At 35.0% G+C, this 71,537-nt stretch overlaps 6 protein-coding genes across 14 annotated transcripts; 2 read left to right on the top strand and 4 right to left on the bottom strand.

Annotated features, from left to right (window-relative positions):
* Positions 1-3,464: 3,464 nt before the first annotated feature.
* LOC147407512 (peptidyl-prolyl cis-trans isomerase 2) lies at positions 3,465-4,367 on the bottom strand. The gene has a single exon (XM_086436136.1). It carries the CDS (start codon positions 4,282-4,284, stop codon positions 3,766-3,768), a length of 519 nt encoding a protein of 172 aa, XP_086292262.1. The 5' UTR covers positions 4,285-4,367; the 3' UTR covers positions 3,465-3,765.
* Positions 4,368-17,978: 13,611 nt separating this feature from the next.
* On the top strand, positions 17,979-27,958 carry LOC147407511 (putative E3 ubiquitin-protein ligase LIN-1). Of its 3 annotated transcripts, XM_086436133.1 has the most exons (18): positions 18,018-18,089; positions 18,533-18,620; positions 18,966-20,046; positions 20,206-20,266; positions 20,413-20,802; positions 20,931-21,016; positions 21,110-22,375; positions 23,175-23,319; positions 23,434-23,691; positions 23,781-24,090; positions 25,353-25,477; positions 25,549-25,668; positions 26,029-26,160; positions 26,634-26,756; positions 26,834-26,944; positions 27,135-27,278; positions 27,377-27,628; positions 27,722-27,958. In XM_086436133.1, exons 3-18 carry the CDS (start codon positions 19,121-19,123, stop codon positions 27,737-27,739), a joined length of 4,467 nt encoding a protein of 1,488 aa, XP_086292259.1. In that variant the 5' UTR covers positions 18,018-18,089; positions 18,533-18,620; positions 18,966-19,120; the 3' UTR covers positions 27,740-27,958. The 3 variants fall into 3 exon arrangements, with proteins under 3 accessions (XP_086292260.1, XP_086292259.1, XP_086292258.1); XM_086436134.1 differs by lacking the exon at positions 18,533-18,620 and having other exon boundaries at positions 17,979-18,089; XM_086436132.1 differs by lacking the exon at positions 18,018-18,089 and having other exon boundaries at positions 18,363-18,620.
* Positions 27,959-34,110: 6,152 nt separating this feature from the next.
* On the top strand, positions 34,111-37,372 carry LOC147407510 (tubulin beta-1 chain-like). The gene is made up of 3 exons (XM_086436131.1): positions 34,111-34,595; positions 36,126-36,395; positions 36,483-37,372. The coding sequence occupies exons 1-3, from the start codon at positions 34,199-34,201 to the stop codon at positions 37,160-37,162; spliced, it is 1,347 nt and encodes a 448-aa protein (XP_086292257.1). The 5' UTR covers positions 34,111-34,198; the 3' UTR covers positions 37,163-37,372.
* A 1,710-nt stretch (positions 37,373-39,082) lies between these two features.
* Positions 39,083-42,681, bottom strand: LOC147407509 (proline-rich protein 2-like). Its single transcript, XM_086432606.1, has 3 exons — positions 42,652-42,681; positions 40,980-41,100; positions 39,083-40,119 (listed from the first exon to the last, which is right to left on the bottom strand). Exons 1-3 carry the CDS (start codon positions 42,679-42,681, stop codon positions 39,362-39,364), a joined length of 909 nt encoding a protein of 302 aa, XP_086288732.1. The 3' UTR covers positions 39,083-39,361.
* A 5,127-nt stretch (positions 42,682-47,808) lies between these two features.
* Positions 47,809-57,452, bottom strand: LOC147407508 (uncharacterized). Of its 7 annotated transcripts, none has more exons than XM_086436126.1 (15): positions 56,968-57,449; positions 56,719-56,760; positions 54,609-54,702; positions 53,346-53,623; positions 52,963-53,268; positions 52,736-52,858; positions 52,332-52,655; positions 52,146-52,250; positions 51,804-52,061; positions 51,521-51,723; positions 51,241-51,411; positions 51,041-51,145; positions 50,796-50,961; positions 50,580-50,694; positions 47,809-48,567 (listed from the first exon to the last, which is right to left on the bottom strand). In XM_086436126.1, the coding sequence occupies exons 1-14, from the start codon at positions 57,205-57,207 to the stop codon at positions 50,608-50,610; spliced, it is 2,502 nt and encodes an 833-aa protein (XP_086292252.1). In that variant the 5' UTR covers positions 57,208-57,449; the 3' UTR covers positions 47,809-48,567; positions 50,580-50,607. The 7 variants fall into 7 exon arrangements, with proteins under 7 accessions (XP_086292252.1, XP_086292251.1, XP_086292253.1 ...); XM_086436125.1 differs by lacking the exon at positions 47,809-48,567 and adding an exon at positions 48,589-48,938; XM_086436127.1 differs by lacking the exon at positions 47,809-48,567 and adding an exon at positions 49,550-50,346.
* A 1,356-nt stretch (positions 57,453-58,808) lies between these two features.
* Positions 58,809-67,122, bottom strand: LOC147407507 (E3 ubiquitin ligase BIG BROTHER-related-like). The gene is made up of 7 exons (XM_086436123.1): positions 66,744-67,122; positions 66,300-66,600; positions 66,136-66,176; positions 60,829-60,870; positions 60,626-60,747; positions 60,443-60,551; positions 58,809-59,202 (listed from the first exon to the last, which is right to left on the bottom strand). Exons 1-7 carry the CDS (start codon positions 66,921-66,923, stop codon positions 59,152-59,154), a joined length of 846 nt encoding a protein of 281 aa, XP_086292249.1. The 5' UTR covers positions 66,924-67,122; the 3' UTR covers positions 58,809-59,151.
* Positions 67,123-71,537: the final 4,415 nt, after the last annotated feature.

The raw sequence follows: 71,537 nt of genomic DNA, 5'->3' as shown, positions 1-71,537 counted from the left end.
GAATAAATATACCACTGTTGTAGAGGTATTTGCATAAAATAAAATAGGTGATCGAGAATCATCGACACAGAATGACATTGAACACATGAAATATCGATGACTTAATGGTCCAACGGTATTAGAAAGTTGTAACAAAATTGCGTTTGAGTAGAGTGCATCATCTCCTATATCAACTATCGGAAACAACATCAATTGATTTAAGATGATCAATTGCCACACAAACTTTACTTAAAGCGTGCAAAGATATAAAAAAAATTAAATAAACACGTTTAAAACTCAGTTAATGAAAATTTTTGCTCCAAGAAGTGTTAATCAAGTAAAACTGACCATGTAATCTACACTGATAAACACATGTAACCAAATTTCGTGCTGTTTTATTGGTACTCGACGAAGAATCGACAACTTGGACTCCATTTTCACAACAGGAAGGGAAATCTCTCGTCTTGATACCAAAAACACAACCAATTAAAATGAACTCAAGAACACATGTCCCAAATGCTTCAGAAACTGAAAATCAAGGCTTAGAAACAAAATGGGTATTGGTTCTTGAATATGTTGTGTTGTGTTGAAGGTGACTGAACAAGATATGTTCGGAGACAGTTCTTCATATTCTTTTTAAATTTACTCCAATATCCCAATTAACATAATTTTTATTCTAAAACTCGTCTACACCATTAAAAAAAAGGTGGAATCTATATACCCTAAATAATAACATTATATAACTTCTATTAACGAAACTTGTCATGCAAAATGTATCATAAATCAACAATGAATGAGACTCTCATTTAAAATCCATGTGAATGGAACAGCCTTAAACTTTCCATGGATACATTGCCTTTATTTATCCATGAAATGGAGATGAATATTATAAATCGGAAGTTAGTTTTTATATAAAAAAATTTAAAGTAGTCGCATCTTTATAAAATCAAATTTTAAACTTGATTTCAAGTTTTGTTTTTCAAAACATGTGTTTCAGTCGGCTCTATTGTCTGAATTGATATTTTAAAATTCGCTACTCAAGTCACTAGATGCGATTAAATTTCTTGTTGATTATTCATTTAAACCATTTTGTTGGGTCAAGTAAAAAACTTGGTCAAGTCAACTTGAAATTATTGAGTTGGATAAAACCTCGAGTTGTGTCATTATATTTATTTGTTTTTATAGAAAAAATAAATTATTAAAAATATTTAAAACATAGTAAATTTATATATATTTAATTGACTCAGCCTAGTGAACACTTGAATTATGGAAATGATTCAATTTGTTAGGCTTTATCTCAAATATTTGCGTTCTCTATTCAATAAATAAGATTAATGCTTACATGGACCAGACGAATGGGGCGAGTCAATTCAGTCATGGAGGCAACTGAATAATGTGTATGAATCGTTGATGACATTGACTCATCAAGATTTGAGTCATCTCTGTGTTTTTGGCATTGGATCTGGATTGACCATATCCTGATCCAATAAAATGTTAGAAAAAGAATGAATTATATTATTTATTTGTTTAAATGTAATAATGTACGAAGTTTATTTAGATTTTGTATACCAAATTGGCAATTGGCCTTAGCCAAATCCGATTTCTATTGGACTGGATGTGGATCCTAAGATCCGTTAAAATTCAATCTGATGTTTACAGCATCAGCCCCAATTCCAATCCGATCCTTATTGGATACTTGCACCATTGACAACCCTAACACCTAATAGAACAATTTTGTAATGTGTTAAAAAATAACGTTAGAACATCAAAAGCAGTGGGTAGTAGGTCTTACCTGATGCTTTGCTATATACTGGGATTAACAAACCAAAATAATTCACTCTTACTAAAATCATACCCTTTTATTAGTAATAAGGTTTCCCCCCAATTACATGCATTACTATTATTATTATTATTAGTATTGGAGTGAGGGTATGTGAGATTGAGATCAAACACATATGTAGACGCAGAAACATTCAGGTGGTGTTATGGCTCTGTCGCAGTACGTTCTGGTATAGTCAGGACCATGGACTCGCAAGCATTTTTCATCACACTCCCCTGGCCTGCAATACCCAACCCATGCTTCCGTGCAATCTTTCGCTTCCGTCCCCATCATCTCTTTCTTGTACATGCATCACCAACAATCTTTTGCTTCAGATGCTCTTTGTCGTGATCACCATTTGTTTGTTGATGAATATTGATGCTAATTACATGTCGTTGATTGAAAAGATTACTTTCTTCTAATTGTTGCCTAGGCGCGGGGGGAGAGAGAGAATATAATTCCCTCCCTCGATTCAGATGGATCTCGGTTGGGTCATTTATTGGTTGAACCTTGACTGAAACCTGATGGATTTTTAATTTGAAACTACTTAAATAATGAATTGGTCTCTAATATACCCGTAAATAATGAGCTCAATTCAGCTCTATCATGAATTCCATCATTAGCAATCAGGTCTTCAATTGAAGATGAGACTCATTTTGAGCCAAAGAACCACAATGAACCAATTACTCCAAAAGACCAATGAATATAAGAGGGTCACGAATAGGACTTAAAACAGGTCATATAAGGTTTGGATCCTAATAACTAAAATCATATCCGGACTATTTTATATTCATCAAATCCATATTTGGATTCGATTGAATTAATTGATTCGATCGAATAATATCAAATCATTCAAAGTTATTTAAAATAAAATTATTAAAATAGGGTAAAATAATGACTTGAACTCAAGAACTCTCCATTTTGAAGAGAAATATTGACCACCACACCAAACTATTGTTGATTGATGGAAAACATTTGAAAAATATAAAAATACAACTTATATAATAATATATCATTTGGATCCTGACATATATAGAAATAAATTCGTATTCGATTCGAATCAAAGGACATCAACCCATATCCGAATCATATTTTAAATTAGATATACTTGATGGGATCAAACCCTAAAATTTGGATTCAGTGCATTTGGATTTCGAATAAAATCCACCTCATTTTAAGCCTTAGTCATGAGGTTTAATTAGGGTACGACACTGCAGGGAGAGTGGAGGAAAATACACCCTCAACAAAAAGATAAGACCATGGAGGAAATTATCACAAAAGAAATGGGATTTTAGACTCTAGAGTTATTTATAATTTTACGCAGCTAGAAAATGACTAATAATTTTTAGACAGTTATACAGGCGTTTCCTGTGTTTTTAAACTGATGAAATTGCCACTGATAAAAAATTATCTGACAACAAGCCCTTGAATTTTCTCCCAAAAAAAGATTATATTTAATTTCTTCAGCCTTACCTATCAACAATAATTTCTCTTGCAATAAAATCCCGACTCTCGTCTCTTGATATATGATCATTATACAAAATCACCATTTTCCAAATTGAAAGGGAACATTAGATCTCTCCAGAACGAAATACAACGGAGCTAAAAGACGGATTTAATAACACAGAGATAGAAAGTATATTAGTAAGAAATAGCACCACAGCAGTTAGGGCCACGATCAAAGAAGAATTCCATATTAAAATCATCGTGAACAACGATGCACACCGATTCACATTCGAATCAAAGATCAATAGAACAAGACTTGGTTCTACTCCAAAAAAGTTTATCTGAATCACCAAAACCAAGATTTTGCAGACCAAATATCATCATAAGGGAAAAGGAAGTTATTAATAGATCAGACAAAGTAAAGAAAAAGCAGTAAATTTCACACAAACGCCTGCAAAACCAATACCACATCAGAAAAAGAAGACGAAACACTAATCCATTAAGAAGATCGCAGAACCGCTTCAACAAAGCTGGCCACAATCAGCGATTGTAACAGTTTTGGAGGTCCTTCCATTCGAACTTCCAACCTTCTCGATCTTCTTCACTACGTCCATTCCTTCAACGATTTGCCCAAACACAACGTGTTTCCCATCCAGCCAATCGGTCTTCGCTGTGCAGATGAAGAACTGTGATCCGTTCGTGCCGGGACCGGCGTTCGCCATCGATAGAATACCGGGTCCTGTATGCTTCTTGATGAAGTTCTCGTCAGCGAACTTGGCACCGTAGATCGACTCGCCGCCAGTGCCGTTTCCGGCCGTGAAATCACCTCCCTGACACATGAATCCGGGGATAACTCGGTGGAAATTTGATCCTTTGAAGTGTAGGGGTTTGCGACTCCGACCGACGCCCTTCTCGCCGGTGCACAGAGCTCGGAAATTCTCAGCCGTACGAGGCGTCACGTCGGCGTAAAGATCCATCACGATACGGCCAGCCGGAGCTCCGCCGATAGTCATGTCGAAGAAAACTTTAGGGTTTGGCATCTTTGATATTTCTCTCTTTCGCCTAATCTGCAAATTTTACAAAGAAGTCTGTGGAGTGGTGGCGAATAGGTTCTGGCGTGGAACTGATTATATAGTGGTGTTGCCTGTGTAATATCTTTCTTGGTGAAATCAAGGCCGTTAAAAAGTACAAAGGTGTTGGGATTCGGACAGTACAAACCCGATGACCTTTGCGAGCTACGACATTAGTACAGATTACACAGTAACTATGTCGATGGTTAAAAGTCCAAACAGTTAAGCTATGTAAGATGGTGAAGTGACACTGACATTGACATCGTTTCACGCGTTACTGACGTGGATGTGTACAAAACCATAGATGTTTCTCATGGAGATACAAGTCAGATGCATCAGAGATTCCGTGAACACCAATGTGTGAAATCGATGTCACCCTAAACAGTGACTCGACATTATTTATACTGAAACACTACAAATAAAATTTAATTGAGGACATTTGACTATTCATCTTCTTTTTTTCAATTCTCATTCTTTCATGTTCATCATTTTTTTTACTAACTTAATCTTCAAAGAATCATTAATAAGCACTACATTGATACTTCCTCATTTTCCTTTTTCCCATTCAACAAAAGACTAAGTTCAACCTTAGAAGCATCAAATCAAATAAAAATCTCTAAGATCAAAACTAAGCTCTTTATTAGAAGATCATACTCATCTCGAGGAGTAGAAATCTAAAATGGCCTCCACAATAACTAATAGGATTTGAGGAAAAACATGATACATTTTGCCTTGTAATCACTATCATTCCAATGGTCATATTGATGGAGAGCCTCAACCCATTGGTGAGATTAGTATTTTATATTACAAGATTGTGAAAATACAAATATAAATATTTTAAATTGACAGTTAATATTCATCACTCAACAACTTCAACTTTCGAATTTCATTTTCTCCATAGACGGGCAGATTTAGAGTGGGGGCTGTGAGGGCACTTGCCCCCACAAGAGTTTTCAAATTCCATGGAATAATATGCTATTGCGATAGATTTGAGCAGTGAATAAAAATATTTATCACTATTGCCCCCACAAATTTTTTTTCCTCTCTTAAGTGCCTCCACAATTATTTTTTTCTACTCTTGATTGTCCCCACATGAGCAAAATCCTGACTCCGCCCCTGTCCATAGACAACTTTTGTAGAAGTATCCATAAATGATTGAATCCATAGATGTATGATGTTTAATTTAATAGCTAAATATATTTATAATTTTTTGGTGGAGTGGGAGAGAGTGCATTTGAATTGTATGACGGAACCAAAGGCATTTCGATCATTTTTTATTAATCTATAGGTAAAGACCCAGGTCAAGAGATTATTGTCAATTTGAAAATGCAAGAATATCTCAAACAATCATCAATATTTGGAGGGATATGTTTAAGGGAGTGGATCTTCTGTTGTTCTTGTTTCCTATAGTGCCCTGAAGTGCCTTTTTGACAGTTGAGAGAGAGCCACGTCAATCACATGGTAATATCTACCCATTTAATTTAGGAACTCCAATGACTGTACAAGTTCAAAGTTTTGAATCTTGCTAGAAAAAAAATAATTTAATATCTTTTTCTTCACATTGATTTAAACCATTAATCTTAAAGTTTGGTGTGTTTTTTTCTTACCAATGTGATGCTATATCAACCATCTAAAAAGTATTGCAGGGATTTGATCCCTGAGTTTTAAACCACTAAAAAAAAGGAAGGTATGTCAAAGATAACTTTGCTTCAAAATTTTGGTAGAACTGATACCTGTGGCCCCTTCAACAACCCCTCGATGTTTTGTGAATATTTGAGATGTTTTCAACTGTGGCATGTCCTCCTTGACCTTGGCATTATCTTATGGATTAATGAAAAATGATCAGATTGTCAAAATAAAAAATATTTTAATTTTGAAAAAATAATAAATTTTGAAAATCATTCTCTATTAATTTATAAGAAAAGATTAGGCCAAGGAGGTTCGCCAATGATCTGAAAATGTAAAAAGAAGCTCAAATATTAAAGGGATCTGATAAAAATTTTGAAATGGGCTATGGAGGGGAAAAAAAAAATATTACTTAACAGAAAAATCAATCTGACTTTTCATAATATCTTAGATGATCAATTGCACAAAACCTAATAGTGGGTAATTTTGTAAATTAAAGATGCCCTCGATACATGTGTGGGTTCATTTGATTGGTCGATTCGAGATTTTTTTGTGTGCAGATTTTTTTTTTTCTGAATACCTCTTCAAAGTTTTTGCAAGCTATTTCAAATTTCAACCTTAAAAAAATATCTAGCAATATTCTCAAAGTGATAAAAATGACATGGAATCTTTGAGACCACTTGGTGAGGGACCCACTATGCACATAAATCATTTGCCTCGAGTCGCTTTATATATGGTGGTATAATTAGTAGATTTATATAGTGAATTAGATATTATCACATTATTCAATATTTTATAATATTATAATAAAGAAAATCACTTTCAAATTATTTTATATATATTTGGTGTTGACTCGCCGGCCACAAACTTTCTTGGGTGGGAACGTGATTCGTAAGGTGGCGATTGATTGCGCTTCAAAACGCAATTTTACCGGCGTTTGCGTTAGAAAGCGGCGGTTTACAATATTTTGTGTGTTTGATACAACTTTTAAAAACTGCGTTTGGTGCGTTTTACCGCAATTTATCGATTTTTACCGCTGTTTTGAAAGCGGATAAAAGACGCTTCGCACATCAGCGTTAAAACGCAGCTATGTGAAATGTCTTTAATACCCTTTCACAAATTTAGAAATTCCATCGTCTGTCCGCGATTAAAATCACTTTCGTTCATCGAATACGTTTCACCATACGATTTCACAGCAGCGGCAACTGATCTCCTCGACGACGACGACCATCACAGCTCCGATTAACCTATTGACGACGACGAAGACGACGTTCAAGCAAAACCCATCGATTCTCTCTGTCGACAGAACCTCCATCGCACTCCTCTCTCTCTCTCTGTCGGTAAAAATCTCACACAACTGCGCAAGTAATAAAACTTCAGATCTGAATCTAGTGACAGTGATGAAATCGATGAAGACGAGCTTCTACAGATCGCTTTAAAGAAGCAATCTCAGAGAGAAACAAATTACCAGAAACATTGAAGCATCTTCCTCCTCTAAAAAACCCTCCAAACCAGTTGTCAATCTCATTCAACCACCACCGCCACTAATTCCTCGCAAAAATCCTAACTCCAATCCTTCACAGATGAAAAAATAAACAATCTGTAGATGTTGATGAAGATGATTCAGAGGTCGAGTTACTCAGTATCTCCTCTGGTGATAAGGATTTTTCAAAGGATTGTGGAATCGCCACCAAAAATCGTTCAAGAGGAGGTGAAGATGATGGTGATCATGGGTGGGATGGATCCGAGCCCAATCGTTGGAAGCAAGTTGATGAGGCTGAGGTATTTATTTATGTAGTTTTGGTGCTGTTTATGATATCGATTTTTGTTAATTGTAGTTTAAGTAGAAAATTTCTGTGTTTTTTTTGGAATTAGTATGCTAAGTTCGAGAAAATTGGAGAATTTTGTTGTGAAATTCTTGCACGTTCGAGTCTCCAGTTTTCGGATGCAAAAAAGTTGTGATTTTTAATCATATCTGTTCAATTTGCACCATACATAGTTAGCATTTTTCAAGCTTGTGAAATATTTTGTGTGGGAATAGTGTAGGTTGAGTTCTCAATGAACATCTAAGAATCCAATGGAGAATGAAAAAAAATTGAAATTTAGAAATAATTTTAGTAAAATTTGAATTAAAGTTGACAAAATCTAATTCCAAAAGTGATAGAAGATTTCATGGAGTGCTTGGATCGCCAAAAGTCCAATTTGGTTTTTGGACTATTTGACTTAACTCCACCATCTGCAAATACTTCATTATGTTTCAATGTATCTATATTGTAGTTGGCATAACGGTGTACACAATGGATCCTTTGTATTTGGTACTTTACCAACTAAGCTACTTGACACCTTTGCCTTATTCAAGGTCTTTTAATGCACTCTCCCTCCGACAATGGAGCTTTCTTCCTTGGACTAGATGGCTATTTTTAAGAGGAGATGCTGTCGAAATTTCTATAGAATTATAAATTTTTCTATAATTTTTTATAGATTTATAAACATTTTAAAATTAAAATAATTATTTTTTAAATTTTTTATATAATTTTATTATATTTATATATATATTTAGTGTAATTATATATGTATAGGGGTATTCTGGCAATTTTTATGCATTCTTGTTGCATTATCAACCTTAAGGGCATTCTGGTCATTTTACCCTACTACAACAGATTTTAGAAGCTGTATCAAACAGTTCACAGTCAGATTCTAGTCAACAGCACAGCAGTTTTAAAAAGCTCTATCAAACAAGTTTTTCAGCTTTTCAGATTCTGACAGCAGATTCAGACAGCAGAAGCTGACAGCAGTTTTAAGAAGTTGAATCAATCGCCCCCTAAGCTTATTTGTCTTTGCTTAAAGTTTAAGCTATCCCCACCACTTAAATCTCTTTAGATATATTTTTTTTTGAAGAAAAAAAATCCTAAGCGCTAAAAGAAGTGGATGTTATATTTTCACAGTATTGTTTGTAGTGAGGAATTTTTATTAGTACATCAACTTTTGCTTCAACACATCAACAAATTAAATCATATATTTCCCATTTTTATTTTTATTTTTTAAAGTGTCAGGTATTCGACATTCCTTTTGGAATGGACTAGTCATTACGGTTACACTCTCTAACCTTATGGAAGTTTTCTAATGTGCAACAAGGCAGGAGGTCACCTAGTTTTGAACACGGTAATAGAAGGAGAAAACTATTGTCGCCAATTTTACCGTTGATTACTCATCACATTCGATTAAAGAGTCACTAAAAATATCTTCTAAGATTTCTTAGAAAATTTCAAAAGGAGATGCTGTAAAGAAAAAGAAAAGGAACCACAAAGATACAAAACAGGGTAGGGATGATTTCTAATATTTATATGAAACTTTAAATTTCTAGACATCATTTTTTTTATGGATAATGCTGAAGTAACATTAATTTGTACATCGATTGTACATTCTGATGCATTGTAATGTTACTCCAGCACCACTCTTTTTTATATAAAAAAGGTCTTATGAGAAATCATGGACTATGAAAAAAATTCTCAATAAATGCAAATTTTCAAATATATATATGAAATCACCTTTGTTGCTCTCGTTGAAGAGACCGTTTGGAGGAGAAGAAATGAATTTGGTCGCACTTCGACGAGAACCGCTGAAGGAGAAGAAGTGTATGGTTTTTCTTTCTCACTTTCTAAATCGAGCATTTTGATAAGGGGTTCAGTCAACTTATACAAGAAGTATAAAATAGGATGCCATAGTAAAATGTAAAGACGGTCTTCTACATCTTTTAACAAATCTACTGAAAGATTCGTGTGTCATATGTAAAAGATGACGATAGAGTAGAATTTATCTTATATTATAACACCCAAACAATATAATGATTATTATAATATTACTCCATAACTTAAAATTATTATTTTTAAGATTGTTTGATTTTGAAGAACCCTTAAAAAAAAAATTGGGTGAATATTAGAGATATCTCTATGTGTTTCGAACTAAGGAGATTTTACCTGACTTTGATTTTTCATTCATGGTTTGCCCCCACCTTCAACCTTATATAATAAAATAAAAAATAAAAAAAAAAACACTTGATTTTTCCATGAAAATCCATCATCTTAGACCTAAGGATTATATCTCCTTGGACCATCAAATCTCAAGAGCAAGGTTGGGATGTGGGAGAGTTTGAAAATTATTGGTTTTTTTTTCTTATATATAAAAAATTGAATTTTTCCTCGAGATTGAAGATGATAAGTTGAAGATAAGTTCGACGATGTTCAATAGGATATCTTAAGAGGTTGAAGATAATGGGTTTTAGGAAAAATCAAGATGTTTTGTCATGAGTGGTCTTGATCATTTTATTTTAACCTCTCATGCAAGACTGCAGTCAAGGAGTATGTCCCTGATTGAAAACATAGGGACGCATCTTTTAACTCTCACTAAAAGCGCAATGGGTATCCCAAAATTATTCTTTATGTTTCTGATTTCCTTCTAACAGTAATATAATAATCCAAAAGAAATCAGAATTAGTCCCAAGTGCGTGAATTAACATATAAGTATTGTTATATAAATAGGAAAGGGAAATTATAAAGACACCCCAATTATTAGTTAGGGTCACCCATGTACAGAGGGCACTCCCGTATTATTGGATTCACGATTAGGGCATCCCAAAAGATGAAAGCATCCCAGTATTTTTCTGAAAATGTCAACAGGTTTTTAAATGTCGACAATTATAAATGTCGACACTAACCAATATTTGTTTGTTCTGTGTCGACATTTTTTATATATGTTGATATCTAAATGTTGACATTGATGTTTTTCGTGGGATGTTCTAATAATGGTAAAACTTACATAAAATTCTCCACTTTTCAATTATTCAGGTTGTCCTTATTCGTGGGGTACCTTCATAATTTTCCAATAGAAAAACATAGGAATTGGTCCTTGCAGATCATTTTCTTATTTCAAAACAGAATCAAGTCTATTGGATGCTTTAATTGTAAAAACAACAAAATTCTAATCACACATATATATTGACAACTATTTTTACACAATCATTCGGATATTGTCCACTTTTTCAATGCTTTCTACAACACCGCCAAGTGTGGTTGGATGTTGTACAATGGATGACACTCAAGAGATGTAAATAGTTGTAACTTGTAGAGCTCCCTGGAACAAGGCCCTCTCTCTCTCTCTCTCTCTCCTCTCTCTCTCTCTCTCTCTCTCTACATATATATATATATATATATATATATATATATATATATATATGTTGTAGTTGAATCATTCAATTAAATTAAAAAAGATTTATTATCACGTAAATAAGCATGTTAAGTGTACTTTATTAACTATTCTTGATACACTATCCTTAGCTAGCATCCTCATCTCGGCATCATAGATTATTTTGTTTTGCATTCTAAACTTGTATCTAAAATATTAAATGGACTAAGAAATGTCTCTACATTTTGATCAATATTAGAGATACTTCCGTTTTTTTCAGCATTCCCCATTTGTGTTGAGAGACAAATGTAAGATGAACTATAAATGTATGTTGTAACCTCAATCCAAAACCCCTGGATTCTCCTATAAAATATTTCATTATTAACCTCTAGGAAAAACTATTTTTAGCTTATTCAACACCGTCTTCAGTTTATTGTAGAAAATGCTAGATTTTTCTGTCCAAGTAGATCTTGTTCAAGAGGTTTGAAGGAGATAAAATCTTAAAGCTGACGATAAGGTAAAATTCTTCCATCTTCAAGCTATTAATATTTAGGAGAGTTACTATTGCCACACCAATTCCTATATGAATTACCGGAAAAAAAATGCATGTAGTTGATGTGGCGTTAGTAAAATTTGGTGCCACAATAGCAACTCTGATATCTAGAGCTAACTATTTTTAACCAATCCAATCTCATCTTCAATAGATTGTTTTCAATGTCCAGTAGAACCTTCTATTTCTCTGAAAATCCTATTTTGTTTTTGAGGTTTGGAGGTTGAAAGTTTAAACTTGAAGAAAAGGGTAAGAGCTGTCCCATAAGGTTGAGAATTTTTTTTTTTTTTTTTTTTTGGGGGGGGGGGGGGGGGGGCGGGGGCGGGGGCGGGAGGGGAGGGGAAGAAAACAATAAGAGGTTGAATAATGGGGTACTTATGTTATTTACAGGAGTCTCTCAAAGAAGACCCAGGTCAAAGGGATATTCATCACTTCCAAAACACATGGGGTTGTCTCTTAACATTTGACCAAATCGTGGAGAGACGTCTCTAAATCACCATAATATTGCAATAAGCTAGAGAAACTGAGCAAGGTCACGGTATCCATATCAGATAGGGCTGCAACTTGGGTGGGCCAAACCTGAACCCGATGGGTTCAACCCAACCTTGGGTCAGGTATCGGGTTCAAGTTTGTACCCGGGTTTGGGTAAAAAAGTTTTTGGCCAAGCTAAACCGACTTGGGTTCAAGCATAGACATCGGGTTGGGCGTGGGTTGATCCCCAACCTGCCCAATTGCAGTCTTAATATCATGCAAGTGTTATAAATTACCAAAATATATTTGGATAGATTTATTAATACATTTGAAATAATTTATCTACAATAATACAAAATAGAAAAGAATTTTATCTTTTAAAACTCTCTTTACAAATAGCAAACTGTGCTATTACAAGAACCCACGGTTTTGATGAATTTTTATCCTAATAATAAGTGTCTCTTCCATTTTTCTAATGTTGATTCTCCTATTTTATCATAATACTAGAGTTTGCCCATGCATAAAGCAGGAACAATCCTTTGGGATTTAAGGGGTGAAAGAGAAAAAATAATAAATTAAAAATTTATTCAAATAGTGATTTCAATCAATTAAGTTATTAACTTTATAGACCTACTTTCATAAAAGTTAAAAGTTAAAAGCAAAATGCGAGTATCCGAATTTCTAAAAGCTTTTCGAGTGTTGAACCCGAATTATAAATTAATCATTTTCGTATCGCATTTTTCTTATTCTATATCTTTTTAGCTAAATTTTTAAATGAATAGTTGAATGTATATTCTGAAACATACTCAAATTAATCTCTTGGTGATATTTTGTCATATGTCTAATTTTTAACTATGATAGATATGGTCATATGGGTAAACAAAAATCATATGTCACCCATTAGCACTTTTTAACATGGTTCGAATTCGTATTCCTTGGGTTCACTTTTTGGCATCTAGAGACATGATCCGTTGTTTCAAGGTTGTAGAGGATGAAATTCTTTGAATTTTGAAAAAAAAAAATTTATCTTTCCCCCAATTGAATTTCATTTTTAAGTTAAGAAGTTATGTGGAAGGTTGGCAGTTGTCTATTTTCGAAAGCTTGGATCTATTTCAAAAGAAATTATTTTTTGAATTTTTTTGAATATGAATTTTTCGACAAAACTTAGAGAACCGTTTCTGATATGGTAATCCATTTGAGCAAAACGGCCCTCAGTAACCCTCAAAATCATACTATGTCAGTAAGAAAACGTAGATTTTGAGAGTAGTCATGGTCGGTTTTCAATACCCACACAATAAAATGTCATATGGCCATAAAATTTGATATTCAACCATCTATCTAAATAGTGCACCTACAATTCTCTTCATTTTTTTTTTTTCTTTAATCAACCTAACTGTTCCAATATTAAACAATCTATATAAATTTGATCATGATGTGACCTCTCAAAGTCAACAAATTTCGTTACGGTTTTTACTATTATATAATTAAAATATTGCTATACATCAACACTAATATTAAATAACATTAACCTTGTATCCTTCCCTGTTAATATAATGCCGCGACTTGGTCAAATAATTGTTAACAAGGAGAAACTACTGGCTCTTGCAAACATTCAAAAGATAAATCCTGCAAAAATAAGTAAAATTTCGGTTGTCGTGACATCGTTAGGTCTAACCAAATCTACCTATTCTTAAAATGGCTAGATACCTTTGACCAAGACATTTGACCGATTGGCGAATTACATCAAAGACCAAAAGAATTATTATTATTTAACTCCCTATATTTTCTTTTGAATAATGATTTTTTGACCCCCCGTCTCACATACGCCTTTCATAGAACCGCAGACCATTGCCTCAGAATCATAAATCTTTTCTTTGTGTATCCCTATGCAAATGATCTACGATTTTATGATGATGGCATATATTAGAGGGGGCGTCAAATTATCATGACTCTTTTCTTTTTGGCCAATTACGCAAGGCTATACTTCACAAGCCTCATTTTAAAAGCAGAAATCTGTTGGAAGTACTATAAACATTTGTGCATTATCTAAAAAATTATATTTTGGTAAACTGGACTTGAACCGGTGATATCAAAGTTGCATTGCAATATGCTAGTATGTCAGTTACAAATATTTAAGCGTAGGGGGGAAATAAATATGTTTAAAAAGTTTTATCCAAATAAATTGTGTCAAAAAATTGGAAAATAAATGAAAATTGCTGGTTCCACAACATGTCACAAACATTCTATCAAAGCCATCCCATTGCAAAAAACGCCCATAAAAGTATTATAAACAGAGTAGGCGCACCAAAAATTTAATCTTAAACCAAATCTTACTCATAGTGTCCCAAGTTTACTTAAACATCTTATTTCTACCAAAAGAAAATTGTCCCCTTAAGCTTTAAACTAAATAACGGACAAGCCCAATACAACCATATAAAGGGCTTCCTATGAATAACTTGATCCCAACCCAAGTTATACATCACTCACCTGAAGCCTGCCTTTAGTGAGGTGGGTTAGCAGGATCTTTTACTAATGGCACACCAACTCATATGATACAGTCACACACATCTTGATGTGCTCTCAGTAAAAGTTGGTGCGGCAATAGAAGTTCTCAAGATGTAGAAAGGAAAGTAAAATGGAGAAGAAAATTTTGTGTATCTAATTTCACTAGAAGGTCATTTGAACTTGAAATTTTTGGATCATTCATCTAAATTGTTAATGAATTTTTTTTAATGTTGGGATGAACCATTTTTTTTATTTTTTTGACATTAATCTATCAAATTGGAAATACCTCAATACGCATGGATAGCCTAAAATGTTATCCATATGAGCTCCACAAAGGGGTATACCATAGCCCAAACCCAACCTGAATTAAGAAACTTTTGGTCCAAAAGTCCGACCCGATATCTGATTGAGCCTGTTAAGATATGAACAATACCCATTTGAACCTAATCAATGGGTTGAGGCTAACATTGTCTCCAAGAGACAGAGCAGTCTACTTACACCAACCGCCAAAGGAAACTGCAGGATAGTAAGACAAAAACAACTCTCATGAGAAAATATCAAGGTAGAAACTGCAGGACAATGAGACAAGAAACAACTATTTATGAGAAAAGATCAAGAGATGGTGTTTAGTTATAGTGTTACAAAACAACAGAGGATCCGCCTTGGTGGATACATTTTCAACCATTTATGAATGAATGTGAGTATTATGTGTGTACTCTGTTTTACAAAAGGCTGTCAATGGATCCAATTCGGATTTCTGTTGAGCCAGTAATAGTTGGTTTATGCTTTTATCCGATCAGAACCTTATTAGATTTGATTCACTAAACAAAAAAATAAAAAATTATATTTGACATAATGTACATACATTATCACGTATTATCAATGGGTTGATCCAGAATTTACGAGATGTCTTATGGAATGGTGGATCAGGTTGGATCAGATTTTGGGTCCAATCTGAACCATTGACGTCTACCGTTCCAAGGGCTTGAATTTGAATATTTTAAAACAAAACTTTGAGCTTAGTCTATTCAAAATTTACCAAAAAGTAAAAGCCCATTACTGACTCATTGACACCCCTGTAGAAGTATTTTGTGAGTTACCTCAATCAACTCAGCTCTACAATTTAGATGGAAGACTCCTTGCTGCGATCGCCTTTAAGCACCAATGTGGTACCTATCAAAATTCCTCCCATGATCAAGTTAAACTTCAAAAAAGAAGAAAAATCAAAACAATGCTCTATCATGTACTCCTTGATCAGAAACCCAGCTCCCTTTCTCTCTCGATTGAAATCCTATTTGTAAGATTTCTCTCAAATCTAAATTCCATATCTTGCTACCCCTAATTTGGGATCCAATTATGGAAGATCCCACGATTTTTAGGATTCTAACTAAGTTAGCATTGTGAAGGGTAAAAATGGTACGTATATGTTGCCTAGCCAAGTATGTGATACTTGGAGCAAGCCAGTAAATCTAATCATGCCCAATAACAGGGTAGACCAAAGTAATAGCATCTAGTTTGACTGATATGGCAAGACAACATAAGGGGAGACTTAACCTGCTTAGCAAGGCAGGTCTAATCCGAATATCTGCATAATTTTGGATTAGATATATCAAGTCCAGAGATCTCGAACTCAATCTTAGGGATTCAAATTCCGTTTAGGATCCTTATAATCAGGGGATTCATTGTAATCGAATCTCGATTAAAGGGAAAACTCTGATTTAAAGGAAGAATCTATAAATAGAGGAAGGAATCAATGGAGGAAAAAAATGGGATTACACTAGGAGAACGAAAGTTGAAATTATTTTTAATATTGTTTTCTCTGCAACTCTAACTTGGGCGTCGGAGGATTATTGACAGGTACCACACCGGTGCTTACAGGAGAGACTTAAGAGCTACTTTAGATCAATAGAGCAAAGTTAATAAAGGTAAAACTCAATTTTACCTTTACAGACATCATGCCAATTTGGGCTCCCTAAATCTTGAGATCTTTCCTTGAACTTCGGAGATCAAATCTGTCATTCCTATTTTACTTCCCCTACCCTGAATCAAGGCAGAGAGTTAATCCAGCCTTGTTATGCTACCAGGTAGGATTGGGTTTTATGGTAAATTTGGGTACCATCTCCTTTGAAGCCCTACACTCTAGTTAGGGTTTTAGCATATATTAAGCTCAAACTTCTTGTAGTTTTGTCCTCCACAACCCCCAAATGTGACTGTCATCCGTAGTCAATGCCTCTAATGGCTAGGTGTGCAAATCGTACTTGGTAGAGCCTGGTTTGGATCGGGTTTGTCAGGCTAATACAATTACGAACAGGCCTATCGAAAAATAAAAATGAAGCCTAATCCATGATCTGCCCACACAACGATCTTTGTTTAATTAATTAAATTTCATTGATTTGTATACACGTGGCCTTATGCCACTGGACGATGAGCTTAGCACTTAAAACGGATTTTTATTCATCTTTCTCTCTTATGATGCTTTCCCTCTTGTATTTTTTGTTAACAATCTTCTTAGCAAATTTGCTCATACCCTAAATAGCAGTTTGACACGTGGCACGAATGACATCAACAATAGAGAGAAAGTGTCCCTTTCTTGCCCGTACGTTCATTGCCCACATATTTATTTTTTAAGATTTAAAATCTTAAAAAATGATCATTGGGCATACATTAACTATCCCATCGACAATCAAATAATACAACCTTTTAGATTTTATGAAAATATTCATATTTAAAAAAAGAAAAAAAAAATTGAAAATCAATCCAAGGTATTGAAAATGGACAATTACCAAACACCCAAATTTAAAAATAAAATTCAATATTGAAATATAACTATTTTTTAAATTTTTTTTTTTTAAAGTCGATATAATTTTATCCTCAACAACACCATTGCATTGGATCATGTTTTTGAACGTGATAACATGATCAGATTAGAAAGCTTTCTTTTTTTATTCGTGATAAATGCACACGATTTTGGGTACGCGATTGATAATGAGGCTGACGTGGCAAGGACACATAACCATAGATTTTTTTTTATTTTTTCTTAAGATAACCGGCATTCATTAGTCTTCCATTTTTTCACAATAGGAAGGAGAGAGAAATTTTCTTTGTCATGGTTGATGTCATTTTCCCCACATGTCAATCGGCTGTTGAGCTGTTAGCAAATTTGCTCACAGTAGTGTGAGCAAAATATCACTCCTTTCCCTCCAAAAGCAGTTGAAAGAAAAAATAAATACAGAAATAATGGGCATTTTAGTCATTTCATTAAGGCGTCTTCCACGTTTCGGGTTGGATCGAAAAGTTTTATTTTCGCTCTTTAATAATTCATTATTTTACAAATAAATGTTTAGTCCACGGCTTACTTCGATCACCTCAGCGACAGCCAAAGCCGGCAACTTCTCGCAAAGCCGGCATTCTCTCTCTCTCTCTCTCTGTGGAAGACCGCGAAGTAAGTAAGATTTTGATCATCACCACTTTAATTAATTCTTTCACACAGGAAAAAAAATTCACTAAATTTGCATTGCAGATATAGAATTTCTTAGGCTTCAGTAATCTCTGAAATTGAGAGAACTTGTTCAACAAGTTTTCCACATTTACCGCAATGTCCGTACTTTGATTTCTTAAAATCTAATTGCCGTGTTTCAGAGATTACTTCTTCAACACTGTAACCTCCCCTTTTTAGTTTATATCTTCGTCAGATTTCGCAGAATCACAGTGATACATTAGTCCAACTCTGCAAAATTTTCTGAAAGAAGTGAACTTTTTCCATGTTTCGAGTCTTTCGATGCTTATATGCTATATTTTTTTTCCTACTCTTGATTGTTTAGAGTATTGGGTTCAGCTCTGGTTCTGAAATTAGCTCATGATGTGTTTTCCTTCTGATTGATTTAGATTTTGGAAATTTTATTATGTTGGAAAGCTTTTGGTCTGGTGATCGAATCATTTGATCATCTGGTTCTCTCTCTGGATGTTTTTGAAGGTTTGTATTCTGTTACGTTGAAATTGGACTGTTTAGATTCTTGATTTGATGTATGTTAGAGTAACATTTTGATTGAGTAACCAAAATGGAATAATTAGATTTTAGTATGAAATTTAGTGAAAATCTTGTGTTTGATAATCTGTGATGTCTAAACCGTTAATTTTACTGATTTGAAGCCTGAAAATTTGTAAAATCCGATCAAAATTCACAAAATTACTAAATTTACTGGTTTTACTACCTTAGACTTCTTGTAATTCTCTAGCCGTGTTTCTGATTAACACAATTTTGTGGAAAATATATTCAACTCGTTCATCTAACTGTTGGTGTTAATTTAATCTTCACTAGGAATCTCATTTCTGTGCACGAATTGTCATCGTGGAAGCTGAAAACCCTGATTTCTGCGAATAACCAGAATCCAAGTGGTTTAAAAAGCAGAATTGAAGGATGTTTTGATATATGATATTTACTTGAGAGTTCTTCATTTTCATATTTTCACAAATATGGCTGGACACTACAAGTTCTCGATGGATCAAAAACACATTGTTAGGTTCTTGATCACAACTGTAGGAAGTTTCATCCAAGACAGATTAATCAACAAAGAACAAAGGATCCTACACAAAGAACAATGTGCAGAGAGATTAGCAGCCGAAGATGGGAGTTGTGAGAAAGGCGCGGAAGTCCGATACTCCGATCAGGCGGTCTTGGCGAACTTGGATTGGGGGATAGATTCCCTCGAAGAAGCAATTAACACCTCTAATGTCGAAACCAAACTTGCACGGTTAGACCACGCAGAGAAAATGTTACAAGTGTGTGCAATGTTGAACTCGGGGCAGAAAACCGCTGGAGTCCCCAATTTCTACCTCTCCGCTTGGGCTAATCTCAACCTTGCTTTCCTCTGGAAACTACGTAATAATATCCACAACTCGGTTCTTCACATACTTGAGATGTTTGTTGTCGATCCATTCTTCTCCAGGATCGATTTTGCTCCCGAGATCTGGAAAGCTCTCTTTCTTCCACATATGAGCTCGATCGTTGGGTGGTACTCAGAGGCAAGACACAGGCTTGTTATGGAAGTGATTCCTGATTCTGCCGATTTGTCCTTTACAGCTGATTTCGATCAGTTTTTCAATGAGTCCTTGATTTTCTCTATGAGGCCTGATCAAGCAGAGAAATTGCAAAAGTTGGAGCAGCTTTACGGGGAATCCTTGGATGAGAACACACGACTTTATGCGAAGTACTACAAGGATTGCATGAAATTTGATCCAACAGCAAGCAAGAAAGTTATTCCAATGGTTCCGATTGCTGAGCCACCGATGACACCTTTGCACGAGGTGAGCCGGTCCATTCCAGATTATGTTAAATTTGGGCCTATATTGCCAAAAAGTGCTGGGTTTTCTCCATTTTTGAAAGACAAAGATGATTGCAGGTCAGTTTGTTCCACTCTTCCATTTTGAGTTTCTTTTCTTTTGCAAATTTCTAACTAAGCATGAACCAATTACATTGGTATTAAGTACAAAGTTTAATTTGATCAAACATGGGTCTGATGCATATTAATTTGGACATTTGGGGTTCTCTTTACAAGCAGATTGTACACGATTTCAAACTCTACAATGAAGCGGGAAGAATCTGCTACATGGGGTTCTAAAGTAATGTTGAAATTATGGATCAGAAATTTAATTTGTTATCTCAGAGATTCCAAACTTTGAAATTTATCTTTATTTATTTATTTTTACCCTTCTGAGCTTTGTAGACCCGTAAAAATTGAATCTTTGCTCTTGATTGTTATTTTCAGGAATGCTTGCTTGTTGAAAATGAGGACGATTTTGGCTCCAAGCATGGTGATGATGATTTGGATTCTGAAGTTAGAACTCACGCACTAGTGGCACTGAATAGCATGAGAATGGATGAGGATGCGGGGAGTCGGTCAAAAGTTCAACCATCGAGAAAGAAGGATCAAACATATTCTCCCTCAATTTTTTCTCCTCTATATTCCCCAAAAACTCCTTCTCCGAAGGTTTCATCTCCAAATCCAGTTTTAAATTGTAAGAAAGATCCAGAACCCCTCTTACGCCTTTTGTCTGGTCGTCTCACAAATCCTACTGTTTCTACTTCTTTGCCTACTTCCCCTCATTTGTACGATGATTCCAGTATCAGCCCAGCAGACTATGATGGTGAAGTGATGGTAAGTCACATTCTTGTGATCCACCCAAGTTGTTTGAAGTGTCCATTCATATTAATTAGTTTCCAATTATATTTTCCAAACATGAAAATTTGAGTTCCTTCTCAAGGGCTTTTCTTCTTGAAATTCAGGAACTGCAGAAAAATTGCAGGAGGAACTTGAGTCTCCGACGGAGTATGAGTTCCGAAAATATAAATGCTCAATTATCAGAGAATAGGTAAGACTGTGATTACATACTTCAAAATTACAACTTTTACGAGTTTGTAAGTCACTCTTCCTTGTTAAAGACAAGGTTCTTCATATTGTGCAGTTCGCTTAATGAAAGCGAAGAAGAAGGAAGTCAGAGTAGCATTTCTATACCGTCATCAGGCAAGTTGACCCCTCAAACAAGACCACCAAAGGATTATATCTGTCCCATCACAGGCCAGCTTTTCGGTGATCCAGTTACTCTTGAAACTGGTCAAACATATGAAAGAAGAGCAATTCAAGAATGGTTGAATAGAGGAAACACGACGTGCCCCATTACTCGCCAACCTCTTTCTGCAATTCTACTGCCCAAAACAAATTATGTTTTGAAGAGACTAATCACTTCTTGGAAAGAACAGTATCCAGAGCTTGCCCAAGAGTTTTCATACTCAGAAACACCAAGAACTTCCATCAGCACCACCTCTTCAAGAGAACTACCATCGGAGTCCACTTCATCAATTCCTCAGATTACAGATCATTATACCAACAAAAAGAACAACAGATTTATGCGTGCAGTAGTCTCTACATCTCCAACGAGTGTGATATCTCAAGCTGCTGTTGAGACAGTTATAAATGGGTTAAAGCCTTATACTTCATGCCTTTGCACTTCAGAGGACTTACAAGAATGTGAAGCAGCCGTGTTGACAATAGCAAGGATATGGAAGGACTCAAAGGCTGATCCAGGGGTTCATTCTTATCTATCCAAACCAACAATAGTAAATGGGTTTGTCGAAATACTATTGGCCTCTATCAACAAGGAGGTTCTAAGAGCGTCGATTTATGTTCTATCTGAGCTTATATTCGTAGATGAAAGTGTCAGTGAAACTCTCACTAGCGTAGATTCTGATATTGATTGCCTCGCTACTCTGCTTAAAAATGGTCTAGCTGAGGCTACTGTTCTTATTTACCAGCTAAGACCGGTGTATGCTTTGCTTTCTGTCCATGACCTTATACCCTCCCTTATTCAAGTAATACAAAACAGAAACGGAGAATTGGATGATTTTCAGTTGGTAATGGATCCCAAGGATGCTGCAATAGCAATGCTTGAGCAGATTCTGATAGGAGGGGATGAAAACAGTCGATCACTCAATGCATTGAATGTTATTTCTTCAAACGGACTTCCTCCTCTAATAAAGTGTCTGGATCAGGTTGAGGGAAGACAATCTGTTGTATCCATACTTTTATGTTGCATGCATGCAGATAGAAATTGCAGGAATTTGATAGCAAACAGAGCTGAGTTGGCACCTGTTCTTGAATTGTTTCATGCTGGAAATGATAGTGTGAGGGGCATATGCATTGATTTTCTCTCTGAGCTAGTTTGTTTGAACAGGTATATATAAATACAATCTTCACAAGTTTGGCATATAATTTTTATCTTTTTTCATTTTGTATTGGTTGGTCAAATATTTTTATATTGCCCAGAGGTAAGCTTGTTTTTAGTGAGATCATTAACTCAAAGGTGCAAAAGTTATTGAACCCTGGACCTGTTACTCAAAATACACACTTACTTAATTAGATAAGTGAGCACTTGTAAAACTTTGTTGTTTCATCAGGTATGCCTTTCTTTTTTAAATTGGCTCAGTAACTCAAAGGTGCAAACAGTTTTTCAACTGATACCTTCTACTCAGCGAAACTGGCCCTAACCAACTTAAACAAGTAGGCATTTGTAAGAATCATCAATATCTTGTTTACTGCTCAAACCAGTATCTTGGCTTTTCACTCTCATGTGCAAAATTGGACGTAAGTGGCATTAATGGTTTTATTGGGGTATCTTGAACAGTAGTATTTCTCCATTAAGTTCTATTTTTATTTTCGGAAAAAGTCCTTCCATTTTGAATATTTAGAACTCCCAATTGAGAGAACCTGAACGAGAATCCATCTAACTTGATATACAATTAAAATCTAGCTAAAATTTTCTCATTATTGCTTTTTCTGTTATGTAGACTAACCATAATCTTTTATGTAGATGTTCCAGAATTTGGATGCTAATACATTTTCTAAAGGTTTCTAAAAATGTTATGGATGTAGACAAGCATGCGTACACTATGCTTTTCTATAGATAGTCATTTATATTCATATAATACTCAATGACCATTTACTAATAAGTTTATTCTTTTATGGTGTCTCAGGCGAATGTTTTGCAACCAGATTTTGCAGATAATAAAAGATGAAGGAGCATTTAGTACCATGCACACCTTCCTTGTGTACCTTCAGATGGCTCCTATGGAACAACAACCTGCCATTGCCAGTCTTCTTCTTCAGCTAGATCTCCTGGTTTGTCCTGTTTTTTTACTTAGAAATCGGCATTTAAGAAGTTGGAGCTTTCCAACGCAATTCATTCCATGTGTAAACCATCTACTTACAGACTCCTATGATTATGATGTTCAGGTTGAACCTCGGAAGATGAGTATGTACAGGGAAGAAGCTATAGAAGCACTGATTGAAGCACTTCGTAGAAAAGACTTCCCCATTTCTCAAATCATGGCTTTGGATGCATTTGCATCTCTTTCTGGGCGTTTGACTGCTTCAGGAAAGTCCCTTACTGAAGCCTGGTTACTCAAAACTGCAGGGCTTGATCAGCCTTACCATGCTTTGATGAAGGCAGAATGGCTGAAAGTACAGGTGGATGAATCGATGGAAATAATGGTAAGCACTAAATAATTTACAGCTACGAACTTAGTTCTGTTTTTGTTCCTTTTTATTCATAATGTGAATTGTAACATACTTGTAAATAGGAAGAGGAAGAGAAGGCTGCAAATTCTTGGGAGAAACGGGTAGCTTTTGTTCTTTGCAACCACGAAAATGGATCTATTTTCAAAGCTTTAGAAGAATGCCTTAAGAGTAACTCTGTAGAGATGGCAAAGTCATGCCTTGTCATTGCTACTTGGCTTACTCACATGCTTACTAATCTTCCTGATACTGGAGTAAGAGATACTGCACGCCAGTGCTTGCTTGGCCAATTTATAAATGTCCTCCAATCATCCAGAAACCTTGAGGAGAAGGTTCTTGCCACATTGGCTTTGAAAAGCTTCATTAACGATCAAGGTAATGCTAGTTTTTGAAAGCTTATTATCACTTATTAAATCCTCTCAATTTTTGCCAATTTTTGTTCCAAATGGTTCATCTACAGTACTGTTTTTTTTTTTCTTTCAAATTATAGGACTCAGGCAACATGAATCCTATTTCACGATTTAACTCTATGATGAACCATACCTTCAGTTACGGCACTTTCCTTCATATCTTCTCTTACAATCTCCATCCATGTCAAAAAAAAAAATCCCCTTCCCTTTTAGAGCCCTTGACTTGCACCAAAAAGCTCTTCTCACTAATGTGTTATTCGGTCTTCTTTGCACATGCCCAAACCATCTCAAACTATTTTCCCTGATTTTATCTCCCATTAAAGTTATTCTTACTCAATTCTGATTTCTCTCTCTTAGTCTTACCACTCATTCATCTCAACATCCTCATCTCTGCTACGCTCGCTCTATGAAAAGTGTTCCTTGCCAACCCAATATGGTACCATGTTCAATCTTATAATACTATCATCGTCTTGCTTCTCTACTTTATCCATCCAGCACTACTTCTATGGTACATCTTCACCAATTTTGCCATCTTTACAAATAATTGAACCTAAATAACGGAATTGATCTCTTTGGAATTTTTTGTCCATTAAGAAATCATAAATAATATTTCATCCTCAGAAGAGTCGAGACTAAAATTGCACTTTGTATATTTTTTCTTGGTATTGTTTATCTAAAATCCCTAGTTTCTAATGTATACCTCAAAAGTTCTAGCTTATAATTTACTCCCTCTCTGGTTTATTCTACCAGCACTATATTATCTACAAATTGAATACCACAAGGAGTCTCTCCTTATGTATAAATAGTTAATCCATCCATAACTAGTGCAAAAGGTATGGAATTAACACAGATTCCTGGTGCAAAACCATGATAACCAGAAACTCTCATCTCACCACCAGCTGTTCTAACACTAAATACCCCTTATATTTTATCTTGCTACCTTATTATTATTATTATTACTATTATTATTTTTTACTTTGTTTTCAACTTTTTCATTTTCTTTCAAACTTTTCTATACTTCTAGTTGCCATTGCTAATTCTTGTACTGTAACTATTTTTTCTAATAATCTTTTATTTGAACCTCGTCACTCGACCACTTGAGTTTCTTTTTTTCTTTTTTTGATTGTTTTTTCTTTTTAGATTCTCCAAAATTTCTATGGGCACTTTCTGATGAGATTTTACATTTCACCCCAAATGGGTACTAACTGATATTTTCCAAGTTTTCAGATGCTCTTAAAGGACTTGGAACATATGCAAAAAACATTTGCAAATCCTTGAGGAAGCTTAAAAGGAGTTCAGTGGTGGTCACAGATATACTGAAAGCACTGATGAACTTGCCGTCTGTCAATGCAGTGAGTGAAACACGATGCACACCTAAAATCTCTATTAATATTATTCAGTTCTAAAGTCCCATGTATTTCAGGCAGAGCTGTGGTCCTGCACTGAAGTAACTGAGATAGATTCCGCTAACAATGGGGAAGTTCTATCCTTGGTTTATCTAAATGGTCTGGTTTTTAGCAGCCATTCTGATGGAACTATAAAGGTATGGTGTAATTCTCTAGTTCTTTCTTTATTGCTATTGTCCTGAAAGCCGGACCATTAATCGAATAAATGAAGTGGCCGGGCAGGATTAACCACCCTGGTTCAGAATCCCAAACCTTGATGTCATATAACATTTTAACTAAAATCAATATAGAATAAAAAGGGCTGGCTTGATTTTTTATTTATTTTATTTTTGATTTTAAGAAAAATGATGAGATCTCTTTCACAGCCAAGTGCCTCATTTATGGCTAATGAAATATGTTACTTAAAGTAGCAATTTGATAATTGGAATAGAAAACCAAGTTCACGAGATCTAAAACTAAATACCTGTTAGATAATGAGTTCTTTGTTGTGCGTCAAGGTGTGGGATGCCAGAAAGAGAGTGTTAAGGTTGATTCAAGAAGTTCGTGATCATACAAAGGCCGTCACATGCCTATTCGCTCCATCTTCGGGTGACAAGTTATACAGTGGCTCACTAGACAAAACTATTCGAGTAAGTGTTCATATTTTCTTTGATTCAGAAACTATTTGATATACTATGCAGGAAACAGAGCACCACAGCGCTGGTAATGGTAACTTATACTTATTGGTTTACTCGTTTTTCGAGAAGAACTTGTCAGCCATAATGTTCTCTGTAGAACTGATTGGTATACTGTTGTCATTTTATGAACAACTGAATTATTACAATCGAAAGTGAGAGCATAGTCCTGAATTGATTTACCATTCACAAACTTCACTTTCAACATCTACTAAAATTTTTAAATGTGCTGGAACGGTTAAGAGACGCACTATAAAGACAGTCTTGCAATTTCCATTTTTCTATGGACTGATGTTGTTGAGTTTATTTCCTATATCAATCTTCAAATCCTGAATCCTTGCCATGTAATGAGATAGATACTAAAAGTTATGGGATAATAATTGGCTGTCAAAGGACTAAATAATTATTATTTTTTAAACCATTTATAGGTTTGGGAAATCAAACCAGAAGGAATTCATTGTGTTCAGATTTACGACGCGAAAGAGGCAGTATACGAGTTGGTAGCCAATACCAGCTTTGCATGCTTTGCTTCTCAAGGAACTGGGATTAAGGTTAGTCATCAATGGTCTGGATGCTGTTTGAACAACTGAAACAAGTACATTTCCTTAATCAAAATCTTTGGTTGCAGGTATGTAAGTGGGGTGGAGTTCCAAAGCACATAAACTTCAACAAACATGTTAAGTGCCTTGCCATCTCAGACGGAAAACTATATTGTGGTTGCACTGGTTACAGCATCCAGGTACAGTGTTTCTTCAATAATCCTATAATATATTCTTTTTAGCTTTTTAATTTCATTTGATTGATATTAAATGAGCCTACAAGGATGGCTCTAAGTCACATTTTCAATCTCACACAATTCATAAAGTAATGTAGTTATAAACCATAGTATATGTTCTAAGAATAAAACATTGGATGGAATGCAAGACCAGGAGGTGGATTTGAGCAAATGCACATCAAGCACATTATTCTCCGGGACGAGAAAACTGTTAGGGAAGCAGACTATACATGCTCTCTACATTCGTGACGATTTTCTTTTTGCTGGTGGTTCTTCTGTTGATGGTATAGCAGGAAAGGTATAGTGCATGCCACACGTATTCCTCATTTTTCCTCGTTGAAACTAAGCATCTTTTTCTTGAACCCCATTTCTTAAATAAACTAATTTGCATTGAAGGTGTTTGCACTCTCAAACAAGGCCGTAATTGGACCATTGCCAACAGGATTCGACATCCAAAGCATAGCCGTCAACAACGATTTTGTATTTACAGGAACCAAATGTGGTATTATTGAGGTCTGTTTAAAAGATCGGCTTGTTAGAGTTGCATCCATCAGAATGGGTAGTGGGGGAAACACTAAAGTCACATCCTTGGCATCAGATTCGGATGGAGAGATGCTTTTTGCTGGTTCTTCTAATGGAAGGATCCAGGTTTGAATTATAACCTATACATTAAATAAGTTTAACGATCTAGTTACATTTATTTATGCTGCTAACTTCGTTTCCTTTAAATGCTGGTTACAGGTCTGGGCTCTGGATTGAGAGATATTTGTATCATAGAGGAATGGTAGTATTTGGTATTTGTAAATCAAATGATATAATTTCTTTGCTTATACGAGTTCCAGTTCATTTGTGAATAGGTTGCGCAGCCAAGAGTAAAAAGAAACCAGTAGATCCTTGGTTGCAGCCCCATGGAGCTTGCTTCACTTAAGTTCATCACCAGGCAAATAACAAAATCTTATAATATGAGGGATTTAATCAGTGAATTTGTTTTCCTATTTTGCTAATTAACCAATGTTAATGAATGCGAAGATACACAAGATTCGTATAATAAAGAAAAACAGGCAGACACAAGATAAATTTTACATGGTTCGGCAAGATTGTCTACCTATACATGCAGCACAACAGAGTTTTCTTCTTCACTGGAGCAGGGAAAAGAAATGTATAATGTGTTGGAAACTAGTTACTGGTTTGTGAAAAAAATGAGGGAAGAAGATTGAGATAATTTTAGATTTCTAATTTGAAATAGAAAAAAAATACGTATTTAGTGTCCTAAAGCGAATTTCGCCCCTGTTGTGGTAACATGGTTCTTTAGTGTCCGCTCTCCAGGACACAACAATTGGGTGCTCTCACAATTCAATATATAATAAGAAGAATGGTGATTAATCTGTGAAGAATTGGGAGAGAAGAGTTGTGTTCATTGAGTACGTAAAACTGACGAAGCAATAGGATTAAATAGAGGAGAGATGGTTATCCAAACAGTCACGAAACCCCTTCTTCGTGTCTCTAGCATTGGTTCAAAATAGACACGAACAATGATTATTGGACACCAATGAAGAGACACCAAATGGATTTCCAACAGTTGGAAATGTTTCGAACAGATAAAAAAAATCGGCTTGCTTTGGTTAGAAATTTCTAAAACAAAAATTGAGTAAAAACTGTCAATTTAAGACCTAAACACAAGCCCAGCCTTGCACTCGAGCATGTAAAACACGCAACACACAGTAATGGTTTTCAAAGGTTAAATCTGAGTCTCACTAGAATCTTGGGTTTTTCACTTGTCCCACATACGGGTGTGAGTTTGTATACTGTCTCTATTAATTTCGAAGTTAGTAGAAACTTAATAATATAAGAGTTGCATGTCAGTTCTTTTTCTATTCGATGTGAGACTAAATCAAAATTAAGATAAAACATCAAAATCACAATTAAATAAGCTGAATTTTACCAACGAATTGCAAGAGAGATTTTCTAAATTCAACCTTAAAACCTCCTCGCATCGTTCCTAAGACTATTCTAATACTATATATGCTACGGGGATATGGATTTTTCTCTATTTTGAATAGAGAAGGCTGGGTAAGAGAGGTTCGAAACAAATTTGTTTCTCTGGAAATATCCCCCATGTTTACATTTAGAATAATGCTGAAGTCACCTTAAGATAGGACCTCACATCGCAAACCTGACGTGAAAGTGTAGTTGTTTTTATCCAAATGAATGAAATAAAAATCCCATGAATATTACAAAAATATCCTTATATTAAGTTTTCTTCAAAGGTAATATTTTAAACTACACCTTTCAAAATATTCTAAACTACAAAAAATCCTTACAATATAAAATTACAATCCACAAATTCTATAACTATTTTAATTTTCTAAAATAACAAAAATATCCTTTTATCATGTTTTTCAAAATGGCTTCAATTAATATTTTAAATTACGAAAAGTCCCTTACAATATACTAATAATAAAATATGATATACAATTAAATTACTTATTTGAAATTTTAAAATAATGTTAAAAATATTAATCATGCATAAATCTTAACTTTTGTAATACAAGTGCCTTTGCATATGCCACCTACTAACTTAAAATAATACAAGTGGCCAATTCAGAAGTCATAAAAAAGAAAACTAAAGATTAATTAGTATTCATATTTAGGGTGAGAGGGATATTACCCAAGTAGGATAATGGTAGATAAACTCTAGGTCCTTAGATTACCATACAAGACGTCTAACTGACCATATACTTGGAAAAGCAGTAAAGCAATAAACTCAATTATGAGTTCAATTTCCCTTCTTCTTCTTCTTCTTCTTCTTTTTTTTTTTTTTCCTTTTGGGCTACGCTAGGGTCATCGGTGCACTCTTGGTTCTCTTATCCATCTGAGTACCCTTGGAGAGGAATTTAGGACATTAAAAAGAGCAAGGGAATCCAATTCAGCACCTACTTGGTACAGCTCAAATCATCATAAAATAAAAATTGGCAGGCTTCAAGTGCTTTTGATACCCCTTTGAGATGGTCATAATTTTTCATCCTCCAATAATCGTAAATCCAACAAATTTTTGCACTCATGTGAATTACTTTAAAACACAAATGCTAAAAATTGTATATCTTTGCCTTTGGAACTTTTCATTTATACTGAGATTACTACTTCCTTACATTATTAGACTTAAGGACTAATGATAAAATGACACACTAAAACGTACATGATTGACGTGACAAATGCACATAATCATATATCTTTTTCCTTGTGTATCCCAAGGAAAAAAGATCTAAGGTTCTATGTATTTGCCACATCAATCATGTAGAGATCACATACAGTTTAGGGTGTCCCTTTATCATGACTCTAGACTTAATCCTATTAAATTCTTTTCCATCTATCTACCCACAATATAACATGCTGTCATTCATGGGATCTAACTCTCTTAGGGTATTTTTTTTCATGTGTAACATATGTGGATATATATTTGTCACCGATGTCTCTTTTCCATTAAGCTTTTAAAGTATGTATTTTTCTATCCGAGTTCAATAAACATAGATTATTTAGGATGCATATAAGTATGATTCTTGCTTCTTGATTTGGAGACTCAAACTTCTTAAAATACAATGATGCAATATGATAGAGACTTCTCTCCCTCCGACAACATACTAATTATTAGTGCTTACTATTTTGTCACGGTTTTCGCAACTGGCCAACTAATTATGATTTGGAGGAAATTTCCTACTGGGACCCATTCAAATACGGATCTTGACCCTGAGAACTTACATAAGAGAGGGTGCGTAGTTTTAGCGAGTGCGCATAAGCGTCCAAGATAGTAAGTTATGCCTCTTTTAACGCAAAACATATCTGCGTGGAGCTGCCGGCTAAATAGGTGGTAGCTGCAAATGGACAAATGGCACTCGCTACATCTACACGAGCGTGAATTATCCCTCTACTACAAGGAGTCGGGCAACGTAAACTACTTCCATCTCTCTATTATTGTCACGTGTCATGTCTTATGATTAAGAATCAAGATTTCAGTGATGAGCTAAGAAACTAACTAACGCCTGATAAAAAGGTACCAATTAAGTTTATTTTTTAAGTGCGTTGGTGCACCAATGGGGTTAGGCTAAAGATTGTGACTCATGAAACAGTGGACCCGAGAGGATGTGTCAGATTGGAAAAAAGGAAATGTGTTGTTGGATAGTGTTATTCTACTCTTTGGAGTAGAGGATACAATTTACTCTGAGCGGTGAGCACGTGGGAGTCATAATCATCATGTGAGCTCCTACGTCACTGTCTCCCTTCTTCTTTGATGTTGGTGTCCGCACTTTATTTCTATTTTCACTTTTTAGTGAATTCTTTTAACGTGTTTTTGCCAGATACATTTTGCTTCGCTCACGTCCTACTATGCGTAGGGGTGTCCTCTGAACCTAGTTTAAGTTATTTTGCTGGGGATGTATATACATAATCCTAGATGCCTTTCATCGAGATACAAGTGAAAAGCATTTATGGCTATGTGTGCACCTCCACATCAATTACGTGAGAATTGACGTCAATTTTAGTGTTACTTCAACACAACTCTTATTTTTATAAGCTTGGTTCACAGGTGAGGATTATTTATAGGACTTTTAGCATTAAAATTTCATAGGTTCACAGCAATGACAAAAAGTGGTGACTTTTTTTTATACTCAAAATATGATTATTTACTACAATAACTCATGTTCTTGGATAAAATGCTCTCATCTATAATTTCTTTAGTAATCTCTTGAAAAATATTTTTCTAAATTGTAACTTCTTCTTTTTAATATTTTATTTCATCAAAATAGACAAAGATATCTTCATTCTCTATCAAAACTCAGCTAATGTGTTTGGCTAGAGGTGTAGAGCTCGGTGCCTTATGTGTTTATTGACTTCATTTTCAAAATTAACTCATTACTTTAAGTGGGCCCTCCCTTCATTTATTTATGGCAAATATCCTTATCGTGTTGCTTGACAAAAATGATCTCCATAATGATGATTGGGTGCACAAATATATTGGTACATATTTTATTGTATTCCATGAACTAGAAATAAATTAGTTCATTTTGTATTGATTCCTGGTTAGCTTTAAGAGAAAAGAAAGGGGGAATGAAAATTATGTTTGTCAATGAGCCTAATTTTGGCATAACCAAGCATGAACCGGGTTGAGGTAGTGTAACTAGGCTTATTTAGGTCTCAAGTTGAGTCAGTACTCATTCATATTTAAGACTTGGCAAGGAAGTAGGCTCGTCAATGTGGTCCAGTCCAAGTTTATAATTTATATATATATATATATATATATATATATATATATATATATATATACGGGGACAATTCATGGAAAAATAATTGTGACAACATCTATGATAATGATTTTTTGTAAATCACTTTTGATGGGGTTACAAGTTTTTTGAATGGGTTGGTTTTTTGTGATGGTGATCTTTATGACGAGGTGATCATTCTCACAAAAAAATTAGCTTATTCCGAAATATCTAACCCCAATTTACAAGTTGAAGAATCCTGGACTGTCAATTTTTCTGTAAACCACTTTTGATGGGGTTAGAAGTTTCAAAATAAGCTGATTTTTAGTGAGGATGATCTCTATGTTAAGGAGATCATCCTCACCAAAATTTGTTTGGTCCAAAACTTCTAACCCATATAATAAAAAAACCATTTGTCCTATACAACTTAAAAGTTTTGGATTGGACTTTTTTTTGTGACAATGATCTCTATGGTGAGGAGACATCCTCATAAAAATTCATCCCAATCTAATACTTGTAACCCCATAAAAAATGATTTACAAATTAACGATAAAATCAATGGTCTACAATTTTTCAATTTTGTAAATCACTTTTGATGGGATTAGAAATTTTAGATTGAGCTAATTTTTTTGTGAGAGTGATTTCTTTATCATAGAGATCATTCTCACAAAAAATCACTCCAATCTAAAACTTGTAAGTCATATATGACAATTTTTGTTTCCCAATGTTGTCTCCTTAAGATTATTTGCTCTCTCTCTCTCTCTCTCTCTCTCTCTTTCTACACACACACACACACACATATATATATATATATATAGATATATATATATATGGGAAATGTTCAGCACCATACACTTTACCCTACATGTTTTGTCCTACATGGGTTAGAAGCTTTGGAATGGGCTGATTTTTGGTGAGGATGATATTCTCACCATAGAGATCATCCTCACCAAAAATCAACCTATTCCAAAACTTCTAACCCATGCAGGACAAAATACGTAGGGTAAAGTGTAGGGTGCCGAGTGGGACCCTATATGTATATGGGCTAAGATCCATAAACAGCATTCTATACATCATTTTGTCCTATATGGCAAAATAATTTTGGATTGGGCTGATATTTTGTGAGGATAATCTTTATGGTGAGTAAATCATCCTCATAAAAAAAATCAGTGGATTCTAAGACTTCTAACCCAATGAAAAGTGATTACAAACTAATAGTTAAAATGAATGGTCCGCGATTCTTTAACTTGTAAATTGGGGCTAGCAATTTTAGAATGGGCTGATTTTTTGCAAGGATAATCCTCTCATCATAGAGATCATCCTCACAAAAAATCAGCCCATTCTAAACCTTTTTGCTTATATAAGACAAAACACGTTATCTCGAATGTTATCTACCGATCCTGACCCTATATATATATATATATATAATATAAATATGTATATTTATATATGGAATATTAGCTGATCCTCCGGCCCAACCCGTAGACTGGGTTGGTTTAGGATTTTTAGGCCTAATCAGGACAGTTCCTTTAAGGCCCAGCCCATTGTAACATAGGATATATTTGGGCGCCTGGATGAAGCAAAACAGATTCGGATGAAATCATTTCCTTATTTATTTACATATGTATTATATAATTGACTTTTCACATATCATCCACGGCTGAGATGAGAGGAAAAATTAAAATACCATGACTTAATTATAATTTGTAGGATCAACGAATATCTGTAAGATTCGTTCTCTTGAGAATCACTATGAATATCTCCTATATCAGTCGTTCGTTTGATGAACAAACTTAAACGTGATTTGAGGCTAATGTTTTTTCTTACCATTTTATTGGATGTTGAGCTTTTTTAACGCCGAATCTCGCTCTCCCTCTCTGTCTATATATAACCATCCCAAACTGGTTTCCCTGGACACATAGATAGGATAGACAAGAGTTCCAAAACCAACCCCTAATTCTCGAAAATGAGAGAAATCCTTCATGTTCAAGGAGGCCAATGTGGGAACCAGATTGGAGCGAAGTTCTGGGAAGTGATCTGCGCTGAACATGGCATCGATCCAACGGGGAAATACAAAGACGAATCGCCAGATCTGCAACTCGAGAGGATCAATGTGTACTATAACGAAGCTTCAGGAGGAAGATACGTTCCGAGAGCTGTTCTTATGGATCTCGAACCAGGAACGATGGACAGCATCAGATCTGGACCGTACGGTCAGATATTTCGGCCTGATAACTTTGTTTTTGGGCAGTCCGGTGCCGGAAATAACTGGGCCAAAGGTCATTATACCGAAGGAGCGGAGTTGATCGATGCGGTTCTTGATGTTGTTCGCAAAGAGGCGGAGAATTGCGATTGTTTGCAAGGTTTGATCTGTTTCAATCTCTTCTTCTCTGCTTCAGTTATGTCAGATCTATTGTTTCTGTTAGAAATTTTTAGTTATTTGGTCTTTATGATTGGAAAATTGTTTCTTTGTTCTTTAATGTAGTGTTATTGTTATCCTAGGCAGATCATCCGCGACTGAGTAAGAAATTTTGTTCTGATTTGAAATCTTGTGGGCACTGTGTTCAAGAATTTCAGTAATACTTGTCTTCAGTATCTCAGATCTATTGTTTCTGCTAGAATAATTTAGTTATATGGCCTTTATGATTCGAAATGGTTCTTTGTTCTTTAATGTAGTGTTATTGTTATCCTAGGCAGATGATCTGCGATTTAGTATGAAATTTTGTTCTGATATGTGATTGCGAAATGTTGAAATCTTGTACCTCTGTAACTTAGATTAAAATGCTGAATTCTCGTACATTTTTGAACGTTAATCCTCTTAGAAGCGCATGGTTTTGAAGCAAATTGTTTAAAATCTCCCATTAATTGTGCACTTTAGTTCGGATCTATTCTTTCAAAGAATTAGAAGAACTTGGAGAAGTTTTTTTCACTTGGAATTTTTGGTATAGTTTCTATGATAATGCATTTAAAATATGAGATTTCTTCCTTTTTTTTAATTTGCCTCAAATGTGTAGTCCTTGTCATCCTTATTTCTAATCTGTTTCTTACATTTGAAACCACAGTTAGTTAACTACCAACGTGTTTTCTTCCACAAATGGCCAAGTCCTGTAACATGTGCATAAAGAGGCTTTTTCTTTCTTTTTCCTTCCTGAAATTGGGAGGATCTTATCAGATCTGGATGTGTTATTCTGCATTTTGTGTACTGAAGCTCTGTCTCCAATTTCATGGGTTTAATTAGACTGTTGAAATCTGAGATCATGTCTGCTTTGGATCTCTTTTATAAAGGAAGGAGTTTGAGCTGCACTTTTGCTTAAAAAATGGAAAATTTTGTCCATTTGTTTTTTTTAAATATCGATAGATGAGATGAGCAATTGACCTCTCATCCCCTGAAAAATTATAATTTATAGTTTATAGTAGTTGGTTACATTGCTAACTGCAAAGTTTTTTACTTCACTGATTTCCAAGGGCAAAACCTCCCCTTGAATTGTCTTCCATGAAATATATGATGGTCGGTCATCACTAAATCCTTTGGAGATTCTCTTGGATCAACAGTGTTACAGTCTAATAAGGATCCGATCTGAGTGAGATATGTGAGAAAATATAAATTATATTTTGCTAAATATATGATTTATGTATGATAATGTAGATGTAGTCTGATTTTATAAGTTCTGAACCTGATCCAAGTGTTCTTGCATCAAATTTAAATTCAAAAACCTAAAAGATACAATTTGATAAGTTGTTGGATCCAATCCAACTATTATTAGACCAGTACCAAATCACCCTGATCCGACCTGAACCATTGACAGTTTTATTTTAAGAAATTGTATCTATTACAGTATTATTCATGACCAACTGATCTGACTCAGTCATACTTTATTGTTTATGTTTGGCAGGTTTCCAGGTATGCCATTCCCTTGGAGGAGGGACTGGGTCTGGCATGGGAACCTTACTGATATCAAAGATGAGAGAGGAGTACCCAGACAGGATGATGCTTACATTCTCCGTCTTCCCTTCTCCAAAGGTCTCTGACACAGTTGTGGAGCCCTACAATGCCACCCTCTCAGTGCACCAGCTAGTGGAGAATGCAGATGAATGCATGGTTCTCGACAATGAAGCACTCTATGACATCTGCTTCAGGACCCTAAAACTCAGCACCCCAAGCTGTAAGTATTTTTTTTTTTAGTACTGCAAACATGATATTTAACAACAAAATAAAGCTTGAGTTGACGTGTATTATTACTGTTTTTCAGTTGGGGATCTGAATCACCTAATCTCAGCGACAATGAGTGGGGTGACATGCTGCCTCCGGTTTCCCGGGCAGCTGAACTCAGACCTGCGGAAGCTAGCAGTGAACCTCATCCCATTCCCCCGTCTCCACTTTTTCATGGTCGGTTTTGCCCCTCTCACCTCCCGTGGATCCCAACAGTACATCTCCCTCACCGTCCCAGAGCTGACTCAGCAAATGTGGGATGCTAAGAACATGATGTGTGCAGCAGATCCCCGCCATGGCCGTTATCTCACGGCCTCAGCGATGTTCAGGGGTAAGATGAGCACCAAAGAGGTGGATGAGCAGATGATAAATGTGCAGAACAAGAACTCCTCTTACTTTGTGGAGTGGATCCCCAACAATGTGAAGTCGAGTGTGTGTGATATCCCACCCACCGGGCTGAAGATGGCATCAACATTTATAGGGAACTCAACATCAATCCAAGAGATGTTCAGGAGGGTGAGCGAGCAGTTCACGGCTATGTTTAGGCGCAAGGCCTTTTTGCATTGGTACACTGGAGAAGGGATGGATGAGATGGAGTTCACCGAGGCTGAGAGCAATATGAATGACTTGGTGTCTGAGTATCAGCAATACCAGGAAGCCACTGTCGAGGAAGACGAGGAGGGGGATTATGAAGAGGGAGAAGAGCCGTACGATGGCTGAAAATATTTGAAAATCAGAACCAATGAAAGGTGGTTATATTGATGGGAGCAAGCCTGTTTACTTTTCTGTTATTAATCGACTATATGTTGCTTCTATTTTCTTTCCCCTTATATGTTAGTGTCTTCTTGTCTGCTCTTTTCTGTCTGAAAAATGTTGGTGGTTGTTTTTTAATTCATGGAAGTGAAATAAGAAATTGTCTGTTTTATAATATACCATTTCTTTTGTTGGAAGGTCCTTGGCTCTTCGAGATCTAAATAAGAGATCTTCTGGAGATATTTTACTTGTTTGGCAAAAAGTTGTTGATTTGTTGCAACTAGTAACCCATTATTGTGGCGTAAAAACAGGGCAGTCTGCACACTATTTTTTTTTAATGTTTTTCCTCCACTTAGCATCCTTCCTAAAGGGTTTATATATTAGGCTTATTAGTCGAAACAACTATATGATGAAAAAAATTGTTGAATCCTATGACTAGATGTAAATGTTTTTTCAGGCAGATTTTGAAATTGTAGATCATACAAAGTGTTTGGGTTCGTTCGTCAGTGGGCCTGAATTGGTAAATTATTCCTGTCGGCAGATTTCCCAAAACATGCACAACTTTTCATTTATTTACCAAAACGGTACACTATTCAAAATATTTTCGAAAACAGTAATTTTACTGTTTTCGGAATTAATTTTTTTTACCAAAACGGTAAAAATAGTAAAATGTATTTTTTTTATACCGAAAATACCCTTTTTATTTTTTGACTAAAATTATGAAAATAAAATTGATTTCAGTAAAAAAAAAATTGTAAATACATATGATTGTTGGATTACCGGAAGAGAGTGAATTTTTTTAGTTGGATTTTCATTGTTTTAAGGTTAAAATTATAAATACATATGTAAAACAAAAAAAGGGTATTTTCGGTATAAAAAAAATATATTTTACTGTTTTTACCGTTTTGGTAAAAAAAATTAATTCCGAAAACGGTAAAATTACCGTTTTCGGAAATATTTTGAATAGTGTACCGTTTTGGTAAATAATTTCAAAACCTCTACCGTTTTGGTAAATTATTCCTGTCCTCCATCATCAGGTGTTGGTTACCCGACCCCCTAAGTTACTGGATACACACTCATTGTAAGCTTCTCCGTTCTAAGAATTACTGAACCCCAGGTGATACACTTGTAACGTTTTCTAATGTGAAAATTCTCGTGTTTATGGGTATTTACTAAGATAATTCGTTACTTTCACAAATAGAGAAACTTTTTAGTATGGTAAAGAAATAAGTCACTAGTTATGCATTGGTACAAGCTGTTTATAGTCTCGTTCACTTGTTTAGACATCTGATTCTTTATTAAAGCTTCATTTTTCTTGTAATCTTCCATTTCTTGGATGAAGAATTAATTATTTTTCAGAGGAAAATGCTGAAATGACACAGGGTATTTACTGTGATTCTCACAAGTCTGACGTGGGATGTGCACATAACCATAGATGTGTTTCCTCATGATACGAGTAAAAATCATCTACGGTTATGTACGCATCTCCACGTCCTCATTGTGAAAATCGCAGTAAATACTGTGTCACCCCAGCACAACTCTTTTTCAAAGTGGTTCCATTTAATTGTTTGGTTCCCTTCATTGATGGTTAAGTTTCCATGTGACTACCTCCACTAATTGATGAATTTACCCTTTCAATAGTTCCATTAAGATCTCAATCTGTTGCTTTCTAGATTGGATGACTCTTTTTCACCAATCAGTTTCACTTGCACACTGTAGATAGGGTAATACCATCATTCTTGTAGGCACATTCATTACCATCAACGTCAAAGCCAAGTCCCAAAAATATCAAACAGGTGAATGATTCCTATTCTTAAAATTATTATTATGATGAATTTTTTTTAATCGAGGTATTAAAAAGTTATTATTATCATTACAAGTCTCCAAATTCCCAATGTAAAAGTGATAACATTCGCTTATGTTACAATAAGAGGGATAACAATGTTCTTCCAAATTGGTTCCAGTTTCTACTTCGAAGACTACATTACACCACTAGTTTCTCAAGCAAATACTCTCATTAAGGATACATGTGTGACAAAGTAGTACATACCAGCATGTTTTTTATTTGTTAACTTCTATATGGGGCTTTAGAGGTACTCTTAAGGATGAGAAGAGGAGTCCAATAATAAAACTAGGGGTTGTGGGAATTACTCAGGAGAGGAGAAATCATGGGAATGGGGGAAACTTAGGAAATGCGGGAAGCTTAGGCAATGGAGGGAAAATTTTAACAGGTGGAATGGGTTTGAGCTTGGGCAAAGGTGGAAGAGTTTTTTTTAAAAGGGATCTTAGGTTTGGGTGGAAGCTTAGGCAAAGGAGGGAGAGGGATCTTAGGTATGGGTGGAAGCTTAGGCAAATGAGGAAGTTTAGGGATGGGTAGAATTGGCTTTTTATAAAACGAGGATGATGCTTCTTGTAGATAGGTGGCTTTTTAAATTTTGGGATAGGTGGTTTCTTGAATATTGGGATTGGTGATAGGAGTGGCTTTTTGTACACTGGCAGAGGAGGAAACCCTAATTGATGAGCAAAAATTTTCAAGGGTGGTAAGTGAAGCTTGGGTAAAGTTTTGTACCCTGGCTGATTTTCAGGAACCTTAGGTAGATGGGGTTGCTTGTAATAAGTTGATAAGAAGGCTGATGTGCATGTGATGGGTGAGAATGAGAGTTTTCTGTCTGGGCCAAATGTATATTTTTCCTTGTCCTTGGACTTGAAGATAATCTTTGAGGTATCTAGACCGTTGTTGGTTGGACAAGGTATGCTTGATGCACTTCGGAGGAGTGCAGAGCATTCCTCCTTCAACTGTCTGTCATCCTTAACAATGTCACCGGGAAGGATTACTATAAATTTTCCTTCTTCGTCAAGCTTGCTGACTCCTCTTGTCTTGAACTTTTCATCTGCAACCTTGCAAGATATGATGACATGAATCCCTGCACGAAATAACGAAACAATATTCATAGATTGTCTCTCTAACAAGCTAATAGTCTATAGATGCAAATTTGATCAACCAAATAAGGAATACTATGCACAGTGATCTTAACGAGCTCTAAAAATTGGGTCAAGCTTGGGCTCACTATAAAGCCCGAGTAGTTCAAGTAAATATAGGCATGAAATGATTGGGCAGGTCTTCTAGTAAGGCCCATCACACTGAAACCCATATTCACCCACCATCTTCCTCGCTTCTTTGTCCTTTCTCAAATGAAAAGTAGAAGGATGATTAAAGGATGGAAAATGCATGAATGACACAAACGGAGACACAAAGGTGACAAAAATGATGTAGTGGCATGTACATAACTGTAGATGCTTTTTACTTGTATCTCGCGGAAATGTGCGTGACCCCACATCATTTTGTCACCTTTGTGTCTCCATTTGTGTCACCCCAGCACGACTCTTAAAGGATACTGGTCCTTTGTCCACCCACAAAAATTCTTTGATGGTGGTGAGGATCACGGGGTTGGGCTTGAATCGGTGCAATAAGGCGATACCAATTGTAACCGTTCATTGTAGCTCCATGGTCCAAATCCATGAAATGACCGCACATTTTTATACCAAAAAGACACCAAGCAAGGATTTTTTTTTTTTTTGGTTGCTTTCATGCATTTATCCTAGACTTGGTTTGGAACTGAGTGGAATGGAGTTACAATCAGAGTTGCAGATCAAGTTGTTAGAGGTAAGCTTGGAATTACCTCTAAAATTATTATTATTTGGTAAGCTGGGCTCAACAAAGAGTGCCATTTCTACTTATAGGAAGACTAATTACATACTTGCACTGGTTCTATTAACAATGTACCTGAAAAAGTCTGGCTACTCTTAATATTGTTCTGTTCACAGGCAGAACATTCTCTAATGCCAACAACCTCAACGTACTTATCGTCACAGTAACCGAAGCCCACGATCAACAGTAAAGTCACCTAGAAGCCTAAAAGAGCCCTCGTGCCAAAGGGAAGATCCCCGCATTGAAAAACCAAATGTTTCCCAAGTGATAAGAAATGGAGAAAGATAAAGAGAAAGTAAGCTTAGAATTTAATTTATCTTATTTCTTTGATCCAAGTTTTTAGTTCCTTAGGCCTTATTATATAAAGAGGTTAGAGAGGAATAAAAGCAGTAGCCAAAATAATCTTTAAAGTCTTAGAAATGATTAGGTACCATGTGGACGGTGAGTGTGTGAGGGACAAGCAAGGCTCACCGATTTTTCTGTTGTGAGGACATTTCTTCATTGAATGAGGCCCAATTACAAGCCACCATCTTTCGGTCCTCCTATGTCCTTAGAATAGAAGTGGTGATGTAGTAGAGGAAGACATAAAGAGCAACTCATGAGGTCCAATGTAAATCTGACATTTGATTTCAACGAAAAGCCCATGAAACCCCTCTTCCATATTAGGAGGCCATCAACCTTGAACTTCAAAAATCATTTTGATTCTTATTATTTTGTCACTTTTGGAGGGCTATTTGATTGCATATTTATCATGTTAAATAAATACTTTTATGACAGGTATAAGATCAACTATGTTTTATAGAATTGAATGTTGTATAGTCAAGAAACGTCTTGTTAAATTGAACAGCTTGGATAAATGAAATAACTAAGATAAATTAGAAATGAAACCATTCGAGAAAGTGTATGAATAATAGGTGATATTATACTAAAAAATTTGATAGAGATGATTTAGTTACTTCAACGATGGTCAATTATATTAGAAGAAATGTAAAATTTTGAAATTCTAAAAGAGTAGGAGAAAAATCCAAAAGAACATGGATAAAGATAGTTAAAAACAAATACAAAAGACACTTTCAATAATAGAAAGAATGGTTCTTGATCAAACCAATACACAATTTTTGAGATAAGTCTTAATTGATGTTGATGATAACGACTAAATTTCTTTTAACGATCTTCCTTTCTTAACCCAACTTACCAATTAACCCAACTAGTTTGTGAAAGTTTCTACTTGTGTGGAACTATATATTCAATTTTACTAAAATCAAGCCTTAGATTAGTTCATTTGTATTTATATATATATATATATATATATTCTCACTCAACTCAAATCACATCTTTTTTGGGTTCTCCTCTCTTTCTTATAAATTAGATTAAAGTCTATTTTCTAATTTGGGTGGTAACTAATACATTCAAAAATCCAAAAAACGCCCAAATCTAATAACTAGCAATCATCAAAATTCAACATTTCATGGGGAGACAATCCATAATTAAACTTTGAGGAGCATTGCCTTATCTTTGCCATATCCTATGCAATTGATCCAATAATTGACAGTATCTTGAATTATTGAGATAAAATTTCACTCGTATCTTCACAAATTGTACTCTTTGAACAAATCTCATACCCACTAATGTGACTAACTTTGTTTTAAATTCTAAACCAAACTATTTACACATTTATTATATCGATAGAGTTTTTCTGGTAACCATTGATGGCTCTCTTATTTTCAACAACAAAGCATCGGCATACCATGGTTTTCTCTATCAGTCGATCTGTCATAGAGTCAATGGTTCATAATGAAAATGACAATGATAGACAATATAATTTAGAATAGAAACTAATGATACATTTTGTTGCCCATAAATTTGGGAAGGTACATGAGATGATGGTAAGAAATAGGCTTATTTTGCAAATCTAGAGCTCTCAGTATTATTGATTTAAAATTCAAATAAACATCCAATTTTGTTACGTTTCTTTGTGAAATAATAATCAACAAATTTGATTTTGAATCACGAAACTTCAATTTTAATTAAATTTTCTTTTAAATTGCAAGGATCCTACCTGGTAAAAACGAACGAATGGTTACCCCATCCATCATCATCAAGGCCCATTGAAGCCTTTGTACTTACTCCTCACTTAGGAGGGCACTTTCACAGGAATGGTATCTAACCATTGAAAGAATTTGAGTGCAGATCCACAGAACAAGAGATGTATACAATGAAACAAACGTCAAGAAATACAAGATTTACATGGTTCAACAATTTCTTGATGTCACGGATTATGATGATGAGATCCTTTTCACTATATCCATGAAAATTAAGGGTGCAATTCGGTTCAGTTTGTTGCTAAATCGGAACCAAACCAACATAAGTCGGTTCCACTAAATAAGAACCATAATCGAAATGCCAATAGAACCGAACCAACCCAAACCAAACTAAGGTCAGTTTTGTTCGATTCAATTCCATGAGTTGCCAATATCCTATAAACTTAGTTGGAAATGGCATATTTGTAATAATAATAAAAATTATATCATAAATCATTAATCCATTCATTAAAAAATTATTAATATATTCATAAAGAAGTCATTAATTTATATCTTAATTTCTAAAATAATCCATACAACTGAATAAATTTATTTATTTATTTATTTTATAAAGTTCAATTCTATACAGGCCTTGAACAGGATCTGAACCAAATTGATCGGTTCTTCATTTTATAAACCCAGAACTAAATCACAACTTGTTTCAAATTGAACCAAACCAACCCAAAACTATTGGTTTGATAGGACCAAATTGCACCCCTAGTGAAAATAAGGTTGCAATCTCACTCTCTCTCATAAACCTAAAAAATGCTCCCTCATACATAGAAGCCATAATCCAAGTTAGTTATGAATTTGCATTGTTATATAGTCCGTTCTTCCAATATTACTATCAATACGTTTTTCCTAGATTGCCTAGTAAACACCTTTTGCTCAGAATTTAAGTTTGGTTGCTGGTAATGGCCCATCTCAGTAACACATGTAAAATTTACCACACATGGTATACCAATGTGGAAAATAAATCACAAAATTCATTGAATTTCATTTGCTTTAGGATTGTTCATTCCTGTGTCAGGAACTATTCGAATTCCCACAACATATAGATAAATAAATAAAAGTATCACATAAAATTTCACTTGAGACCTTCACATATTGTACTTTCATGTATGATTTGACTTGAATAGCCATTTTTGTAAAGTGGGATGTTTAACATATAAGTAAATAAATAAATAATTACTCTTTCATCTAAAAATTAGACACCAATAATCATTTAAGATCGGAAAATCATTCTGCATAATCGATCACGCGGCCCCATGATTGAATATGTTGATCACTTAAGTCATAAAATAAATAGGAAAATTCAATAAAAAAGAAATCAAATATCCCCAATATTATGTAAATAAAAAATAAAAAAAGATAATCACAGTAATAAAATATTATCAAAAATTATAAAATATTAGGGAGAGACGGACAAGGGAAGGTTTTGAGAAATAGAAACTAAAATAATAAATATAAATGGGAGTAAAGAAAGGCAAGCATCAGAGTCATGGAAGATAAACAACATCGCTGGCTTAGAAAGCGAGCTTCTTTTGTTCAAAGTAAATTTCGTCACTGCTTGCCATCCGATCCCCTACTTTGCACATAAGATTTAAAAAATTAACACACACACACACACACACACACAGAGGATAACGAAGCGCTTTAGATCCTGAGGAAGAGAAATTATGTAAGTCTAGGAGTATATAAACAAACAAATTAGGGTTTGTTTGCAATGCCGTACACTCGTGATACTTAGGTTGATTCGTGAGATGGGATGTGGTATTCCGATTCGACTCGGATGACTTGGAACAATGATCTACACCGCCCAATTGATTTTTCTTTGTGATTCGGATGCCTTTTGACTCGGTCAAAATGGATTCAAAATAGACCGTTCTTTGGGAAAACTTTAGGGAAAATTATTTAATGGTCCATGGAGGAAGGTTTTCTTTCTAAATAGTCCTTGATTTTTAGGGATTTGCTAAATAGTCTATTCAGTAAATCCCTCTTTTCTAATTAGTAGTTAATCTCACTCTAGACATTTCTTACAATTGAAATGTTGAAATTGTCCTAACTATTCAAACTCACCATTTTTGTCTAAAAAGATTGGATTTTCGATATCCTGATTGAGTTTGTGAAGACTCCATTCCGATGAAAAAAAAGAAGAAACCATTTTCAAGCATTTTGAAAATGTATATACAAAACTAAGATTTTCAATTGTGTTACTTTGTTTTTTAATAAAAATAGATTAAGTATGATTCTTTTGGTTGGAAGTCATACACAATCGTTATGTCAAGTTTTAAGTAGATCTTTCCATGTATTTTAGTTTGGAAAAACTACACACACAAAAAGAAAAAAAGAAAAAAGAAAAAAAGAAAGACAAGTGGATTTTAATGTCGAGGTTGACAATTTTTATTTTTAAGCTCAATATTTTATTATCAAATTTGAATAGTTAGGGCAATTTCTATTGGAAATCTAATCTTTTTGGATGAAAATAGTGAGTTTGAATGATTAGAACAATTTTGATATCTCAATCGTGAGAAATGTTTAGAGTGAGGTTCACGATTTGATTTGAAAAGAGAGATTTACTAAATGAACTATTTAACTTACCCCTAAAAGTCAAGGACTAATTAGAAAGAAAATCTTTCATCAAGGATCACTAAGCAATTTTAACAAAATTTTGTGTAAAACACTATGGATCCCAAGTGCCGAAATAATTTTTTCACCTCATAATGCTATTTTCTCACAATTACCTTCTCATCCCCACAACTAAAAGTCATTATTTTAAAACTTAAAAGCTCAATGAGTTGAGTAGAATCAGATCAGAGAGACAAATAAAATTTATATTTTTTGTTCACAAAATTATTATATACAGCTGAATTACTTGCTCAAGTTTATGATTAATGAGTTGGTTTGAACTTTTTTCCCAAGTTAACATGATCAATTTATTCCCTCGCATTTTGGGGTTGAATCACCTTGAGATGATTTTTTTCCAACTCAGAGAGATTAATGCATGAGCATCTAAGGTAAACCAAAGCCAAGTGGGCCCACTAGTAGGCTTAGCTTGAGTTTTAATTAATTTGGAATATCAGTTTGATTTGTCTTTTTTATATTTTTGAAATATTGTACGTTTTATGTTAATTTTATAGATAGTATAGAAGAAATCATGTAAGGAAGGGGATTCTTATTTGTACAAATGGTACTTCGAGCTTGGAACGAGCATGAAGAAATTAACGATACTTCTTTATCTTTTGAGTTTTTCTGCCGGATCGGTCGCTCAAGATCTTTGGTCTCTACCCGGACCCGATGAAAAAAATTGGATCACTTCTTATGGATTCGTTGAGAATGATTCTGATCTAGTTCCTGGCCTATTATAAATAGAAGGCATTCTGATTGGATCTTCATGGATAGAAAAAGACTTTAGTCAATTTGATAATGATCGAGAGACATTGCCTCTTCGGTTCGAACTAAAGAATCCCTTAGATATGATGCAAATTGGATTTTGTTCCATTGTTGATCAGAGATTCTATATGAAAAATACGAATCGAAATTTGAAGAAGGAGAAGGATGAGGAGCCCTCGACCTGCAACAAATAGAGGAGGATTTATTTAATCACATAGTCTAGCTCCTAGACTATGGTGTCCTTGTGGTAATCTATTTGATTGTATTGAAAGATCCAATGAATTGGGATTTCCCTATTGGGCCAAGTCATTTTGGGGCAAATGAATCATCCAATGAATTGGGATTTCCCTATTGGGCCAAGTCGTTCATCATAAAAAAGGATGAACTTCAAGTGAATGATTCGAAGTTCTTGCAGAGTGAAACCATGTAGTACCAGACACGAGATGGGAATAACACTATTTTTAAATAAGCCAATTCATCTAGGACCTTGTAGATCCATTATTTTTTCTATTCAAAGGTCAATCCTTTGTCTCTATGTTTTCACGTTGAGAATTCTACATATATTTTCACATAAAGAAGTCTTCGCAGATCAAGAGATGTCAAAGAGGCTTCTTACTTCCCAAACAGATCCTCTACTTTTATACATAAATGCTGGTTCATCAAGATTTATACTAATAGACTTTTTAAAAATAGTATAATTAATAAGTAATAAAGAGTTAGAATGCTAAGGTTGTAATAATATTAATATTAATACTTTACTGTAAACCTTTGCAATTAGATTTTCCGACTTTTCTCCAAAAGTTATTAGATTGTGAAGTTTTTTCTAGGGTCTCTTCTCAGAAACACATTCTTGTTCCAATTTGGATTATTATTATTTTCTTATTCAGAATTCGTGAAACATTTGGCTCAAAACAACCACAATAGCTTTGTGCTTGTCAATTATATCAAAACCTCAGTCATTAGGAAATTTCTTGTCAAATTATTTTTTGTGCTTATTAGTTGATTTTTACAATGAAAAAAAAAAAAAAAACCTATGTTAAATTCCTATTTAAATAAAGAATAATGATTTTCTAACTAGAAAGTTTTCACTCAGCTGATGTGAACCATAGATCTGTTTCCTCAATATACAAAAATACATAAAGATGTGCATTATGTATCCCAACACATCAGCCGAGTATTACCGAGTGAGACTTTCTAGTTAGTATAATAAAATCTAGAAAAGGAATTTAACTTATTTGACCTCATCTTCGACTCCTTTGAAAAATAGATTCCATGTTCAACTTCTCTTATCTTGTTCTTTAGGTTGAAAGTTTGAAGAAGATAATCTTGAGGCCGAAGATAAAGTTATTCAGATCATTTTATTAATTTATAAGAGAATACCACGATCAAGGAGGATGTCTAAATTTTGACGGAAAAGGACGTGAATGGGAAAAAAGTTGACACCTATGCCACCAAATACTTTGAAGATTGAATTATACTTTAAAAAATAATAATAATAATAAGAAAGTACTGTGACCTAATGGATTTGGAACAGCTGAAACGTAAGTGATGCTCGACAATGCCACCTGGTTTTGTAATTTGATTAGACAGCTTCACGGATCATCGATTGTTAATACAGGCGCCCAATGCTTAATCATAGTTTGAGAAAAGAAAGAAAAACCAGTTCTTCCATTTTGTATCTTCAACTAAACTAAACGCCATGAATGAACGGAATATATTTTACACAAAATAGCTTGTTTGGTCCTATGGATATGTGACACACAAATATTTGTGTCAAATTTACCTTTCTTTCCCCTCTTGGGTACACTTGCTGTAAGGGGCGGAGCCAGGATTTTCTTTTAGTGGGGGGCAAACTTATAGTTAACCGGAGAGGGAGGGGGCAAAAATTGGAGGAAGATGAGGGAGTGAGGGCAACAGGGTCAAACAGGGCATGTCAGTAGTTCAAAATGCAGGGGTATCTTAAATTTAAGCATAAATTCAAGGGTATCTAAAATGTCCAAAAAAAATGTTTGAATGGGGGCAATTGCCCCCAATGTCTCCTTACTAGCTCCGCCCCTGCCTGTTATTCCCTGTGTAAGACGACAAATATATATTTTTCTTTTCTATTCGTGAATGATGAGGGGCTTGGACCATCAAAGTGATGCACTTTTTTTGCTTCGGGCTGAAGATTATCTCCCTTTATATCCAATCTGCAAGTTGAGATCATATTTAAAATACCTTACAGCTTTGACAGAGAATATATTGGCAACAAAAGTTTGCTAAAAAAACATATCCAAACTGGGCCCAACATCTGCAATTTGACATTAGGACACAAAAACAAAGAACGTACTGTCAACGGTAACCACGGAAAGAAGAAGAAAAAACACCACCACCACCATGTCAGCCCAAAATATAATAATCAAATGCCATGACCTCGAGCTTCTTTTCTTCTTTGAGAATAATACTCAGCAGCAACAACACAAACTACGAATTCCACTTATACAAGTGTGATATGTACAAGATCCATCATTCAATGGTACACAGAATCAACGAATATAAGTAGGCGAACCGCACATGTTCCCTAACAAAAAGCATTTTAGGTATCCCAGACAACCAAATTAAAACAAATAAGAAAAATAAATAAAATTCCATATATTCAAAATCCAATTTCAAATGCAGAAATAATTCTACTATTTTTTTTTCACTCCATGGAATAGTTAAGCCACATTTGGAATTTGAGAAAATGAAAATTTCATGCAAGAGTAACCAAGATCCCTGGGATTTTTGGAAATACAATAGTAGTAGCAACCACAACATTAACAACCACCACCATAATGATTGCAAAAATAATAACTTAGATCCATGATATAATAAGAGAGATTATATTGCCACATCAACTTTTGTAATGCTACCCCAATTCATATATATGAAAATCACGAAAGAATTTGCAAAATTGGTGTGGCAATATACGCTTTCTAAAAAAAAGTAGCTACCTTTCTGTGTTTACTTGTAGCTGTAAAAAATCCAACTCCATCTGAAAAGGCCAAATGCCATTTCTAAAATTAATAGATAATAAGTCCGAAAACAAATCTAGTTGAGGTTCCACTCAATTTGAACATTGAGACATGAAGGCTTTACCGGCAGTAATAACCCCCAGTCCCTTATTTTTCTTAGCTGTGGAACTAGCTGTTGTGATATGGGAATGAAATTAAAAGACAATAACTCAGTTATGGTTCCAAATATGAAAGGAAAACTGCCACAACAAATAAAGTGATGCAGACTGCAAAGATAGTAATTCCTAGTTAATAAAGATTCCTGAATTAACCATGACAGAATTCAAATTATACTTGAGGTAAGAACAGCCTAACTCCTCAAGTGCAGTGCAGCCCACAGTTGTTCAAACAATGTCGGCATCTAAGTCACTTAAAAGGAGATTTGTCTCCTTGGCCAACTTAGGGTATACTTGAACTTGTACTGGTCCACATCGCTGGACCAGGGACATGTAGACCAATACAAGGGGGTATCGTATATCAGTTCCCTTCAATCAACCAAGGATTGTTTCATATTAGAAAATCACAAGAAGGCAGCCAGAATCCACACAAGGAAATTTTTGGTCAGCAACATCTCCCCATATTTCAATAGAGGACAATTTGTTGAACTTTCTAACAACTAAAAGTTGTGTTATGCTTTCTCCCAAACTTTTGAGGCTTGGCCAAAGGTATTGGTCATTCATAAAAGTTACAATCCATAAATTGAAACCAAAATAGTTTTGAATTTTTATTAGATAAATGTTCTGAATTTCAAAAAATAGTATAATTTCAATAATGTTTTCGAATCTTATGTAGAAAGATAGCTTTTGTACTAAGAACCTTACATTTTTCACAAAAAACTATGAGGGTAACATCACAGCCTCTTTGAATATCATACATATTGCAAAAGGAGCGTATCAACTCTGACAGCAAATTGCTGAAGAACTTGCATTCACCACACTGGTTTCGATAAAAAAAAAGTTACGAACATATGACACCAAATGAATATTACAAGACTAAACCAACATGAGAAAGTAAAACGGGCAGCAAAGAAGTTGCCAATTTCATATTTAATGGTCAGTATTTTTTTTAATATGAGAAATTAACCATCCAAATAACTCATCTAAACAAAGAACAAATAATGAGCAAAGTATACCATCGAACTGACGATTACTTTAATTCTTGTTACATACCTTAAATTTTGACAAGAGATCTATACGATCATATAAGTTCAGAAACCTTAACCACCCACTCATTTCTAACCTCATCTATTTCTTGTTTGTTGTATTGGGTTTTACAACCATCGAACTGTTCAAGATATAGAAAATGATAAGTTAATTGACGTAATAATCTAATTGAAATATAAAACAGTATAATTAAAAAGCATATAAGGCATACAAAGTACTAACCAAATCTATGATCGATTTATTTCTCTCGTCTTTGATTATCTCCTTCATAAATCTCATGACATAAAAGCCACAAGCAACACTATCTTTTTGTTTTGGGACTTTAACAGATCTCCAAACAAAGTCTTGACCCCAAGTTCTCCCAGCATCTTTTAGAATTTTAAATACCCTTCAAAAAAGAAAGTTGATTATTATAAACTATACAAATCGATTCTATATTTTAAAAATCTAAAAACCTAAAAACATACTCTGTCATCAACTTCTTAATGTCTGGACGGATTTCTTTTCTAATCGAATCAAGAGTATAGATTGTCCTTGCCATTAATGAGATCACTACAAGGATCCAATGAAACCTACATTTGAATTAGTGAAAAAAAAATTAAACAATGTACAATATATGAAAATAAATTGTAAATGGAAAAAAGGAATCGATAATTAATATATTTACCCTATGTTTAATGGAATAAGAATCCACTTATAGTCAGGAGTTCTGTTTATAACATGTGCTATATATTCGGGCGCCCCCATCTTTTTATAAAATTTTTCATTGACTTGAGATGGATTAACCAAAACAAACAAGTCTTCAATGCCTTTTATCACCATATCATCATATAGTTTGCTGAAAAACAAGATAAAAAAAAAAAAGGAAAAGTAAGAAAATCCACCATTAGTAAGGACAAACACCAAAAAGTTAATATTATTAAAGAACTAATTAACAACCAACGCACCCTGTATATACGGTGATGCATGTACTTGACAAGGGTGCGTAATCAACTACCTGACAAATATCTTCCATAGACAGATGGAATTCAAAAGGATCACCAGAGCATAGTGATAATTCGATCTCAAATTCCTTATTTCGTTCCCAAAGTCTTTTCATATCGTCGCCAAAACGGGCAACGAAGATATCCGCCTCTGGTAATTTTTGCACCTAACATGGTAACTAATTAATTAAGTGTTACTTGAACAAAATAAGAACAAATACAACTCCAGGGTTTTTTTGCATGTTACCTCTTCCTCGAAAACTGTTAGAACAAGGCTTCTAGGCCAAGCAACAATGGACCCGATTGCATCTTGCACAGTTGTCATCTCGTCCTCTATTGGGAAAGGGAGAAGGGCATTTGCTTGTACAACAACTTGTACTGATACACAAACATTGCCCTCCTCCAATGTTCTGCTATGGATGGTTTGATTGGGCTGACTTTCAAAACACAATCCTCGAGCAACAATGTTACTCGAAAAACCCAACGCCATTCGACATGGCTTGCCCTACAAAAGGAAAGTTATGAGATTAAAACTAATGAATAACCTCACATTTATTAGCTAGTTGCTGGCTGTGGTATAGACACGCACATTTTCCATTTTAGGGGTGGGATCCGCAGGTGGCATATCATTGCTAGGAAATGATGGAGATAAATTGATTGACGATCTCTTCGATCTACTATTATTGTCACTAACCTATACAAGAACAAACAATGTGTATTAATTAATGTAGTTACATAAATATTGGTCGTACTCCGATATAAGGTACATGCATACCGGGATGTTATCATCAAGATACGATCCCATCTCTGGTTCCTTAAATCCTTGACCTCCCATTGAATCGAGTCTATCTCGTAGTTGACAAACTAATTCCACTGTAGAACCCAATCGTGATTTCATACCCCCAATTTCCACCTCAAGATTAGCCACATATTGAGTTGATCCTCTTCTTGGGGTATTAAAGAATGCAGACGGGGTGACAAAATGGCCTACCCCTCTTACACGCCCAGGATGTTCAGGTGTCTCTAAAGCTTGAGACAGTATGTCATTATTTGCAATGTTGCTTAAGCTTCCATCCTCGGCAGCTTTTAGCAATTCATCCTACACAAAAAATTAAAGAAATAATATTAAATTAATACCGAGCATTAATTTTATGCTATTGATGCACATAGACTACCTACCATTTTATCTGCCTTTTCTTTAGTGGCAGAGTTAACATATTGTCCATCTTTATCTTGACGTGCCTTCTTCCAAAGAAGGCACCTGTCAATCTTTCCTTCATGTGGAATTTCACCGTTTTGTTTCTGTTACCAAGAAATAAACAGAAATCATTAACATGTTATATTCATCTTATAACTAGTTATAAGTAAATGAATATATTAAACTACTTCAAAGAATAAGTATCTACCAATTCTTCAGTCAACCCAGCATATCCTTTTCTACTTATTCTATGGGTGTAAATATTTTTTGATTGACTCTTCTTCGAAGCCTGTCTCATTGCCTGAAATTCTTCAGTCAGTCTGGATTTTACAAACTCCTCCCAAACTGATTGCTCTATGAAGTTGTAGATCTCTGGAGGTTTCTGGAGAACTTTAAGCTCATCGATGAATGGAATGACATGTTCTGTGGTCAGAACTGATTTGAAATATCTCCACTTCACTCCAATATCACTGATGACTTTCTTTTTAGATTTTAAATCTACCTCGTAATTTTCCTATAAAAATACATCATGATAGTTATTTAAATAATCATTTTGACATATTATTAAAAGTAATGAGATTCTTGATTTACCTGTACTATTGTCCAAAGTTTTTCTTTCAACTCTTTAGATACCTTGTGCCAGTTTGAAATATTGATTGGCACCATATTGCGTGCCACAACCCCAAGATAGTTTGCGAGCGAAGACGCTACATCCCCTATGGGTTGTCCTAGGGTGTTGTAATCCACTCTCTTCTTTTCTTTTCCAATGATTTTAGATAGCTTCGTGGACCCCCTAGTACGTTTCTTATTGCTGCTAGGGACATCTGAATGAGACCGCTTACTAGCATCACCATCATGTTGATCCATTACTGCAAAGAATTAATAACATTATCAAATTAGTGTTTAGAGTAAACAATTTTTTATAAACAAAAACACATCATTAGATACAAAAGAATAATTCTGGATATTACTTTATTAAAAAAAATTGAAATCTCTCCAAAAGTGAGCTATGGAGACGAATAATTCAGATCTGCTGTTCAGAATTTTATCAAAAATTTAACAAAATAATAGTTCAGTATAGTATGGAGATGAGTCAAGACCTGATTTTTTATGAAGAAGATTTTCTTACCACGGATGCCATTTCATTAAATGGGTCATTTTCTTATCAACATATCAATGTTTAGTTCTTATCATCAAAAGAAAGTTCTCACAGTCCTTTCCAATTAGTGTACTGTTGGTCAATTTGGAAAGTACAACAACAAACTCCTAACTTGTGTGTGTTGGGATCACATATTTATGATCCCTTCACAGTTTGTGCAAATATCAATTGCTTGAAGCTAACATGCCAAGATAAGGATATGGGCATGGACATTGGTATGAAAAAACAATGATAAAAAATCTTATTTCCCCCAAGTCCAGGAGATGGATGAGGATACATTTATCTTCTCCAACGCACTGGTACCTTGCTTTGAGTTCTAGTTTTCTAAGCTACAATAATATTTTTTTATGAAAGAAAATCAAGCCAAATTTAATAAAATTGCTAGGTTTTTTACAGTAAGAAAGATCAGTTACAATGTACTATTTATATATTTACTGACAATAAAAAGAAAAAATTCCAAAGATTTAATAAAATAACTAACTGGTACAATCGGAAATCTGCAATTGCTACCCAACTCTCTGTCATGGCTCATTTTCTTTTCTTCTTTGTTTATCCCAGGCATACACAAGCATCATTATGGGTAATTGGGTATAATTTTCTTGTACAAAACAGTCTACACTTTTTTAGAGCGAGAACTCAGTTCCACAATAATTTACCACATCAATTTGAAAAAAATGTGTTTAGAATGGAATTACCTTTAACTTGTGATTCTACCATCAACTTGAAGACAGGGGCAGCAACAATTGCCCCTTCTTGAGGAAGTGTGGTATCACTACAAATATGTTCTGGCTGTGGAAAGAATGGTAAAATATCTTTAATACAACAGCGGAGCCAAACAAGCTTAGGACAACGACACTAAGTGGAACCAAACAACCTTAAGATAATAATAATAGAACAAGACCATGACATTCTTGATCAAACTTGTAGTGCTCAGATCTTATGGAATAATTTATGTCATAACTCTGTGAGTAAATAATTCTTCTCTTGATAGGTAGAAGAAATTAATTCTCATGACCACACATGAGAATAATCTCACTTTCAGAGCAGCAGAATACAAAACTACAAAAATAATCTCACACTCAGATGATTGATTGACCAAGACTCGGGAAACAAAAATCCTTTTTAATATTGAATCAACTTGATAACCTGGAATACAAGGTTTCTAAAATAGAAACTCAACCTTGCATGTAATGGGCCCATAAAGCAAACTGACTTGATCATCTAAAAAATCCAGATTTGATTTAAACCATGAAGAACCGATTGGATCATCTTGAAAAAAATCTCAGATTTGATATAGACCATAACCTATTGCATCGTCTTTGAGAAAAAAAATTCAGATCCGATTTAACCAGAAAAACTGATTGCATTGTGAGTGTTCGGTATCCTTGTAGGCCCCTTCCTTTCCTTTTCAAGGTATGCTGGGTGGTTCCTAGTTTGGTGTAATCTTTGTTTCAGAGTTGGGACCCTTCCTTTTTCTCTGGGAGGAAGAATATCCTGTGGAAGTTTCTTCCTTTCACAGTTTGCTAGGGGTTGTGGTTGGAAAGGAATGAAAGAGTCTTCAAAGGGGCTGAGTCTTCCAGCCAAGAGTTACTGTTTAATGTTTTGGGTCTTTTAATTTTTTGGTGCAAGCTTTGTCAAGAGTTTTTAGGGCGCTTTTTTTTTAGGAATTTGTTTTCAGTTGGGATGCCTATTGAGTGAGTGAGGAGTTTTTTTTTGTGTTTTTTTTTCTTTTGGTTGGTCATCTGACTCATCTCGACTGCCTTTTGTAAGTTTTTTCCTTGTGGCAATAAATTTATACTTATCAAAAAAAAATTCAGATTCAATTTAAACCATGAAAAATCGACTTTATACATCCTAAATCTTCACAAACACGATCCAAGCAAAAAGAAAACCAAGAGACTTAGGTTTAAGAGTCGTTGTCCAGAATGAACCATGGCAACAAGGGTTAGGGTTTCCCATGTGTGAGCCAACGAGGAAGAAGAAGTAGACAACAAGGACTAGGGTTTTATGCTCGATTTGTGAGATTTATGAGTGTTAGAGTAGAGAGGAATTTGAGGAAGATAAGAGTAAAAGAGAGTTAGATTGAGGTTCTTATCTCAATCATGGTTTTATTGTAAAAAGTTGACATCCGTGAATCTAAAACTGATGTCTAAAGCTTTAACAATAGACATCATTTTTCATCATGGTTTTATTGTAAAAAGTTTTGACATCCGTGAATCTAAAACTGATGTCTAAAGGCTCCAACAATAGACATCAATTTTATGAAAATTGATGTCTATTGTTAAAGCTTTAGACATCAGTTTTACAAAAAATTATGCAATATTTCCCCACCATATCTTCCACACGAAAAAGCACTTTAGATGTCAACTTATCAAGAACCAATGTCTATTCTAGAAAAATAATTGATGTCTAAAGTCCTTTTTGTGGTATTGCCGAAGTGATTTCGGATTTTGCTTGAAGCCAAAGAAATTTCGGATTGAAAAAGATCTCAAGAGAAAACGTTGAATAAATTTCAAGGTGGTGGCATTGGATTTGATATTTTTCGTGATCAAGAAAAGTTGTAAGGTTTTTAATCTTTTGGTCAGATTGATTCTGAAAAGGTTGCAATATTTTTTCATTTTTTACTGGCCAAAAGGCACATGATTTTTCCTCCTTTTATAAGGAGGTTTTCCAAGTTAAAACTGGCGTGTACTCTCTTGATGCTTTTCTCTACAATTTCGTTTTGGCTTGAATCCACAGGTACACTAGTATCACCCGGAGGACGGGGGGAGTTTAAATATGTAAATAACTAAAATTTAAACTTACCAACTCACATCCTTGTTCCATTGCCTTCAATTCTTCGATCCTCTACAAAGAAAAAAGAAGAAACAGTCAAAACCCCAAACCTTCACTAATCAACAAAAACAAACCTTTACTTACCAAAAAAAAACCCCCAAACCTTCACAAACATGAAAAAAACAAATAAATAGAAGAGAGCACCAAATCAAACCCGTTTGTTCAAACATCAAAAAAGGACAACCCAGTAAGAGAATGAAGTAAAAGAGATGCTGCTACCTTATTTTTGGGAGGAGTTTTTCTTCTAGGGTTTGCAGGATTTGAGGTCTTGAGATTGCTCAAGCTGGATCTCTTGCCATGGGACGGATTCGAAATGATTGCAGATCGTTTTCTTTTAGCGCTTTTAGGTTTAAGGATAAGAGGATGTAGGCGGTGAAGGATTTCAGTCACCTCTAACTCATCATCATTGAAGTTGCCATTGAAGGAAGTGTTGCTGATAATACTCCTCTTCTGCTTCATTCTCTGCTTCTGAACTAGATTTAGTCGATTCTACTTGTTTACTTCTTTGCAAAATCAGAATAAGAGATGAACACCCTAAACGGAATAATAGATAGAGACTGATTTCAAAATGGAGAATGAAAACTTCATGAGAGATGGATTGGAGACTTGTTGGTTTCTTTGGCTCTCGAGAGGAAGAAAAAAAAAAAAAAAAAAGCCGCTCGCGAAGACCTAAAATCTCATAAACCAGACGAAAGATCAAAACCTTGCGCATACAAGCATACAACCGATACAAGCAAACAACAACGTAGATTAAGTAGGGCTGCAACTTGGGCGGGCCGAACCCGATGGGCTTAACCTGACCTTGGGTCAGGTTTGGGCACAGTTAATTAGGGTTTGGGTCCAGATCTGGGACAAAAAGTTTTGACCGGACCAAACCGGGCTGGGTTCGGGCATAGACATCAGTTTGTTCGATTTGTTCCAACCCAAACATAATCTGGTTATAATTTAAAAATAGCTTTAACTCTTTTTTTTTTTCTCTAACCCTATCAAAAGTGGTTTTACAAAAGATGGACAGTCCCTGATTCTTCTACTTGTAAACATAAGTTTTTGAAGTTTCGAAATAGGCTGTATGAGGATGATCTCCTCACCATAGAGATCATCTTCACAAAAAATCAGCCAATTGCAAAACTTTATAGAGATCATCCTCACAAAAATAATAATAATAATAATAATTTGCCCATTCCAAAAATTTTAACCCATGTGAGAATAAATATGTAAGGCAAATAGTAAGATGCCAAACATGAACCATTCTTTTTTATATACAACTTATCTTTATGTAAGTCATCATCATTACTAAATTATCTAATACTAATGAAGTATAAGCCAACCCGATCAACCTGGCGTGGGTGGGGTTTGGATTTGAGTGTTTCATGTCCAATGTTGAGCTGGGCACAAACACAAGTTGGTGTTTGTCAAGTGCGGGTTGATCCCCAACCCATCGAGTTGCAACCTCAGCTTAAATATCCATCCACCATTGCCCTGGGTCTGTGGGCCCAAACAGTACTTCCTTCGGCATAGAACATCAAACTGTGTTCAGCTATAGAAGAAATTTCAATGACATTTCAACTCCCATGAAACTCGGATTTTTTTTTATATACAGCCACTGAAGCTCGGTTGTTCACATTAGGGCTGTCAATGGATTGGGTCCAGATCAGATCAGGTCTGATTTGGTACCATTCCAATAAGAATCGAATCAGATCTAGGACCAATCTGATAAGTATCAGATCAAACACTTATCAAACCAGGTTTTTATCGGATCTCAATATTATGATCTAGATCCTATCCATTAACAATCAAGGTACATTTGTCAAGCCGTTCAAGCTGGTACTTGTTTCCTTTCATCTTCTACCGCAATGCAATACAAGATATCTGATCTCACTCTGAAAATGTTTATTTTGTCAAGCAATTGGATTGGACTCAAGAAGACTGACGGAATTTAGTGATCATGAATGATGTATCTACATCAAGAACTTGATACCAATATGTCAGAAAAGGAAGAAAATAATACTAAATACAGAGACATCAAATATCAAATCATATTTGTGTTGAAATATAAAATGTTTGTTGTAATCAGCCAATGATGGAACCTGCCCACCAACTCAACCTTTATCATTAATTCAGTAGGAATAATATGTTTATGGTACTAAAAGAATGTTAATAGGGCAACTCCAATACCAAATTCAGGGCACTAACCACAGTTGCAGAACACATTGAACTAGAATGTAAAACAGCCTAGGGTGCGTGCATATATTAAGCAGGAAACAAGAAAGTAACTCGTGCACTCATGCTACATTTTTTGTTTTCCAGTAAGAGGGCACAGAGTACCCAAAAACAAGAGTTGGGGGCCGCCTTTGTTGCACATCTTAAGCAGAAGATGCACGAGTTAAGTAAGGTGATCGATCACTATCTGTTTTCAGAAGGGGAAACCACCTCAGCACCACAAACAGGGCAGACCTGCACAATCAGAAACAATCCATCTTAGTATGTGTGCCATTCAGCAAAACTAAATTTTTACAATAAATTTGAAATGGTAAATTCATGAATCATGGTGCGGGAGCGAGAACACTGGAGAACAAAGTTCAAAAATATTCTAGGGCCTAGAGTGTCTTCAGATGGTGTTATATATGTTTGACCCTCCTCAAATATCAATTTAGTGCTTGTTTGTCTCCTTTGTTCTACCTATTCTGTTTCCACTTAACTTTTTTTGTACTAAAATAACTAAATATTCTCTTTTACAGCTCAAAATCAAAAGCTTGCCAATATATTCCACCCATCCTGTGTGCACAGCCTGGTTGCATTACCTCGGACCCATGTTATAGTGATAAGAAATTAAGAACTACCATGGGGAATACTCTACAATCTAACCACCTCCTACTAGCTACCACCAAACAGTTCTTGATTGATATTATAGCTTATTAGCAATATATTTTTAATAATTAGAATTTCTTTGTACATGGATGATTTTAGATGAATTTTGTGTAATTTCAGAGACATACAGGTTTTTTCCACCATTAGATCGTTGTTTTCCTTGTTGCATTAGTATCCAATATTTCAATATAGACATTAGTATCCAATATTTCAATATAGACATTGTTTATGAAAACAAAGGATCAGGAACTGTGAAGAAGATGAAAAGGCTGTTAACAAAGTGAACAGAGTGAGTTCATTATTGGAGAGCAGTTTCCAACATTGTGGGGAGAGGGGGGGGGGGGACATTTGGATAAGGACCAACTCCCAAAGCATCAGATCAAGGTTTGAGAGGCAGGATTGGCCCCTAAGAGAAGGTTCCAGTTACAAACTGGTAAATCCAGTCGAACCAAACCTCAGAATAGGGCCTATAAAAGGCTACATGATGAACTCAAGTACAAAGATTTTTCAAGGTAATATAGATATGGATTTAGAGAGGAATGGAGGAGGATGGAGAAGCATTAAGGAAGATAACATGAAGGAAGGCAACATGACTGGAATCAAGAAAAGATATGAAAGAACATGCCACAAGTGAAGATCTAGTTCATGATAAGAGTTCAATAGACAAATAGGATTCATTTTTTCAACCGCAGTCTATAAGGAGTAGGCGATCATGCTGATGATGATAAAACCAAGAATGAAATCTACGAAAATCATATTATAGACACACAAAAAATGAAATGGTGGAAATCGATCTGATTCTTCCAGGATAGAACAGAAAACCAACCTTGTTTATCTGAAGCCAATTGTTTATGCACTCAGGGTGGTATGAATGCTTGCATGAAAGCACAGTCAGGTTGTCGCCATCCTCATAGTCTAACCGGCAAATGACACATCTGTAACATGCCTGAACATAAGTCTTCATCACAACAATCATCAAGCATTGAAAATTGAGGACATATGTGCTTACTGATCGGTGCTTCCATCCTCATTTCCATGTGCTTTGTACTTCACTGAAGGCAAAGAAGCAATTGTATCGGTGGAAAGTCCTCTGCTTTCAGTTCCAACAACTTCACCCAATGCCAACAGTTCCTGTAATAACAGAACAAATCTCCATAAAGAAAACTGAAACAAAAATTCACGTCAATGTACCAAAAATCGGATATAGTTTACCTCATATGACAGTTCATCTGGATCAACCTCTTCCCAAGAATACTGAAAACACAAAAAGATAAGAGATGCACAATTACAGGACTTAAATGAAAAAAATAACTGCATACCATCTAATGGAGGAACCCCAGAACAGAGAGCTTAGACTCATTTTAAGAAACACTGAGATAGTGCATGCAGAACATCAAAAAAGTAAGTTTATTGCCACAAAGACATGCAATTACCATGTTATCCAGAACACCATCTCCCCTTTTTTCTTCCAACTTTACACACTTAACTGTTCCTCAACATATTAAAATCAAAAGCAACCAAATAATGTTAAATTTGTCCATGTCCACGGAATGCTAACAATTGCCAAAAAAGTATGTCACTATTAGGATTAGGCTAGTGAAACCTTTTACTCTAAATTTATATATAACTTAAAACAGTAATATATTCCCTTGTACTTGTTTCTTAATTGTCATTATTCTCCTGTTTGAGAAGATTTGAGCATTTAGGTTTACATGCATGAAAAACTAGAAACAACTCAAATTTCAGAAATAATACTTTTTAAACAATGAGGCTTCAAATTGAAACCAGACAGCTCAAGTTTTTTCACATTTGATGCTATGCATCAGGATCATGATACACAAAACCAGACAGTTTATGCTACCATCAACACTGCAATATGAACTAAGCTCTTGTTCAACTCACTTGTAGACATGCCACACAGCACTCCAATTGAAAAACTAATGTATTTCAAATATAGAAAACACTAAGCATTTTACCTTGACCGGACTAAGTTTTTGTTTCAACGTACTTGTAGACATGTCACCAAGCATTCCAATTCAAAAACTACTGTAACTCAAATATAGAAACTTTTTTCACAGCCTGCTAAATGTTACATATTTTTGTTATAAAGGGCAGCATGACCTCAAATTTTCCACCGCTAACACTTACGAAGTTCTAATGCCAGAAAAATTTGGATCAACCTGCAGATTGGGGACTATCTGCAAATCGATCTGCAGGCAAGTTACAAATCTCTGCTGATCTGCAAATTGGGACATTAGAGCTTGTTTCCAAATTTACCCTCATATTGGTTCTCGTCTGCGCAATAGTGGCAGGTGTAGATTTCTGGCAGTTGAAAATTGGTCTACAGTGATGCCTTCCCTTAATTGGTTTGCAGATTGAATTTCTGCAGGCCAACCTGCAGATTAAAGGTTACCTAGATGGTTTAACTATTATAAAATTAGGATGCTGTAAAGTTGGAAACCAAGGGTTTAGTGCAGGGAATGGGGCTGCAAAGTGAAGGCTAGTATCAGGGTATATGGGCTGAATGTATGAGTTAATGGAGATCTGCAAGATTAGGAATTAATGCACTGTTAAAATATGAGAACAAGCAAAAACTAAAGCAAGAAACATGGTTAAAAAAAAGAAGAATAGGGATTTGGTAATGATGGTGAAGCCTTGAGAAGGTCAGCCGTTTCACAGTTTATTAAAGCATAACACTGTTATTTTACTTCTTACAACAATATCCTTTAGTTAACTTCTTAGAGTCAAAACTAATGAGATGGCAATCATGGCTGTTTCATAATCGTGTTTCAGCCTTGATCACTTCCCACACTATGTCTAGCTAAAAACCAATTTTATGAAACCTGGATCAACAACAGTTGTCATTTCCTCAAATGAACAATGAACTAAGTACTTTATGCAGAGTCTAAATTTTGGCTGTCTTCTCGATTTCATGGGGATACAATGGGCAACTATAAATTTCTCTATTTTCTCTTTCAGAAGCAGAGTATACCAGTTCCTTGTGTAAATGAGAAACCAAATTCATAGTAACCTTAAATATATATTCCTAAACTCAGACAATTAATACATCAAAAACTAGATTCAACCCCTTGGTTGGGAGTTTTGTCCTATAACTTTGAGAAGAGCTGCAAAAGAATTTTTTTATTTTTAAGTCATAAAATGGATAACCATCCTCTTGAACATTTGTGATGAACAAATAGACCTTTCTACAATGCGGTATATGTTTCAACCAATGACAGCAGATGAGTTTCTCAAGTAAATATGCACTTTTGGGTTTTACACAATTAAACGCTTTGATAAGTTAATTAGGAGTATCGGAGTGATGATGGTGGTGACCTTTTGCAAGTTTACAAGTTCCTGAATGACAATGAAGTATGCCCGAGATTTATACTCCTCAAATACCAAACAAGGTATCCACAAAATAAATGTCACCATATTAAGGAAGAGGATTTGTTAATTATGCGTAGAAGTGGCATGGCACTAGCCAAAAGTTCTTACGAAGAGACTAAAATCATTATTCACCTTTCGAAGCTGATAATGTAGGGAAAGTTTAACAAATTCTAGTGACAAAGGCATCCTAGTATTTGAGGCATATGGGTGATTAGTACATCTTCGCTTTTCTTTTCTTTTGTATCACAAACTAATGTAACTTTAGTACGTTCTATGTTTCAAATGGAGCGGAATTCACTGACTAGAGTGACAAAATCCAACATACTCAGAAAAATGAATCAAAATACAAAGGGATACATTCATAACACAAAAGAAGCCGCAGCCAGAGCTATATTTGTCTATGTGATGTGAGGATCCATTCGAAATAAGCAGAGCAATCCTAAGGCAGTGTACCAAGTATAAAGGTGTCAACAGGTGTTCAGCATGCCAAGTTCAAAAATTAAAAAACAGAGATACGACCGTAAAAAAAATATTAGACAACAAAAGCCAGATAAATACAATCTAAAAACTATTTTAAAGAACATGCTTACATGGGCAACTATTACTTCATTAAAAATAGAGAAAGCATGACATAAGAAGGCAAAAATAACGAGATATGCATAGTATTTGATATGTTAGACATGAAGCCTTCATGTAAAACTACAGGAAAGTCTTAGAAAGATGATTGAAAAATCTAACTGCTGATGAACAGTTAAACTATGTATGTCAGCACCTAATTTAATCAATATCCTACAAATAGCTCTTCAGTACCATATTATGCTTTTTAGTAGATGTCCATAAGTTTTTTGCCATGTTGAGGGGTGTCCAAGTGCCAACAAGTGTCAGGAAAGAAAAAATTCAAAAAGTAAAAGTGCCAAAGGTAACATTATCACAAGGTGATATGACGACATGTAATTGTAGTGTGATGTATTAAGTAGTAGTTGAGAGTATTTTTTTTATCAATTCTGCTAGTAGTTATTTTACCCCTAGAAACTTAAATTTCTTGATCCTGTTGAGACAGCCGATGGATAGATCCATGAGAGAACTAAGGCTGTGTTCACAGTGTATTGGTTTGTATCTGGACCCAAACCATGATAAGTTAAAGTCCCATTGTGCATTAGGCATAAATAAGTATAACTTGTTTAAGATTAGCTGATATATAACTAAATAAAATATGTCATTGATTGACTTACTATTATCTATTCACCGCTATTTCCAGGTACCTAAGTGCAACTAAAAATGACAGTCTAAATTGTGCCCTGTCTCTTTATTTTGTATTTATCTTCTAGTCCTGATATGTTAATTCATCATGAAAACCTTGTCCAAAAAATTCGGGTTGACTAAATGAATCACGCTCTTCCATTAACTTTGTCTAAATCCATGCCTCATAATTAACTCAAGTGTGATCCTATCCATTGTCACTACCTCAATCCACATTTTTTTGGTCTTCCTTTTGTTCTTTTAGAAGCTTCAACTTACACACTCCTATCTAGAGCTGCTATCGGACTTTGTTGCACAAGACCAAACCATTTGAAACGACTTTTCCTTAGTTTATTACATATTGGGACTACTACATTTTCACGAATGCATTCATTTCTGATATCATATTTCCTAGCTTTTTCAATCATCCATCTCAACATCCCATCTTTATTACACTCGGGCAATGAACCTTTGTTTCTGATTTCCAATATTCGGCCCCACAAAGTGTATTCAGTCTTTCTATTGTCGTATAAATTTTCCTTTTTAATTTGATTGGAAGACATCGAGCATATAGACTGAAAAAGACACAACTCTAATTCTATTGACAACATCCTCTTTAATCTCTCTATCCTTATGGATAAGAGAACAAGCATAATTAAAATGATAGTTTTGGGGCTAGCTCTTTACCATCAATGTATCTTAGCCCTTCCTCTCTGCGTAATATTACTAAAATTTCATTCTATATATGTTGTCTTTGTCTTACTTATTCTAAAGCCCTCAGACACCAAAGTAGCTCTCAAAAGTTCTAGTTTTGCATTGTTCTCTACCCTCATAACTAACATTATGTTGTATGAAAATAACATACATCAAGGGATCTGCCCATGAATATACGTCATCATTGCATACATAACTAGATGAAACAAAGTATATAGAATGAAATTTTAGTAACGATACCATAAACTTGGGATCAAAACTCACCCTCATAGAGTTACTAATCTCATTAAAACAGGGTTACCCAGTGGCAACACCAAAATTTTGAAGTGACAGCTAACTTAGTTGGTAAAGTCCATGGATGATGATGCCATAGACTTGGATTAAATTCTTGCCATCACCGAGTTATTGAGCTCATTAAAAAAAAGTGGCTATCATCAAAAAAATAAAAAAAAAATCGTAAAGAAATTCATTTGTTTCCTCACCATTTGTTCTCACATAACATGTTCATAATTATGTCAACATATCAACTTGGGACTCTCTTTTTGTCCCAATACCCACCAAATTCATCCTAACATGTTATCATCCATGAAAATTATGGTTCCTACCTTTGATCACAAATCGTAGAATATCAAAGTTTTTATTCAAAAAAATAAATAAAGAAATCACCGGAATATATTGCGAGTCTTTAAAACAAGGTACTAGGGGCAAGCAAGCAGCAAGCTATGGAGAAAAGTAATAAGAAGGGCTTGAAGAAGCGAAGCGAGTCTAGAGTTGAAGCCTATTATGTTTTTCAGGCTCTGAGCAGTAGTGTGGATTCAAGAAACAGTAGTAATAGCATGGATGTGGGGCTATCAAAGTAATAGCTTGTTCAGGCCAAACCATGCTTCAACGCTCATATCTATATTGAAGTATAGTAGAATTATAGATGGTCAAAAGTCAATACATTTCGATTCTTTTATATACATTGCCATGAAGTAACATTAGATCCAACATGAATCTTGAGTCACATCACTACTGAACGATCAAGTAGGATGATACATGAAAATAAATCTTAAAAAAAAAGATTGTTTTATCATTTCTCATGTGTACATGAGAATGACACTCCATATGCGACAACAACAATAAAAAGTCCTTTAAAAAATTAAAATAGCAAGAGGTCAAGGCAAATATGAATACCTGCGAATTGCTGTCATGGTCCTCAGCATTGTCTACTTCCACTGCAAAAAACAAAAAAATACATAGAAACTCGCATTATAAGTAAATTATCAACACCTAGCACACACCATAACCAGGAAAAAAAAAGTTGTACTGCTTTTAACAAACATGATTGGACGACTCACAATCACTTATTCCAGCAAGGGCCAACAAACGCACAGCCATTTCATGCTCTTCAGCATCTTGGAGAGCTCTTGCATAGGCCTCGTCGCTACTGTAAGCCAACGGATCAATTACAACATCCAGGTTATCATCCGGTCCATCGGCATCCCCATGGATGTCGAAAGCATCTTCATCGGCATCAGTCCCAGCATTTTCACCATTACTAGGATCATCATCGTTGTCTTCATACACGTAACTTCCAGTCTCCGAACTTCCATGATCACTCCCTTCACCATTCATTCTCAACATCATGTATGCCCTTTCCTACTCCATTAAGAACCAAGAACGGAACTTTCGCATGAAATCGAAAATATTAAAAAAAGATTGAATTTGTAACCCTAACTAGTAGGTGTGAACAATCAAGAAAAAGATTTGGGACAAGAGCCTAAAAAACAATGGAATTGAACCTGTTCTTGTAAAGTGCGGGCGAGAGCAAGGTCTGCATCAACCTGACTGAGGTTCGTAAATGGAGTCCTTGAAGATTGCCGAGACGGAGATAAATTTGATCCAGCTTCTGGTTCTGTTGCAGAATTAGGGTTTTCGTCGTTAGGTTTTGGTTCTCCGCAACCTTCCTTGACGTTCTCCATAACGTTAAAATACGAAATTTTGAAGGAAAGAAGGTATGAAAGATATTAAAGTCGATCAATCGCGAGTTTCGATCGAACTTAGGAGTAATTCAAGAGATGAGTGGAGACGAGAGAACAAGAAAAGCGTCTTGGACGATGCCGATGAGAGAGACAATGGGAAAGGTGTGTCCTTATAAAATCTTGGAGTTATATTAAAGTTTAAACTCAAAATCACTTGCAATTTGTAAATTGTAAGATAACAGCGGAGATAGTCTACGTGGACGATTGTCCACGTAGCATTTCTTTCTCCATGACATGCGTGCGGTCCAAACAGGTGTGTATTGAGCTCGAGCTCTAGTTCTAGTTTCAAAATTTCAATTACCAACTCCATTTCTTCTTCCACTAGAGATAATATCGACTGGTTGCAACAATAAGAGTATTGGTGAAAGAAATCAAAAAGTGGGTTATTATTCTGCCATTTTTTCTTCATTTTCGAGAGAAGGATGGTTATTAATAAACAAATTCACATTTATTTTTTTATTTACAAAAATGCCCTTACATATTTTCATTTTAATTAATAGCTCCCTTACATCTTAGTCTTATGTCCAAAGTTAGCATCCAACAACAATTGAGTCTTGTCCCAAAGATTTGGAAGCCGATTAAATGAATCTTGTTTCTCCATTCAATTATATCAAAAGTCACATCTAATAATAAGATCATGGTACTTAGATCGAAAGTTGAAATATTCCATGTAATCAATAAGGTGATGTATTGCTTCGGAATCCAAATACCAATTTTGATAGAAAAAAAAAAAAATCACCGAGGCTGCCATGGGATCACTTTGATATGAGTGATGTAAAAGATGTCAACTTGTAGCCACTGAGTGGTTGTTTAGCTCAAAAACTTGGCTTGGTTCACATGCGGTAATTGGTAGTGGATGACCATAGCTGTCAAAATGATCAGATTGGCCAGGACATCATATTCGACTGCAATTGTTTCATCCGTGATCTCGACATGTTTAAGAAAGTGAATGGTAATTTCCTTTCCTTGTAAAGACATTTGTGGGTGAGTTGACGTTCACAGGAGCAAGTGGCTTCATTGCCAGAGAGAGAATTGATGTCACTGTTAGCATTGTGTCAATCAAAACGATAATCAAAGACCAACATATGGGCCAAAAAATCCTTCATTGGGGGTGCTGATGGTTGCAGTGAGTGTGGTATAATATGGATCATATTCAGAGGTTAGAAGCTTCCCAATGATGAGTTGTTGTAGATCCAATTTAGGAATATTTGTCCTAATGCACCGAGGCTATCAAAGAGAGTTTTGGCGTGATGAAGATGGTCTGCCATTTTCGTTGCACCTTTACACTATGTTTGAGTTTCACGGCGTACTTTACTGATGTGGGCAAGTGATTTGTAGGGAACTTGTGTTCAAGAACAAGCCAAACTGATTAAGAAGATGAAATGCCCACGACTTGATCCAATACTGGCTTACAAAGGTAGGAGAACATACAACATAACAAAATTTTGTCTTGTTTGTGTGAAGTGATAAGAACAAGGGATGTGATGATGATGATCATATGGAGAGGATGGAAGAATTTAAGATGGGCAAGGCAGCATGCCATCAACATATTTTTCAAGATCATATCCTTTTAAGAAATGGATGGGTTGCATTCCCCTAAGAAGATGTATATACTACTACAAAAAAGATTTTAGACATCACTTTCTTTTAAATAAACATCAAATTTTAAATGTAAATTGCATTTTTCAAGGGTGGAGGGATCATGCAAAACATGTGGGAATTTATGTTTGACCTTTAAACATCGATTTTGAAAAAATTGATGTCTAAAAACATCTATTTTATATGCAGTTTTTCATCCGAAGAATAGACATCATTTTAAAAAGTGATATCTAAAGTCTTTTTTCTAGTAGTATATATAATTCTGCCAATCTAATTTGATAGAAGTCAGGTGATTAATATTTGTAATATGAGGGGCAGAGGGACAGAAGGTTGTTGAGGATGAATTCATGTTGCTGAAATTGCTATAACCAGAGGACATAGATCAATGAACATGAATCAAGAAAGGAAGATGATACTAGTCTTTGTTGCTCTAAGACCATAAAACAACAAAGGTTAAGTTGATGAAGGCTAGCTGAAATTTGGGTTAGATCTAAAGATTTTATTTTATTTTCATTTATAGAGGAAAAAGTAAGAAGTTGCACTAAGAAATGGTGGGTGAGATGGCACATAAATACTATAAGAGTAGTGAGAGGTTGCACTAAGAGAGTTGGTGAGATGGAACACAGTTCCAATGAGAGTGGGTTCATTACTGAGTTTCTGTGGTTATTCACATGGTCTGACCATGTTGTAGAGAATTTGAGTGATGATCCTTGATAGAGACTGTTAGTGTAATAGTTTGAGAAATTGATCAATGGCATTGCATGGTATAAGTGCTTGTATTTGACATGAAGAACTTTGAAGATGACAGTGACCAATATGTGGAGTTTGAAGGAAACAATAATTGCTCTCTAAATAGGGTGGGATTTGGTGGATGCCAATCCATTCCATGTTTTATGGGCATAAAATGTGTTTGTTAGATGCTAACTATGTGACACACTTGGGTTCAAAGAAGTGGTTCATTCCCAACATTGTTTGTGTGCATACTATACATTTTGGTACAAGAAAAAGATCTAGATTTTCAACTTACCACTACAACGGTCTTATTATTATTGTCAAACTCTGTTGGGACAGGCTATAGAATTTGGTAGAAACATAATTAGCTTATCTTTTATAAGATATTTTTTTAGATTTACCTGAAGAGAACCTACAATTTCGGCTTAAGTGAATACCTTGGCTTTCAAGACCTCCATTCTTTTGATGAATTTGCATCCTAAAAAACTGTATACTAGGTGAACCCAACAAAGTTCTCAACAATATATGCCACAAGGTGGAGTGCAAGAGCGAAACCCAAGAGTCACATTCAGTTATGAATTTACTGGGATATATAAGTCACTCGTCTTCCTATTTTTTATGTGAAGGTCCACCAAAAGGATGGGTCAAGACCAACATGTGGGATAGGCTGTTGTGACTATCACCTCATAAAAATGGACACACGATTGGGCAAGTAAGTGTACACTAAAATTGGATAAAGAAAAATGCTAACACAACTGTTGGGATGTTAGGGATTCCCAAGAAAATTGTATCACAAGGAAAAGTGTCAATCCACAGAAGATCAAAATTGATCTCTACGAAAATCTACTTCTTTTTTTTTCGCAATTCCTAATGGTTGTGTTAATGGAGAGCCTCAACTCACAAAAAGTCCATGGATTAATTAGAAAGCTTGCCTTTAGATCTTTCCTGATGTATCCGTTATTAGCTAATTGTAAGTTTGTAACCAAGCTTAGTTTTATATTTACTTTAATGTAAAAGTGTTGCAACATTCTTAAGAAACAAAATTCTTCTGTATATTTAGCAGAATAATTACAAGAGTTGGCAACTAGTTTGTTCTCGGTGGCTTATATGTGAAATACATTAATTTTTTACCCACAATAACGCATGATGTATAGCATTTCACAATTGCTCAAAGTTTCTTTTAGTAAAAGTTAAATGTTTTGAATGTTGACAATAAGCTATATGGCCAAGCATGTTGTTTGGCATGAATCACTTGGATTTCTATTCCAAATAAAAGTTACTTGTCTTCGTCCTAAACAATTGAGAGAGTTTGAATGAAGTGGATGACTTAGGTGAGATTCTTTATTAAATTGAGAAATTGGTTACATGTAATTACATAACTACCACAACTACAATGTTAATATCAATATGATCTTTTATACACTCTAATAAAATACAACATAATATAACACTGTAATACCCTCCTGCAATCGTATGCTCTTTTGAAAAAGAACATGTGATTGATTACATAAATAAAATCAATGAATATGTTGGTGTGGCGTTAGTAAAAGTTGGTGTGGCACCAATAATCCAATTGACTCCAAATGAGTCTAATCTTTTTTAAAAGTCCATAGAGACCATCATCAATGATCAAGCATATGAAAGAGTAGGCATTGAACCCGTTTAGTAGTTCATTGGAGGCCATTTGATCATCAAATCATTTTTGGATTAACATCCGCATGGTTTTAGTCTAAGCCTAAATTGATTATGGTCTTGGAGGACCATTTGAATTGAGCATCCACTCTCTCACATGTAACAAGGAAATCTTCTTTCTAATCAATAGGTGATTTTGTCAACAACTTTTACTAATGTCACACCAATTCCTATATAAATCAACAAAGAATTGCATTCAATTGAAGTGGCGTCGGTAAAAGTTAATGTGGCAATCAGGGATGGAGCTAGTGGGGCAATTGCCCCCACAGAACTTTTAGACATCCCTATATTTTCAACTGATAAAATGCCCCATTTGCCCCCCACACCCTTACCTCCCTCCAATTTTTGCCCCAATAGAACTTTGAGACACCCCTACATTTTCAACTAATTACATATTCTATTTATTTGTCCCCATTCCCTCACCTCTCTCCCCATTTGCCTTTACACCTTCACCTCCCTCTAATTTTTGCCCCACAAAACTTTGAGACACCCCTATATTTTCAACTAATTACATGCCCCATATTTCCCCAT

The sequence above is a fragment of the Akebia trifoliata genome, chromosome 3, assembly GCF_017979445.1.
Source record: "Akebia trifoliata isolate Shusen 1 chromosome 3, ASM1797944v1, whole genome shotgun sequence".
In the NCBI taxonomy this organism is placed as follows: Eukaryota; Viridiplantae; Streptophyta; class Magnoliopsida; order Ranunculales; family Lardizabalaceae; genus Akebia; species Akebia trifoliata.
The sequence above is the reverse complement of the archived record's forward strand: the minus strand, read 5'-3'. Positions and strand labels throughout refer to the sequence as shown.

Coding starts and splice junctions, on each gene's coding strand:
- LOC147407512 (XM_086436136.1), bottom strand. CDS start 4,284: ATGCCAAACCCTAAAGTTTTCTTCGACATGACTATCGGCGGAGCTCCG.
- LOC147407511 (XM_086436134.1), top strand. CDS start 19,121: ATGGCTGGACACTACAAGTTCTCGATGGATCAAAAACACATTGTTAGG. Junction 25,478..25,548: donor ACTTGCCGTCTGTCAATGCA/GTGAGTGAAACA, acceptor CATGTATTTCAG/GCAGAGCTGTGGTCCTGCAC. Junction 25,669..26,028: donor ATTCTGATGGAACTATAAAG/GTATGGTGTAAT, acceptor TTGTGCGTCAAG/GTGTGGGATGCCAGAAAGAG.
- LOC147407510 (XM_086436131.1), top strand. CDS start 34,199: ATGAGAGAAATCCTTCATGTTCAAGGAGGCCAATGTGGGAACCAGATT. Junction 34,596..36,125: donor GAATTGCGATTGTTTGCAAG/GTTTGATCTGTT, acceptor TATGTTTGGCAG/GTTTCCAGGTATGCCATTCC. Junction 36,396..36,482: donor AAAACTCAGCACCCCAAGCT/GTAAGTATTTTT, acceptor ACTGTTTTTCAG/TTGGGGATCTGAATCACCTA.
- LOC147407509 (XM_086432606.1), bottom strand. CDS start 42,681: ATGACAGATCGACTGATAGAGAAAACCATG. Junction 41,101..42,651: donor GACTGATAGAGAAAACCATG/GTATGCCGATGC, acceptor TTAGGCTTCTAG/GTGACTTTACTGTTGATCGT. Junction 40,120..40,979: donor GAGTAGCCAGACTTTTTCAG/GTACATTGTTAA, acceptor TATTTCGTGCAG/GGATTCATGTCATCATATCT.
- LOC147407508 (XM_086436126.1), bottom strand. CDS start 57,207: ATGAAGCAGAAGAGGAGTATTATCAGCAACACTTCCTTCAATGGCAAC. Junction 52,251..52,331: donor ATCTTGATGATAACATCCCG/GTATGCATGTAC, acceptor GTTCTTGTATAG/GTTAGTGACAATAATAGTAG. Junction 51,724..51,803: donor TAACAGTTTTCGAGGAAGAG/GTAACATGCAAA, acceptor TTACCATGTTAG/GTGCAAAAATTACCAGAGGC.
- LOC147407507 (XM_086436123.1), bottom strand. CDS start 66,923: ATGGAGAACGTCAAGGAAGGTTGCGGAGAACCAAAACCTAACGACGAA. Junction 66,601..66,743: donor CCCGCACTTTACAAGAACAG/GTTCAATTCCAT, acceptor TTAATGGAGTAG/GAAAGGGCATACATGATGTT. Junction 60,871..66,135: donor ACCATGACAGCAATTCGCAG/GTATTCATATTT, acceptor TTGTGTTTTCAG/TATTCTTGGGAAGAGGTTGA.